This window comes from Hevea brasiliensis, chromosome 9 (assembly GCF_030052815.1).
Source record: "Hevea brasiliensis isolate MT/VB/25A 57/8 chromosome 9, ASM3005281v1, whole genome shotgun sequence".
Lineage (NCBI taxonomy): Eukaryota > Viridiplantae > Streptophyta > Magnoliopsida > Malpighiales > Euphorbiaceae > Hevea > Hevea brasiliensis.
Window position 1 is genome coordinate 5,849,213 of NC_079501.1, and position 61,388 is coordinate 5,910,600.

At 34.6% G+C, this 61,388-nt stretch overlaps 5 protein-coding genes, 1 non-coding gene and 1 pseudogene across 11 annotated transcripts; 3 read left to right on the forward strand and 4 right to left on the reverse strand.

Moving 5' to 3' along the window:
* The first annotated feature begins 4,655 nt into the window (after positions 1 to 4,655).
* Positions 4,656 to 10,687, forward strand: LOC110634987 (long chain acyl-CoA synthetase 1). Of its 2 annotated transcripts, none has more exons than XM_021784163.2 (20): positions 4,656 to 4,791; positions 5,454 to 5,617; positions 5,729 to 5,792; positions 5,876 to 5,965; positions 6,098 to 6,154; positions 6,286 to 6,334; positions 6,573 to 6,649; positions 6,756 to 6,795; positions 6,881 to 6,975; positions 7,280 to 7,447; positions 7,932 to 8,042; positions 8,288 to 8,375; positions 8,455 to 8,521; positions 8,669 to 8,744; positions 9,048 to 9,165; positions 9,365 to 9,610; positions 9,687 to 9,826; positions 9,937 to 10,119; positions 10,217 to 10,336; positions 10,428 to 10,687. In XM_021784163.2, exons 2-20 carry the CDS (start codon positions 5,472 to 5,474, stop codon positions 10,473 to 10,475), a joined length of 1,983 nt encoding a protein of 660 aa, XP_021639855.2. In that variant the 5' UTR covers positions 4,656 to 4,791; positions 5,454 to 5,471; the 3' UTR covers positions 10,476 to 10,687. The 2 variants fall into 2 exon arrangements, with proteins under 2 accessions (XP_021639855.2, XP_021639854.2); XM_021784162.2 differs by having other exon boundaries at positions 4,733 to 4,791; positions 5,469 to 5,617.
* An 871-nt stretch (positions 10,688 to 11,558) lies between these two features.
* LOC110634986 (probable pre-mRNA-splicing factor ATP-dependent RNA helicase DEAH2) lies at positions 11,559 to 16,398 on the reverse strand. Of its 5 annotated transcripts, XM_021784158.2 has the most exons (7): positions 15,889 to 16,394; positions 14,580 to 14,782; positions 13,365 to 14,449; positions 12,828 to 12,953; positions 12,479 to 12,717; positions 12,111 to 12,229; positions 11,559 to 11,959 (listed from the first exon to the last, which is right to left on the reverse strand). In XM_021784158.2, the coding sequence occupies exons 1-7, from the start codon at positions 16,183 to 16,185 to the stop codon at positions 11,833 to 11,835; spliced, it is 2,196 nt and encodes a 731-aa protein (XP_021639850.2). In that variant the 5' UTR covers positions 16,186 to 16,394; the 3' UTR covers positions 11,559 to 11,832. The 5 variants fall into 5 exon arrangements, 3 of the variants coding, with proteins under 3 accessions (XP_021639850.2, XP_021639853.2, XP_021639852.2); XR_002491081.2 differs by lacking the exons at positions 11,559 to 11,959; positions 12,111 to 12,229 and having other exon boundaries at positions 12,686 to 12,717; positions 12,828 to 13,054; positions 15,889 to 16,398; XR_002491080.2 differs by lacking the exons at positions 11,559 to 11,959; positions 12,111 to 12,229 and having other exon boundaries at positions 12,686 to 12,717; positions 12,828 to 13,060; positions 15,889 to 16,398.
* A 1,381-nt stretch (positions 16,399 to 17,779) lies between these two features.
* Positions 17,780 to 19,793, forward strand: LOC110634997 (long chain acyl-CoA synthetase 1-like; annotated as a pseudogene).
* Positions 19,794 to 20,094: 301 nt separating this feature from the next.
* Positions 20,095 to 21,031, reverse strand: LOC110632689 (uncharacterized). Its single transcript, XM_058154136.1, has 2 exons — positions 20,871 to 21,031; positions 20,095 to 20,788 (listed from the first exon to the last, which is right to left on the reverse strand). The coding sequence occupies exons 1-2, from the start codon at positions 21,023 to 21,025 to the stop codon at positions 20,470 to 20,472; spliced, it is 474 nt and encodes a 157-aa protein (XP_058010119.1). The 5' UTR covers positions 21,026 to 21,031; the 3' UTR covers positions 20,095 to 20,469.
* Positions 21,032 to 21,133: 102 nt separating this feature from the next.
* On the reverse strand, positions 21,134 to 23,649 carry LOC131183465 (uncharacterized). Its single transcript, XM_058154230.1, has 3 exons — positions 23,532 to 23,649; positions 23,220 to 23,279; positions 21,134 to 22,059 (listed from the first exon to the last, which is right to left on the reverse strand). Exons 1-3 carry the CDS (start codon positions 23,647 to 23,649, stop codon positions 21,134 to 21,136), a joined length of 1,104 nt encoding a protein of 367 aa, XP_058010213.1.
* An 847-nt stretch (positions 23,650 to 24,496) lies between these two features.
* LOC131183349 (probable pre-mRNA-splicing factor ATP-dependent RNA helicase DEAH3) lies at positions 24,497 to 36,611 on the reverse strand. The gene is made up of 5 exons (XM_058154137.1): positions 36,394 to 36,611; positions 36,081 to 36,268; positions 25,463 to 25,513; positions 25,100 to 25,214; positions 24,497 to 24,921 (listed from the first exon to the last, which is right to left on the reverse strand). Exons 1-5 carry the CDS (start codon positions 36,554 to 36,556, stop codon positions 24,794 to 24,796), a joined length of 645 nt encoding a protein of 214 aa, XP_058010120.1. The 5' UTR covers positions 36,557 to 36,611; the 3' UTR covers positions 24,497 to 24,793.
* Positions 36,612 to 50,936: 14,325 nt separating this feature from the next.
* On the forward strand, positions 50,937 to 51,042 carry LOC131183489 (small nucleolar RNA R71). Its single transcript, XR_009151543.1, has one exon. It is a non-coding gene; the product is annotated as a small nucleolar RNA R71 (small nucleolar RNA).
* Positions 51,043 to 61,388: the final 10,346 nt, after the last annotated feature.

The window sequence follows — 61,388 nt, forward strand, 5'->3', positions numbered from 1 at the left end:
AATTAATTTTAAGAAGTTGGTGCCTGGTACTTATGATGTGTCAGATGATGCATATCGGTTTTTGGATTTCTACAGATAGGCAGGAACAGAGTTGCAGTTGACTGATAGAAGACTTATAAAGTGTATGCAGCATGTCATGGGACCTATGCCTAGACAATGGATGAATGACTACATATTACCTCGAGTGGAAGTTTTGTTATGGACTCAGTTTGTGAAACTGTTTGTCAACCGGTTTGTACCAGAAAGTTTTAGAGATCAAAAGCAGTGGGCCTTTGAGGCCTTAAGGCAGAATGGCAGGTCTGTAGATGAATATGCTCTGCAATTCTGAATCGAGCAGTATGCCCCTACAGCAGTAGCTATAGAAACTATGAAGGTGAAGAGGTTCCTAAAGGGGCTAGACAGGAGGTATGCAAACCTAGCCATGATGTCTGATCAGTCTTTTGATGTGGTGGTTGATCGAGCCAGACAGATTGAGATTAGCTATGCTGTGGATGACAGCGGAAGGGCAAAGAAAAATAGAGCAGAGGGTTCTTTAGGTGTTCCCCACATGGGTTCTTCGGATAGCGGAGGCCAGAGTAATCACAGAGGAAGAAGTAGGAATAAGAAGAGTGATTTTAGACACAAATCTCGAGGATTCAGACCAGGGTACAGATCCAGCAGTGATCATAGTTCGGGATACAGTAGTTCTGAGTCTGATTTAGGATCCTCCTTTGCACCTTGTGCACAGTGTGAAAGAGGACATTCAGGACCTTGTATGATAGGTTCAGGAGTATGCTTCAGATGTAGCCAACAAGGTCACTTTGCTAGGGAATGCCCCGTGTTCAGCGAGCCACAGATGGGGTCACAGGGTTCTGTTGCAAATGTTCCTCGTCAGTTGTATCCTGGTGCTTCCAGCATAGCAGGCAGTCATTTCAGTGGGCAACAGGGCCGAGAACAAGGGGGACATGGATTTGGAGGCAGATCAGGGGGTAGAAGTCAGTATCAGGGTTCTGCAATGCAGGGTAGGGGTCAAGCTCAGGTTTTCACCCTAACCAACCAGAATGCTCAGGCTTCCAATGCACTTGTGGCAGGTATTCTTCTAGTCTGTTCCTATGAGGCTCGTTTTTTGATAGATCTAGGTGCTACGCACTCATTTTTCTCCCCTGTGTTTGCCATGAGATTGGGTAGAAATCCTACAACTTTAGAATGCCCTTTGTCTGTAGCCACCCTGCTTAGTGACAACATAGATGTAGACACGGTTTTTCCGGGTAGCCCAGTAGTAGTGGATGAAAAGATCCTCCCAGCAGACTTGGTTGCTCTACCAGTAATAGATTTTGATGTAATTTTGGGGATGGATTGGTTGGCAACTCATTTTGCCACTTTAGACTGCAGAAAAAAAGGTGTATTTCCACATACCTGGTGTGGAAGAGTTTAGCTTTGATGGTGACAGGAGCATGGCTCCATATAATTTGGTGTTAGCAATTAATGTTAGAAAAATGTTGAGGCGTGGATGTCAAGGGTATTTGGCATTGGTAAGAAATACATCTATAGAAGGTGTTAACATGGAAAATGTTCCTGTTGTCAGAGAACTCATGGATGTCTTCCCTAAGAAGCTTCCAGGGTTGCCATCAGGAAGGGAAATAGAGTTCTGTATTGATGTTGTGCCAGGTACAAACTCCATATCAATGCTGCCTTACAGGATATATATCAATTGGGGAGCTCAGCTCACCCTTCACATACTCAAATGTCATAAAAATAAATGGGAGCTTAGCTCTCTCATCCAGTCCATCAACAAACATAAAATAATAAGTTTACAGGTCCAAAATAACAATTTATATTACAGACCTAATTCAAATAAATATTTCTAACACATACGAAAATTCTAGGAGTTAATAAAATTATACAAACATTAATAAACAACCTGCAAATGAGAAAAGCAGGTTAACCACAACAAAATCTTCCTGTAGCCTGAAAAATAATGAACAGGAGTGAGCGTTTGACTCAGAGAGTAAAATATCAATTTTAACTATAATCTCTATAACTATTTAAAACTAATGCACCCTGTAGAGTGAAATGCAACATCAGCAATATTTTCACATCATAACAGCAAATAGGTAATTTGGAGCACTCACACATCCAGTAATATCAATCATAATATATTTTTTTCATTACGTCTAAAATTTGTTTATTTTTTAAAAAATAATTTTTGTATAAAAACTAATTTTTAAAAAATATATTTTTATAAAAATATATTTTATTGTTTGGTTAAAATATATAATTAATAATATAAATTTATATCATGTTTATATAAATATTATAAAAAATATTTTTCACTAATTTATTTTTTTAAATCTTTCAAATACCGAAAATTATAAAATTTTCGTGAAGCAAATGAAGTCTAAAACAATCTTTGGTTTACATTAACTACTTCCTCCTAAAAATTGGAAGTGCATGTTTAAATAACGTTTTTTTTTTCCTAACATTAAATATTAATTAATTAGGGTGACTTTGTTGATCAATTTATTGTTTTAAAAAATTAAAATTTAATTTTATTTACTGTTTTTCAATTTAAATAATTATATGAGAAGAAAATAATTTGTTGACACAGCAGGTTCAGGCCGTAGATATGTATTGAAATAGTGTCGATGGATCTGCCACTACTGGCTGACGAAGGTTATTCAAATTAATATTAATAAAAACTCTTTAAATATATTAATTAAAAATTAGTTTTAAATTAAAATAATATATTTTAATTATAAAAATTTAAATAATTAATCGAAATTTTAAAATTATTTTTTTGGATAAAATATTTTAAATAATAATTAAAATAATAAATTTAGATTATAATATCAAACGGACCCTATACTTGCAAATATCAGCAAAATAATCTTCACATGGGTTGAATTTGACAAGTATCTTGAGGGTTGCGTTCAACTGCAATCATTTAATGACTTAGTTAATGGGTCATTATCTACCCAAATAATTTATTTTAATAATTTTTTTCATTTACTTTTAAATAAATAATTAAAAAAATTCAAATTTAAAATTTTTTCGCTCTCTACACTTAAAAGTAAAAAAATACTAAGTAAATTACCCATTGATTGGCATCTAAGAATGTACATAGTGCTTAGTGATTTCGAACTGAATCAAACAGTACCAAATCATATTAAAATTGAAAAAAAAAATATTATTGTAAGAACTGAATTGAATTTATATTTATTAGTTTGATTTGATTATAGTTCTTCTTTAAAAATCAAACCAAAACTAAATTAAAAATCAATTTTATGCAATATTTTTTTATAATTTTTTAGATATATTTTATAATTTTAATAAAATTATATATATTTAATGTATAATTAAGATTATTTTATATATATATATATATAAAGTGCATATAATTTAATATTATTTTTTATTTTTTTAAAATAATTTTAACATTAAATATATTAAATTATTTTATAATTCTTAATTATATCATTAAATCACACATTAGTTATATAATCTACTTTTTAGTTTTTAATTATATATATATCTTTAGCCGAAGAGTATATAATTAAAAATATATATAAAAGATAATATAAAATTCTTATTAGAAATATATTTTTTAATATAAATATTATTATTTTAATAATATTATTATTTTTTTATATTAAAATTTTAATATTATATTTTTTTATTTTATAATAAATATAAGAATTTTATAGTTTTAGGTATAAAAATTAAGATTTAAAATGAAAATTTAAAAAACAAAACCAAAATCAAATCTATATCAAAATTAATTAGAATCGAGCCAAATTTAGTTTAAACACTGATTCATAAAATTTAAAGAATCAAAGATTTAATTCAGATCCCCAGTCGTATTAATGAAACCAAACGCCCAACTATCTAAATCATTGGGATCAACGCCTTACGCCTGCATTAATTTGTGGAGCAGTACTTGTATAGCATAAGTGCTAGCAATAGTATTTCCCCTATAGTTATTCTTCTGAACTTGTAAGCATTTACGTACTTACTCGTATTATTCCTTAATCCATGCATTGAGTTTTTACTTTCTGCATACCAAAAATAAAAATTATTTCCCAATTCACACTTTTTTTAAAACTAAGCCTATTTATATTATCAATTCTGTAACCCTAAAAGGGAAAGGCATTTTCTTTAAGTCCCAAGACTCACTCTCTAACCTAAAAATTTGAGCTTTCTTTCATTTAAGTCTCTACTGCATGGTCAATTTTTTGTAATCATCCTTTAATTTAAAAAAAAATATATAATAAAAAAATAATTTTAGAAAAAAAACAAAATAAGATATCATATTTAATCAATACTTATTTAATAATAAAAAATTAAATTTTTTTTAATATAATTAACTTCGATCGATACTTAAACTCAGGTTCGTAGTAGTAAAAATTAAAGATTTAATTTTTAATAACTGTTTTTCAAATATTTTCTTTAATAAAGCTAACGAACTTTTCTTGTCAGGTGCACTTAGAATTATTTATTTGTACCTCTACAATCCATTTGGCTAATCAACTTTACGACTGCATTCATTCAATGAAACTTCCTTATTTTACATCAAATATATTATAATTTTTTATATTGTATTTAATAATAATAATATAATTTGCATTCGACTGAAAAAAAATGGAGCTGAATTTAAATTAAAAAAAAAAAAAACAACAGTGCATTCACCTGCTCAAACCAACGCATTTAATACTACCTTCTCTCCTATCCGTTTCTCATAAATACAATAATCAGAATATAAATATCAGTTCCCTCACTTCCGCCACCATTGCATAATGCATGATTTCACTCTGTGTAAGCTCTCCCCTTCCCACTTTCTCTAAATAACAACTGAAATGCATGTTTAGACTGTACTAACGAGTTTTAGTGGGTTTATGTTGTGGGTAAAAGTTGGTTGGTTTAAGCTGCTGATTTTGTGGATTGTTTGGTTCCAATTAATGGGCGCCAATCTTTTCTTAAAGATGCTGGTTCAATGGTTTCATGAGTTTTTGGTTGGATACTAACAAGTTTAGTTTAATAGTTAGTAGATTGTTTCGTACCAGATATAATAAATGATTTCGTTTCTTTAGTATCTTTTTCTGGTATCTTGCGGGCTCTAATTTGCATGGTTTTAGTTTTCCTTTTTAGCAGCTGCCTTGTTGTGCTTTTCATTTTCAGATTTCTGCTCCCAGTTCAATCTTTTTTTTTTTCATTTAGTTAGTTCTGTTAGTACTTGATTTCATAAGTACGTTTCTAATTAACTTTTCAATTATGGAAACTAAAGTAATTGATGACTCTTGTACAGAGTTGGCTTGTATTGACCGCTAACTTGAATCATTAAATACATCATCGACTATCTATGGTCTTTTCTTCCGTTGTATTAGAAAAAAAAGACACTTTCTATGGTCGTCTTATCCAATGGACTTGTGTGTGTGTATATATATGGGTGGGTCTGGGTAACCATGTGCTAATTGCAGGTTTCTCAACTATAGAAAATGAAGATTTTCTCAGCTCAAGTCGAGGAAGGAAAGGAAGGAAAAGATGGGACTCTGTCGGTTGGTCCTGTTTATCGTAATCTACTATCCCAAAATGAATTTCGTCCACCTGATTCTGATATCAATTCAGCATGGGATCTTTTCAGGTAACCGAGTTTGCGTTCTTTTTCTTCAAATTCATTATGAAATTGATACAAGGAAGGCAGCATAGTTATAGTTCATCTTTGACAGTATTGAAAATGTCTTGATGTTTTCAGCGAATCTGTAAAGAAATATCCTGGAAATAAAATGCTTGGTTGGCGTAAATTTGTAGATGGGAAGGTAAATATCTAGCTGAAACTAATTATTAACATGGATTTAGCAGCTTGGGCAGTTTCTGCTAGCTAACTTTCAATTTTTAATAGCTGGGGCCTTATGTATGGAAAACTTACAAGGAAGTGTATGAAGAAGTTCTGCCAATTGGTTCTGCATTGCGAGCATCTGGTGCTGAACCTGTAAGTGTATATATGTGTATAAACTAGGTTCTGTTCTTGTAAATAATTGACTTTGGATATGAAGACTTGGCAATGGGTTTGCTTTTCCTGATTTCATTCTTCTTTGTTGTGTTCTTGGTTTTTCCATTATAGGGCTGCCGAGTTGGAATTTATGGATCAAACTGTCCTCAATGGATTGTGGCTATGGAGGTCTGTTTAGAAACATTCTTTTGCTCATGTATTGTAGTGGAGTTTTTCTTTTTCTTATCTGATTCATTAATTGTTTTCTAATGAAACAGAAACAAACAAGCTTTTTTTTTTTTTTTAATGCTTTTGTATAGGCTTGCAATGCCCACAGCTTGGTTTGCGTGCCTCTCTATGATACACTTGGTAGGCATTCTTTTTTGAATATTAACAATTCTAAAATTTAAAATCTTCATTGTTCCTTGGTAGCAAAAAGATTAAATTTTCCTAGGAGATGTACTGAGAAGTGAGAACCTCCTTCCACCTTCTCCTACTAATTAGATTCTCAAATTCAGCAGCTGATATTGGTTATTTTGGAGATTCACCTTTGGACCAGCTCATTCAATTGCAGAAAGTTAAATTGAATGAGTTGTCTTGAATGCAGGTGCTGGTGCTGTTAATTTTATTATAGATCATGCAGAGGTTGATTTTGTTTTTATCCAAGAGAAAAAAGTGAAACAAGTAAGTTCAAGAGAAATTTAGCTGCTCCCAAGCCTTTTCCATAGAATCTTGCATATGAAAGTAGATATATAATATTTCTAATTGAACATATATCTCACCTTTGCAGTTGTTGCATCCAGATAGCAGATCTGCTTCCCGGCTCAAAGGTGATAATGAGCAGACAAATATTGATTCACTGTTGTTGGAAGTCCTGCAAACCATCTTGCTAATTAAGTTTCACTGTGGCTGCAGCAATTGTTTGCTTCACTTCATTTACAGAGGAAGAGAAGGACAAAGCAGCTCAAATACAGATAAAACCATACTCCTGGGAAGAGTTTCTGCACTTGGTTAGTTCCTATACATGGCCTCAATGAAATTTCTCCTCTTAACCTATTGAACAGTAATCCTCCTCAGCTAGATTGATGTATACAGGTTTTTCTTTCTCTATGGTGATGAGTACAAAGTATCATATTGTTTAAGATGCTAGTGAATTTATGCTAATAGAAGTCATGATTTAGAGATAGTATCATGCATCCTGTTCAAACTAAAACTGCAAAAACTCTATTAATTCCCACATTATAGCATATAATTAGTACTTTGTCTGTCTTCCAATCTTAATTATGGCTAATCTGAAGGAGTAATATCCATCAGGGAAAAGAGAATCCATCAGAAATAGTGCCACCTCAGCCTTTCAACATTTGCACAGTAATGTATACAAGTGGCACCAGTGGAGATCCCAAAGGTGTTGTGTTAACACATGAAACAATAGCCATTTTTGTTAGAGGCGTTGATCTATTTATGGAACAATTTGAAGACAAGGTAGGGAAAGAAAATATTAGGATCTCTTGTTGCCTTTTCTTGCATAACATGATTTATCATTTCTTTACAGCGTAGCTGCAAATCATGTGATTTGGGTTTTGAAATCTCTCGTGTGGCCTATAATGAAGTTAATTTATGAGCACCAGCATTTCATCATTTAGAAGCTCATCTTTTGAGCCAAAAACAAGTCTGGCTATCCTAATTTTAAGCTCTCTGGCAGGGAATATAATGAAATCAATTTCATGAGGACTGATATTCATCAATTGCTTTTCTAATGAGCCAAAAACAAGTGATTTTGTGTAGTTATGACAATCTTGATTTATCAAAATTTTTGTCTTCGTCATCTGCATAACAAGTACATATTGATGACATGTATTCCTTACAAGAAAATGATATTTTCAAATTTCCATTTCCATTTCAGTTTCTCCTTGTTATGATCCTCTTCTGTCTCTCGTTATGTTGACACTTCTGTGGCTTAATACAGATGACAGCTGATGATGTGTATCTATCTTTCCTTCCCCTTGCGCATATACTTGACCGCGTGGTTGAGGAATACTTTTTCCGGAAAGGTGCTTCTGTTGGCTACTATCATGGGGTAGGTTGCTGGTAGACTACGTTGTTTGAACTTTGAACAATTTCATAGTAAAGGAAAGGGAAAAAGCATATTTTCTGACATGCAAAAAAAAAAAAGAAAAAAAAAATCCTAGTGAATATGAGAATAAATTAAGAAGATAATTACATTTCCAGCAATAGTAGAGCTCTAAGGTTCTTGCTTTTTCCGTACTTTGTAGCTTTCATTATTCATAATTTACTGCTTAAATTGTGTTTGCAAATTTGAAGGATTTCAATGCAGTGAGAGATGACTTGATGGAGTTGAAGCCAACATTTTTAGCTGGTGTACCTCGGGTCCTTGAAAAAATACACGAAGGCATGGCCACCTATCATTATGTACACTTAAATTGATCTTGAATGACCTCTTATGAAGACTGGACTCATCTCTGTATCAGGTATAAAAAAGGCATTAGGAGAACTGAATCCTGTAAGGAGGCGAATTTTTGACGCTCTGTATAAATAGTAAGTTGGTCTTCTGTTGATTCTATCATTTTTCTTAAACAATGTGATGTGTTTTGCTCTCTATTGCTAATAAACAGAAATGCAAATCTGTAGATGCTGAAGTGATTCATAATTGAGACTGATGTGCGCCTATGTTGTTTTGCACAGCAAACTTGCTTGGCTGAATAGAGGTTATAAACAGAAATATGCTTCACCTTTGGCTGATTTGTTAGCCTTCAGGAAGGTTGTAATCTTATGTCATTTATTTTCACTTGTATTTCTTGTTTGCCTTTTTCAATTAATAAAAGGGGGAACTAGGCTATGCCTTGCCTTGTGGTCGCACTTGGCAAAAAAAGATTCCAACATTGTACGTAGAATCCTTTATCCACTACAAACACAGTCTTTGGCTATGGAAATCTTACAACTGCTTCAATGATATGGGGTATCAATCCCAGCATTATTGCCTTGCCTTGCCCTGTACTTGCTTTCTGATTTTCTTTTAACGTTGATTTCTCATTTTACCTTTTTTGTCTAATCTTTTTATTAGGTCAAGGCTAGGTTAGGTGGTCGTCTTCGATTAATTGTATCTGGAGGTGCACCCTTGAGTGCTGAAGTGGAAGAATTCTTACGGGTTACTACTTGTGCTTTCGTGCTTCAAGGCTATGGTAAAGAACTTCGTTCACAACAATATGAATAAACATGTGCAGACAATTTAGATTATGTTAGAAATGAGAAGAAATGATGCTCTTAGCTAATTTTAGTTTTCATGAAAACAGAAGACTAGCATATTCCACTATCATTGTTTAACATATTCTCATGCAGCTTTTATATTTGTCTGACTCATAGACACTGTTATACATTCAGGGTTGACAGAGACCTGTGGACCAATCACCATTGCCTTTCCAGATGAAATGTGCATGCTGGGTACTGTTGGGCCTATTGGTTTATACAATGAGTTGCGCCTCGAGGAGGTTCCAGAGCTGGGCTACAATCCACTTGGGAACCCATCATGTGGTGAGATATGTGTGAGAGGAAAGACTTTGTTTAGTGGGTACTACAAGAATCCTGAACTGACAAGAGAATCCATAAAAGATGGGTGGTTTCACACAGGTTAAGTACCTTTCCTGTCAAACAGATCAAATTTATTGATTTCCTATCTTAATGTTTCACTTTTTTGCATCTTCAGGGGACATAGGGGAGATTCTTCCAAATGGTGTTCTAAAAATTATAGATAGGAGGAAAAATCTTATAAAACTTTCCCAAGGAGAATATATTGCAATTGAGTACTTGGAAAATGTTTATGGGATCACTCCAATTGTTGAAGATGTAAACACCTTACCAGTTTCCACTTCTTAGTGATTGCAAACGTAAATGTTTTATCAAGAATTCTGTATTATCCTGTTATTGAAGTTCTGTTGAATCTTTGTGTGCCTAAGATATGGGTCTACGGAGACAGCTTCAAGTCGATGCTAATTGCAGTAGTAGTACCCCATGAAGAAAACACTAAACAGTGGGCATACTTAAATGGTCACGCGGGTTCATTCCCTGAACTTTGTTCTCTTGATCAGCTACAACAATATGTCCTTGCAGAACTAAAATCTACAGCTGAGAGGAACAAGGTAGTCCCTTCAGAATATTCAACTGGTATTAATGCATATAGTTTCTAAATGCTAACCCTGTAAGCACTTTTCTTTTAATCTTGTGTGTGAAAACCAGCTGAGAGGTTTTGAATATATCAAAGGAGTGATTCTGGATTCTTGCCCCTTCAACATGGAAAGAGATTTTGTGACTGCAACATTGAAAAAGAAAAGAAATAAATTGCTCAACTATTATCAGGTAAATAGAACCACTGGCAGATGTCATCTTACTTCAGTTTCTGCTTAGCAATTGTTGGCAAAGAACTCATTAGAAATGTGGTGATATGCAGGTGGAAATCGATGAACTTTACAGAAAATTGGCTGTAAGACCAGCATGATCATTAATCAGTCATCTGCAGTCTTCGTTGTTGAGTATTGTTACTATCCCTGATTGATGAGTGAGCGCGAGTTTTTCTGTAGCTGTCGGCAGCATAAGAGAAACAATGTACACAGCCAAATAAGGTTTACAATTTATAAGCATATATGATCTTGATGGTTTCAAGTTTCAATATATTTAATAAGAAACAGCAAGATCCTTGTAGCTCTCTTATTTGCTGCAATCTTTATTCTTTAGGTTGGTTAATTATGGTGGGCCCCTTAAATTTGAACCAAAAGTCAATGTTGCCATTAATTTTTTTTTTTTAAAGACCTCTTGAGCTACCCAATTTCAGCAATTAAATCAAATTTTAAGTGTTAAATAACAGTGAATAAAAATGGGTAAAGTAGATCTTCAGGTAATAAAATACATTATTCATAAAAAAAAATTTATATTTTAAATAATTGAAAAAATGAGAGATATTTGTTTATTAATGAAATTGATACTTGATTTTTTATAAAACAGATAAAAGAAAAAACAAATGCTTTGCTTACTGACAGTTGTACGAATTACACCGCCGGTAACTTCTTTGATTAAATGGTTTGTTTATGAGCGTAATAGCTGTTCATTGACCACATTCCGACGCATACTTCGCAAGGGCACCCAGACGGCTCAGTAGCATTAAGCCGAGGAGCTCAACATGGGAACGTTTGAGAAAGGCCGTCCTCTAAAATATTCCCGCCACATCTACACCCTCTCAACGGCCAATCTCAAAAACCTCACCGGCTATCAAAAGGATATAATTGTGCAAGCTCTGCATTATCTTCTCCTCTCTCTCTCACATTTGAGTCATTTCCTGTATTTTCCATTGTGCCATAAGTGCCTAAAACAAAGCGTTTTTGAAGGAAGAACCTATTTACTTGAGAATTCAATTTCCAAGACTGGTTAATACTTAATATAGCATTCTGTCCATAACGATGAATCTCATATCTGACAATGTAACAACAATCTACACACCATTACCACATGGCTAGGGGATTTTAACAAGGACTGCATGGTAGCCAATCAGGCATTTACTATCTAAGTGGAAGAAAAAGACAAAAGAGGAAAGAAGAGAAAGATCGCCCACATTCAAACCTGTTCTTTTTTCAAATGTTCAACTGAGCTTTGAATAGCAATGAAATAAATGTTGAATGCTGAAGGTACAATAGAAAATGATGACAGCTAAACCTACTATTCTAACAAGTACAGGGAGCTTGGCCAGCTGAACGGAAACCACTGAGGGGACCCTTTGTCATCTAAGTTTTCACAAGCACCTTCTCACTTCGCCCCTGAGGAAGAAATATTGGATAATTCGAAAGATTCATATAGTGCATATCTCACTTTCTGTTCTTGCTCTCTTCCTTCTCTCTCTCCCGCTTTCTATAAAGCTTCTCCAGAACTCGCTTGGCCTCACAATTTGGAAAGTTGTCTAGATCATAGTAGTGTGGTGCTATGTCTACTAGCCTGTACATGAAAGACATTTAATCACAGACTCTACCCAGCAATCTGAGTGCAAATGCGAAAAAATTCAAAGAGCATTATCACACACATCCTTCCCACCCAAAAAAGAAACAAAAAAATAAAAAGAAGCAGCCAACAGGAAACAGAGACTAACCATTCACCGCGAATATCTGCCACCGTCCGAATAAAATTCCGGCTTGTTAGGACATACTCATTATAAATAACCCACTCTGGCTTGTGGTCCAGACAATTTGAAGGATGCAAATGCACCACCTGCAGAATAAATTATCAAGAGGTGATGTCACTTTATGCTCCTCCCTCATATAACCAAACTATTACAGTGCATCACTGGAAAAAATGTAATACCAAAAGAGTAAATAAATTTCATATTTCTCCCAAATCCTCTATGAAAATTGTAGAAAGTAACAAAAAGGATCAAATCTAAACAACTAAACCTCCAGGCTCCATCCCAGTCTAGCTTGTTAGCAACAAAAAAGGATGAATTGAAACAAATTAACATACTTGATTGTCTTTCACTGTAAGGTAGTGCCCAGTGCGTTCCAGGTGAGCAACCTGCATAAAATATCCAGCTAGCATTGCCTTTCTTATGTTGACATAGTAGTCACGGCTGTTGAAGTCGGTGCTGCATAACTTAAGGTTAAACCTCATCGTGATGCGTACAAGCTGTTGTCTTACATTATCAGCAGCCTTGAGAGCTCGATGGTTGATAAAATTTTCATAGCACCAAGATGAATCCTCATCTGCAGCCCATTTAGAAAAAATATACATACAAGAACATAAATGGCATGCAAGTTGGAGAATACAGATCCCAAAAGAGAAACAAAGTTAGAGAGAGGGGGGAAAAACTTACTGTTCTGCTTGTATGCATGGTACACATTCAACAGCGTCAGGTGATCCCCATCTATGTGACCAAACCTAGCTTTTGCTTCATCAGCAGCCTTTTGAGCCTCCCTAGGGCGGACAAAGCAATTGGGTACTAAAGAAAGAATTTGGTTATCACAGAAGAGGCCCATTGTAGGTCAGCAGATGCATACAGGCGAGATGACACCATTTGCTTCATGAGATAATACTGAGAAACTGCAACTATCTGCATCAGCACTTACTTAGAATCTGATGGTGCATGCCAACCGGGGACATGGAACCCATACAAGACACTGGCTGATGACAACCTAATCGGACACACCAATTCTTCAACTGCATGCATGCATATGCTTGCATACACATGTAAGCAGTCAAAAAACCAACAAATGCACAGAAAAAAAGCACTGTGCACATACACCATATATGAAAGGATGCATTGAATGATAATGCAACCCCATGGCATCAACTTATTATTTAGACCAGACTCGAGACAAATATAAAGAAAAAAGATAGCAACTGGCAGTACCTGAAAGCATTGCAGAAATTGACAAAATCTCATTTGAGCAGTTGAATTCGGGACTAACCACCAGCATCTTTGCCATCTGAGGATCCAAAGGAAACTCGCTCATGATTTCCCCAAGCTTTGTCAAGTTTCCATCATCATCCAATGCTCCCAGGTAATTTAGCATCTCTAATGCCCGCATCAATGTCTCAGGAGCAGGCGGGTCCATAAAATCAAAATGAACCAGATCATCAATTCCAAGTTTCTTCAGTGTTAGAACTGCATTTGCAAGGTTTGATCGCAATATTTCAGGATACGTCTGAGGCTGAAGATCTTGATTAAAACTTTTCTCTGTGTAAAGTCTGAAACATTTGCCAGGCTGAGTTCTTCCAGCACGGCCAGACCTCTGATGAGCACTTGCCTTTGATATTGGGGAAACCAACAAGGATTCAACACGCACTCGTGGGTTATAAACCTTTTGCTTAGCAAAGCCTGGGTCAATAACATAAACAATGCCGTCTATGGTCAAAGAAGTTTCTGCTATGTTTGTTGAAACCACAATCTTCCTTCCAGCAGGGCCACCTTCTGTCAATGGGGGTGGTGCAGATTCAAAAATTTTCTGCTGCATGGCAGGTGGAAGAGTTGAATACAAAGGCACTGCTTTCACTGGCCCCACCTGGTCCCCCAAATTTCCGATCTCTTTTGTTATTTTCCGGCATGCATCTTCTATCTCCTCCTCACCTGTGAGGAAAACAAGTATGTCCCCAGTAGGTTCATACATATGTATCTGAACAACTGTACGAATTGCTGCCTCAAGGTAATCCCTTTCAGGTTCCTGGGTATAGAAAATCTCCACTGGATGAAGTCTACCAGGAACTCTCATCAGAGGTGCATCATTAAAATAACCCTGAAACTTCTCCGCCTCTAGTGTTGCACTCATCACAACTAGCTTCAAATCATGTCTATTTCTTAGAACTTCTTTAAGAAGTCCAAATAACACATCTGTTGCCAAAGTTCTTTCATGAGCTTCATCAAGAATTATGACATTGTATCGTTCCAAAAGAGGATCAGTCATTGCCTCTCTTAAAAGCATACCATCAGTTAAATACCTGCCATACAACAAGTAGAAAGACATGTGAACATGCCACTTAACCCAAGTACATTCACTTCAAAACTTTTGCAAGTAATACAAAATGATTATAGATGCACAAGTAGAAACACATCCAAAGACTAACTCACTTCAAAACTGTTCTTGCACTGCTACAGTCCTCAAAACGGATGCTATAACCGACCTCTTCACCAATATTCACATCCATCTCCTCCGCCACGCGTCGAGAAACAGACATTGCAGCCACTCTACGAGGCTGAGTGCATCCAATCATCATCTTCCTACGTTTATCAGGTGTTTCTATGTCAACAGCTTCCAAAACAAACTGAGGAATCTGGAACATGAAGAAAGATACATAATATTATTTATGTTCAATCATTACAATAATACTGAACTCGCTTTAAGTTCCCAAAAATTATAAATTGTTCACACACTACTGGAATCAATAGGCATGTTCAAATTCACAAAAATAAGAAAAAGGAACACGCAACATTTCCACAAAAATTTGTATAATAGTGAACATTATGACAATAAAAACAGAAATAATGGCTGGCGAGAAAATAGCTATCTTGAAATTCAGCATTAGGAAGAATGGAAAGCAAGAGAAAACAAATTGAGTTTGAAACTTTTTGAACTGCATCACATTGCAAAATCTTACTATGTTTTAACCAACCCATTATGTTAGTGAACATCAAGCAACCAAAAGAATATATATATATATATATATATATATATATGTGCCTAAATTTTTAGTTTACCTCCTTAGTGAAGATTATCAGCACGCATTAAAGACTCTAAACGCAACCTTTTTTACTTTATCCTCTATCTCCAGGCCCTTATAAGTTGCCCATATACAGAGAAGAGACATAGAAGGGCTGAAACAGGAATAAGGACAAGAAGAGGAAATTAAAGCACATACATGAATGGATAAAGGTGTACACTGCACATAATATAATTCCTCAACACAAGGGAGTTGGGGATTTATGAGCCCGCCAACCTCCTTTATTATGAAAGGGGGGAGAGAGAGAGAGAGAAGACGAGGGGAGAGCCTGGCCTTAATAGTTGTTGCTTATTATAAAGATTTACATATTCTTCTTCCTTCAGTTCACTTAAGGTTCTTTAACTATAATGAGAAAGAGAGAGGAAGAAGAAGAGGAAGAAGGAAGGAGGCATAAGAATTCATTATACAATTCCAAAACTTTTCTCCCCTTCACCATCAATTAACAAATGTACAAGCTCAATACTCCACCGGTAACAATAGACATAAAACACCCGAAAAAAGAAAAAAGAGAGACAATGCAGATACCGCAACTAACTAAAAAAGGGGGGGAAAAAAGGCTTCACAAAAAAGCAATTGATATAAAACACCCAAAAAAAAAAAAACAAAACAAAATGCAGGACCGATTAGCTAAATAATGGGGAAAAAAGGTATTAACTAACCTGAGTAGTTTTTCCACTACCAGTCTCACCGACAAGAACAAGGACCTGATTTTTCTTCAAAGCCGTCAAGAAATCCTCCATTTGGTGCCAAACGGGCAGATTCCTCCTCTTCTCCAATATTTCATAGTATCGCTGTGAATAAGGCTTCCCAGTCCACCGATTTATCAAATTGTTGTTGTTTCCGTTGTTGTTCATCGGCGTTCCACCAGCGCCGTTCATTTTCGATATCTTCCCGGAGATCGAAGTCTCGTCCACCACGTCAAACAAGCTCACTTTTCTCTTCCTCTCCGTACCCATCCAAATCCAGTAAACCCTATCTGCAGAGAACCGTAGAGGAGCGGATTGGGTATTGGGTGGACCTGGATTCGAATCGAGAGAAAGAGAAACAGAGATTCGATATTTTGTAGTTGAGACCGCTTACCGTAAACCGTAAAAGCAGAAAGAGAAGGCAAAAGAAGAAGGCGACGGCGCCAGCCTCGTGTTCTTATATACTAGTGGTCGTGTCGTATAAGAACTTTCCAGACTTGCTGAATGGTAACTGTTTTTATAAATTTTTATTCTCCATCACCTTACGTTTTCAAGATGTTTCAATCTGGGGCCTGGCCCAACAATATAACATGGGCTAGCTCAGGCCTCAATTTTGGGCATCCTTGGGCCTGCAACCAAAATCTTGACTGTATTGGACCCAAGGATGAGGACTCCTGTGTTTCTTATGGTTGTTGAAGCTATTATTTATAAAAATATTTTTAAAAAAATATTAATTAGAAAATAATAAAAATAATTTAAAATTAAATTTTAATAATAAAAATAATTTTTTTCAAAATAAATTTAAAAAAAATAATTTTGGTCATTCAATTTCAATTTTAAATAGATATAAAAAATGTTTGACTTTCCCTTAAGGTGAGTGTGGAGCCGAAATTGATGGCAAATTATAAGGTGCTCATTCTTAATTTGAAAAAATGAACTTTATGTGTGCAATGTATAGGGTACATCTAATGATTTGTATAAAAGCTCCGAAAGGAAAAATTTTAAAAATAAATTTTTTTTATAATTTTTATTACTTAAAAATAAAATTTTTTGAAAATCTTCAGAAATTTAAAGATAATTTTTTTTAATAATCTATGATAATTTTTTTTAATAATCTATTTAATGAGTAAAAAAAATTATTTTAAAAATTATAATTTTTAAAATATAAATTAATGATTTAAAAATCTTATTAAATTCTCATTAATTATTTTATAAAATCTCTTCATATGAAATCTCTAGAGTGTAATTATTGCACTTATTTCTTCTCTTGTATACTTTATGGGGACAGAAATTAATCAGATTTGATTAGAAGTGCAGCAGTTGACACAGGAAAAGCCAAACATTAAAATGAAAATACATTTTGATGTATAAAAATTTGGGTTAATTAAATTAATGCGAGTGCCCTACCTCCCTTTTTTTCTAATTAAGTTATATTTAGACTTTGGAGAGTGTGTCTCTCATCAAATCTTATCACAATCAAATCATTTCGAAAAATTTTTAATTTGATTTTATATCTTTTCTGTGCTTAAACTTGTTCACAGCTGTATCTATTTAAGTCTATGAAATGAATTAATTACAATATAAGTTTAAAATAAATAAATAAATATATATATATATATATATAGTTCAATTAAGATATTTTAGTTGGTAGTTTATAATTAATTATTTTATGTTCACAAATATAAATTAATTTATATTCAATAAATCACTAAAAAAATAGAGTATTTTGTTTGCTCTTTCACAGTATGTCACTGACGAGGATGCATCTGCAATTTTGCATATGTTTTTGCTCTTAATTTGAATTTGTAATTTATAATTCTTACTTTACGCTCATGTATAGAAATCTTACAATTGCTTCAATGATATGGGGTATCAACCCCAGCATTATTGCCTTGCCTTGGTACTTGCTTTCTGATTTCTTTCAACATTGATTTCTAATTTTACATTTTTTTTTTAAATCTTTTTATTAGGTCAAAGCTATGTTAGGTGGTCGTCTTCGATTAATTGTATCTGGAGGTGCACCCTTAGGCGCTGAAGTGGGAGAAGTCTTACTACTTCAAGGCTATGGTAAAGAGCTTCACTCCCAGTAGCATGAGTAAACATGTGCAGACAATGTTGCTTATGTTAGAAATGAGAAGAAATTATGCTCTTAGCTAGTTTAATTTTTCATGAAAACAGAAGACTAGCGTATTCCACTATTGTTGTTTGAAACTTGTGGGCACTTTTAAGAATATTCTCATGCAGCATTTATATTTTTCTGAGTCATAGACACCGTTATACATTCAGGGTTGATAGAGACCTATGGACCAATCACCATTAGCTTTCCAGATGAAATGTGCATGATGGGTGCTGTTGGGCCCATCGGTGTATACAATGAGTTGCGCCTGGAGGAGGCTCTAGAAATGGGCTACAATCCACTTGGGAACCCATCATGTGGAGAGATATGTGTGACAGAAAAGACTGTTTGCTGGGCACTACAAGAATCCTGAACTAACAAGAGAATCCATAAAAAATGGGTGGTTTCATACAGGTTTAGTACCCTTTCTCTCAAACAGATTAAATTTATTGATTTCTTGTCTAATTCGCTTTTTTGCATCTTCAAGGGACATAGGGAAGATTCTTCCAAATGGAGTTCTAAAAATTATAAATAGGAGGAAAAATCTTATAAAACTTGTAATTTAATAATTAGAATCTAGTACATGAATTTAAATACCAATCCACATATTTATAATCGAGAATAATTTGTGTACCTAATTTCTGATTTATTGTAGAGTTAGCGATTTGACTCATTGTATTTCCGTAGATACAATCCCTTTCAATAATAAGTTAGATGAAATTAAATCTTCCTCTCATTTATCTTTTTACGTTGGTGGCTTTTCAATGAGATTAGCTAAGCAATTTTTTTTTTTTAAGGATGGAGAGGAGAATCCTATAAACCTTCTCATCACAAATTTTTATAGGATTAGACCTACTCTTTTAACTACCTTACCATACTGGCCCAATAGAAGTGTTCAAGCTCATTATACAAGTGATTACAAAAAACACAAATTGGACTACATACACATATTCTTAAACTATATGTATTCAGTCCATTTTCACAAACCAAAATAACACACACCCACAATTAATAGTAGCTTATATAATAAATTCTTACAAAACTTTCCCAATGAGAATATATTGCAATTGAGTGATTGGAAAATGTTTATGGGATCACTCAAATTGTTGAAGATGTAAACACCTTACCAGTTTCCACTTCTTAGTGATTGCAAGCATAGATGTTTTATCAAGAATTTTGTATGATCCTGTTACTGAAGTTTTGTTGATCTTTGGGTGCCTCAGATATGGGCCTACGGAGACAGCTTCAAGTCGATGCTAATCGCAGTAGTAGTACCCCATGAAGAAAACAATAAACAGTGGGCATATTTAAATGGTCACGCGGGTTCATTCCCTTAACTTTATTCTCTTGACCAGCTACATCAATATGTCCTTGCCCAACTAAAATCTACAGCTGAGAGGAACAAGGTACTCGTTTCAGAATATTCAACTGGCATTAACGCATATAGTTTCTAAATGCTAACCCGGTAAGCATTTTTCTTCTAATCCTGCTTGTGAAAACCAGTTGAGAGGTTTTGAATATATCAATGGGGTGATTTTGGATTCTTGCCCCTTCGACATGGAAAGAGATTTTGTGACTGCAACATTGAAGAACAAAAGAAATAAATTGCTCAACTATTATCAGGTAAAAGGAACCCCTGGCAGATGTCATCTTGCTTCATTTTCTGCTTAGTAATTGTTGGCAAAGAGCTCATAAGAAATGTGGTAATTTGCAGGCGAAAATCGATGAACTTTACAGAAAATTGGCTGCAAGACGAGCATAATCATTAATCAGTCATCTGCAATATTCATTGTTTAGTCTTGTTACTATCCTTGATTGATGAGTGAGCACTATGTAGCACGGAAACGGAAACGCGGACACGGAAAAATGCGGAAATGGACAGGGGGAAACAGCATTTTAAAAAACATAGGAAACGGAAACGTGGGGGAAACATGTAAATATAAAAATATAAGGGTATATTTATAAATAAATATATATATATATATCAGGAAGGATGTTTAATAATAAATAAAGTTCAAATCAACATTTAAATTCAACTATAAAAATACATATTTAAAAGTTTCATACTTATAAGAAATAAATATTAACTACAACACATTCAAATGTTAAAAAAGAAAAGATAATGAAATTTATGACATTTCCTCAACTTCACTGTCTTTCTCATTCTCCTTCTCCATGCTTGTAGTTACATTTTCATCAAACAAAACTGACTCTAACTCTGGTTCATCCAATGAAAGGTTGGCAAATTCAAGAACTCCCACATCTTCCATACTCCCAAATTGATCACCACCAACATCCCACAATTTTGTCTTCTCATCATAATATTGGGAAGAGTTTCTCGACAAAAGACGAAGATTATTATGGATAAGAACCAAGTCCTCTGCACGTTTTGGAGTTAATTTATTCCTTCTGCATGAATGAATGAAGGAATAAATACTTCAATTTCTTTCACAACAAGAGGAGGAAGTAGGTTGTCTAAGCACTTTAAAAGCCAACCTTTGAAGTAAAGGTGCATTAGAACCAAAACATGCCCACCATTTCCTAGGATCTGTAACATACATACTTCCAATAGAATCAGGATCAGCAAAAGGTCCACTTTTTAAAGAAAAATTTGCAAATTCATCATTTGCTTTAATTCGCTCATCTTGATTAGAAAAAATCCTCCTAAAGCATTTAATTCTCTCAGTTGATACTTCTTCATCCATATGAGGAGGCACTCTACCTTCTCCCTCTTGAAGCCATTTTTCACTATAAAATCTTCAAAAATAAGAAAATAAATTCATAAAATAATTAAAAAAAAATTAGAACAAGAAGATGAGTATGTAAGTTAGAAATTTACCTTGGATTTAATGAATGGGCTAAACAATGAAGGGGAGTGTTGCTCTTTGCCCAACGATCAACAAGAATTCGATGAACCACATAATAAAAAGGAGAAAACCCATCTGCTTGCTTTCCTTCATGATCAAAAATAACTTGCTTCACCTTTTCAATCATAAAATCCCACAACTCATAAACCAAATGAAGGCATGATTTTTCTGTGTCACAAACTCTGATCATGTCATAAATGGGCCCAGTAAAAGCAATGATGTAATCAACCTTTTCTCACCAATCCTCATCTACCACTTTATCACAAAAAAATCTAGCTTTGCCTTGGTCATCTTCTCGGTATTGTGCCAATTGATCACTCATAACCATTGCTTCTAAAGCACGCCTAATAAGTTTAAATCTTTTAAGCATCATAATAATAGAAGTAAAACGAGTGTTAGCAACTGAAAGCAACTTCAAAGGGCTAAACCGATTATAAATTGCAAGCCTCATGAAATGATTCATTATAAAATTCTTGATTTGCAAAGCATCCCCATAGATTTCAGTGATCCAGTGACACACATCATAAGTTTCTTGATTAGTTTCCAAATTTTTTGCTGCACATATATTCTTCAAAGCAAGATTAAGAGTGTGCACAACACAATGAGTCCAATAAATATGTGGAAACATTTCCTCAATGATTTCTCCAGCACCTTTACAATTTGAAACATTATCAGTAATGACTTGTACCACTTTTTGATGACCCACCTCATCAATTACTTCTTTTAGCAAATTAGCAATAAATTGCTTATCTTTCACTTTACCAGAACAATCTACAAATTTGATAAACATGGGGCCAGACTCAGAAACAACCATAAAATTAATCAAAGGCCTCCTCTGGGGATCACTCCATCCATCACTCACAATACTAACACCATTTTCTAACCAAGTGCTTTTAATTGGTTCAAGCAACCTCTCTACATTTGCTTTTTCTTGCTGAAGTAATGTGGTTCTCAATTTGTTATAACCAGGCGGCACATAACTACCCAAAACATGATTAGCAGCAAAAGAATAAGAACTCACATAATAAGGATTTCTAGCAAAATTAAAAGGTAGACCCCCAGTGTAGAACATTCTAGCAATCTCTGCGTCTAATTGAGCTCTAGTTTTCAAGTTAAAAGCTCTACCAAGAGGAGAATCATTAACTATTCTTTTATTCAAAGCTGATGAAATACTTGATTCAGTTATATTCAATGAAGGAACAGAAGTTATACTAATAGGCAAAGAAACTCGCCTAGATTGTAAATTAGTAATTTTGTTTATTGCCTCATCCTCCTATTTCCTCATTTCAGAAATACTATCATTCATCACTTTTTTACACACACCAATCCCTTTTCCAGTGATTTTCAATAAATGAGCCCTCACTCTAGTATAAGTCCCTTGCTTTTCTTGTCCACAAAAATTGCATATCCATTTACAATTACCCCCTCCTTCTCCAGTTTTCTCTAGTTTAATTACATATCTCTACAGAGGAATAAATTCTTCCTCCCTAGTTTTTGAAGAAGTGGCACTAGTGTTATTTGCTTTGGTAGAATTTGAGTTCGAAGAATCCATTCAAATATTGTCCTCTCAAAATGACAAAAAGAAAATGCAATTTTATACAATTTACAAATTATTTAAACAAATTATATACTAAGGATTAAAGCAAAATGTAAATTATATATTAAATGATTAAAGAATTAAATAATAGAATTGAATAAATCGACTATATTATGAAAAATTTTAATATATAATATAACGATACATTAAAACAAATTATATTAAACACATTATATATAAACTATTACAAAAATATAAAATATATTAATATAAAATACAAATTTTGAATGTTGGAATTTTTTTTATTTATCATTAATTAGAATTTAACCTTGAAATTTTATAATTTTAAAGATAACTTTAAAAATATATTTACATTTGTCCTTAATTTCCTTCAAAATGTTAATTGTAAAAATATGGCAAATCTTGAAAATTTTTAGTGAATTTGGGAAAAAAATTTTTATCTTTTTTTTTATAAAAAAAATATTTATGATAACTCCTCAAATTTAGTTTGAGAAAAATCTAATTATGGAATATACATTTAGAGAAAAAAAATTAATATTAAATATGATAAATTTATGATTAATTAATAGAATAAAATTGTAATTAATTAATAAAAATTGCTTGATAAAATTATTTCACAAAAAAATTAGAAAAGGAAAATAATAAATTAATAATAAATAAAATAATAAATTAAATAATAATAAATTAATAAAACCACCCCAATATAAACCTAATTACCCTCATTCACAATCGGGAAGAAAAAAAAAAGGGAAACGCCACTTACCTTTCGACGTTCTCCCTTCGACTGCTACTGCTTCTTCTTCTTCTTCTTCTTCTTCTTCTTCTGTTGATAAGAGAGAAAATAGTTAATATGGCAGATCAAAGAGAAAAGAAGAGAAAGATGGTGTTGCGATTCTTACCCGCGTTACGAACTGGACGCTGCCGACTGCCGTTGAAGGTACTCCTTTTCTTTTTTTTTTTCTTCTTCTTCCTTTTCTGTTGGTGAATGTTGTGAACTGTGAAGTAATCAATTTTAACCTACCCATTTTTCTTTTTTTTTTTAATTTTCTTTAAAGAAACGCTGCCGCAACTAAACGCTGCCGATTTCCAATATTTTGAAACGCCGGAAACGCTTTCCTACCGTAAGTTCGTTTCTTCATCGGAAACGTTTTCGACACTGGGAAATATGACTCAGTGCCATTTCCGTGCTTCATGGTTAAGTTTTTCTGTAGCTGTCGGCAGCAGAAAAGAAAAAATGTACACCGCCAAATAAGGTTTACAATTTATAAGCATATATGATCTTGATGGTTTCAAATTTCAATATATTTAATAAGAAACAGCAAGATCCTTGCAGCTCTCTTATTTGCTGCAATCTTTATTCTTTAGGTTGGGGGTCAATTTTGTATTTATGGTGTGCCCCTTAAGTTTGAACCAAAAGTCAATGTTGCCATTAAATTTTTTTTTTTAAGTCAATTAAACCCTTGAACTACCCAATTTCAGCAATTAAATCAAATTTTAAGAGTGTTACATAACAGTGAATAAAAATGGGTAAATTAGATCTTAAGGTAATAAAATACATTATTAATAAAAAAATTGCTTTATATTTTAAATAATTGAAAAAATAGAGAGAAATTTATTTATTAATTAAATTAATACTCGATTTCTTACATTAATTATAATTAATATGACCTTATTTTTTTAAGACAGATAAAAGAAAAAATAAATCCTTTACTTACTAACAGTTGTACGAATTACATCATCGGTAACATCTTGACAAAATGGTTTGCTCATGAGTGTAATAGCTGTACGTTGACCACATTACCACGCATACTTCGTAGGGACAGCAAGACGACGCAATCGTATTATGCTGAGGAGCTCAACATGGGAACGTTGGAGAAAGCCGTTCCTCTAAAATATTCCCTCCATATCTGCACCCTCTCAACGGCCAATCTCAAAAACCTCACCGGCGTTCAAAGGATATAATTGTACAAGCTCTGCATTATCTTCTCCTCCAATTTCTCTCTCATTTGAGTCATTTCTTATATTTTCCATTGTGCCGTTAGCGCCTAAAACAATAGAGTTTTTAAAGGAAGACCCTACTTAGTTAAGAATTCAATTTCCAAGACAGTGGTTAATACTTAATATGCCATTTAGTTCATAACACTGAATCTCATATCTGACAGTGTAACAACAATCCGCACACCTAAACCTACTATTCCAACAAGTACAGGGAGCTTGGCCAGCTGAATGGAAACCACTGAGCGGACCCTTTCTCATATGAGTTTTCACAAGCACCTTCTCACTTCGTCCCTGAGAAAGAAATATTGGATAAGTTGAAAGATTCAGATAGTGCATATCTCACTTCCTGTTCTTGCTCTTTTCCTTCTCTCTCTCCCGCTTTCTATAAAGCTTCTCCAGAACTCGCTTGGCCTCACAATTTGGAAAGTTGTCTAGATCATAGTAGTGTGGTGCTATGTCTACTAGCCTGCACACGAAAGACATATTTAATTACAAAGCCTACCCAGCAATCTGAGTGCAAATGCAAAAAAATTCAAAGAGCATTAACACATCCTTCCAAACCACCCACAACCCCCGGCCCCCGGGCCCGCCCCACCAAAAAAAAAAAAAAAAAAAAGAGCGACCCACGGGAAACAGAGACTAATCATTCACCACGAATATCTGTCACCATACTAATAAAATTCCGGCTTAGGACATACTCATCATAAATAACCCACTTTGGCTTGTGGTCCAGACTATTTGAAGGATGCAAATGCACCACCTGCAGAATAAATTAACAAGAGATGATGTCACTTTATGTTCCTCCCTCATATAACCAAACTATTACAGAGCATCGCTGGAAAAAATGTAATAACAAAGAGTGAATAAAATTCATTCTTCTCCCAAATCCTTTATGAAAATTATAGAAAGTAACAAAAAGGATTAACTCTAAACAATTAAACCTTCAGGCTCCATCCCAGTCTAGTTTGTTAGTAACAAAAAAGGATGAATTGAAACAAATTAACATACATGATTGTCTTTCACTGTAAGGCAGTGCCCAGTGCGTTCCAGGTGAGCAACCTGCAGGGGAAATTACCCAGATGGTGTAATCAGAAAAAAAAAATTACCAAATGGGACCTTAGATTTATTTACCAAAAGGAGTAGAAAGTGCTGAGTTGGCCAAGATAGAAAGGCAGACTCTAATATAAATAGTGACTTGAGGGAAAAAAAAAATTTTATGAGGACTGAAATAAAAAAAATAATAAAATGGAAGTTGTCAACTAGTCTCTGCTTATAGCAGCGACTGGGTGCTAGCACCCATCTCATTAGCTGGTTGCCCTTGTCTTCCGGTTCTAGCTCCCTATAAATATGTTATCTCCCTTTCTCTTTCAGTATTCTCTCATTCTTTCTTAAAAAACATGTAATATATTATCCATAAATTTACAAATTACTTTTATCAAAGAATATGTTACACAATAAAAATAAAATTATCTCTATATTTTTTTCCACTTATTATAGTTTTTATTTCCTTCTTTATACATAATATCATATTTTATAGCTAATAATTTTTTTTAATTTAAATTTTACAACAAAATATTTAATTCTTACTAATAGTATTTTTTTCATTTTTATTGATTCAAATTCTTAACCACACTATTTCAACTATAATATAATTGTAACAACACAAAATTTTAAATTATAAATAAAATAAAAAGAAAATATTATGTTATTAATATTATAGGATTTATTTGAATTGATTTTAAAATAAAGGAAGATAGTTAGAATAAATAAATAAAAAATAAAAATGAAAATATAAATTTATATAGATAGATAGTTAGATTATAATATATTGTGGGTTATAGTATTTTAATGTTAAATATTTTGAAAGTTTAATTTAATAATAATAATATTAATAATAATAAAAAAAGAGAATTGGGGGGTGACAGTGGCGTGTAGCAATGGGCTACACCCACCGTCAACTGCTGCAGCAGCAGCAATTTTAAAAAAATATATATATATTTGATTTTTTCTCTCTCTCTCTCTCTCTCTCTCTCCCACACTACCACCACTCTCCCTCTCTCCATTTTCTTGCTCCATTGACCCCCCCCCCCCCGGTTGGCGACACCCTAGGTGGCACCAGCAACCACCGACGGTCGGTCACCGTGCATGGTGGTTCCGGCGAGTTTTGGGGATTATTCAACTTCTAGAGGTTTTCACATAAATTTTTGAAAATTTTGAGACACATATAAGCTTTGGGTAAAATTATTTATATTATTTCTCAGTTTGTGGTACTTAAATGTAGTGTTTCTTAAATAGAAAAAAATTAGAGAAAATTTCTAAGAAAAATATATGATGAAAGTAAAATTATTTGGAGATGTTTTATGGTGTTTGTTGAATTTTTAAATGATTGTGGAATATTTTTGAAAAAAAATATATATGGATTTTAATTAGATTTTTAGCATCTGAGCATATAAGATCATCTAAATTTATGGTATTTAAATTTTATAGGATATGTTGCAACTTGAAGATAGAGAGTTAAATTTGTGAATGTTGATTTGGGTTGAATTAGGAACATATTAGCTATTGGAAACTTATGGAATTGAGTAATATTATTGAATAAAAATTTATAAAATATTAATGGGTGATTAGAAAATTACAATTTCTTTTGCGATAACTTTATAACCTTATTAAGGACCGCAGGACAAAATTTTAGAATTTTTAGAGCTTATTTGAGTAGATTTTTTTTTTTACAAAATATCAATTATAGGGACTAAAACATAATTTTCAAGTTTATGACTATTGTCTATGTCTAATTTAGAGGGCCTAGGAGGGGCCATATAATATTGATGAGATGTAATTGTAGAAATTGAGATTTAGAAGTGTTATATTGGGTAGGTCTTAGGTATAGGGGAGACTCTGCCGGATTTTAAGCAAGAGTTAGAGTGTCTTTGGTCCTTTTTAAACATGTATTTAGTCAAATATATTAAATAATTTCAATAAAATTGTCAGGTGAGCCGGGACAACCTTCCTCCTCAACCCAGCCACCACAGTGACCTCGGTTCAAGTCTGTGAGTAAAACATTAATTTTAATTATAATTTCAATATTATTATATGTTCATGCATGTCCATGCATCACTTATAAATATATATCTATGTAGTTAAATATTAGGCACATTTTTTATTGTATTCTTAATTGATAATATGCTATGGATGTTGTTTTATGGTAATTTGGAGCAGTGTGCGTGTGTTGGCATGCGTGTGGTGTGTGGTATTGGTTATGGACAGGACGGGTAGACACAGCTGAAGCTTGACTCGTTGGGACTCAATCCTTTTTGGGGTGGGCACAGCTCGAGATGATCTCGCTAGCCCCCGCATTTAGTTTATCAAGCGAAAGTCCAGCTTGAGAGATACTCGCTGGCAGAGGTTGGATTAAGAGAGCTGTATAGGAAATCAACTCTCATATATGTATTGTTTGAATATTATTGGGTGTGTGAGTGCTCCAAATTGCCTTTTTGCTGTTATGATGTGAATTATATGAAAATTTTAATGGTGTTGCATTCCACTCTTCAGGATGCATTAGCTTTAGATAACTATAGAAATTATGGTTAAAATTGGTATTTTACTCTCTGAGTCGAATGCTCACTCCTATTCACCTTATTTTTTCAGGATACAGGAGATTTCTTATTGAGTTTTAACCTGTCTCTCTCCTTCGCAGGTAATCTATTAATATCTGTTATGCTTATATAATTTTACTAAATTGTAGACTCAGCATATGTTAGAAGTATTTTAATTAATTTGGGACTGTAATATAATATTATGTTGAATTTGTAAGAACATTAAATGTATGTATGTGTGCGTGTGATTTGATTGGATAAGGGAGCTGAGCTCCTATTTGATTTTATGACATGATGAATATGTGGAGGGTGAGCTGAGCTCCCCAATTTGTTATATATATTGTGCTTACAGATTGGGTGAGTAAAAAACTTCCTATTATATGGTCCATATTATGACCGGACTCTGTCCGGTTGAATTCTTGAAATTGGGCTTCAAATTGGCCTTAGGATTAGGTTAAGGAATAGTTAGGTTTACTACGGACCTCGGGGGCTTTAGGTTGGCCCAGGTCCTAATGCCGATCCAGCCCATAGGTTGGGTTGTGACAAATGTGGTATCAGAGCTTAGGCTTTAGATTCATGGGAAATAATGTAATTGGGAGTGTAAAAAAGAGTCTTGTTAGGAGGTCACATGCAGAGCATAGGATCCTATTTCGTCTTCTTTTGTAAATCCTTGTTTCTAGATTCTACGTTATACCTCGGGTAATATAAGAGTGCCACAGTTAGTGTCTTGATTTTCATGGAGTATATAGAAATGTGAAATAGAGTTAGCAGACATGTTGAGGTCTACCATGAGGATATGTACTCTAAGAAATGGTATGTTTCTATCAGTATGGGTTTAAGTATCGTGCCTACATGGTGCAAGGCACGAGGGCACCACTTCTAGTAGTTATCAGTGGATACCCCATCAAAGTAAATGTATAGTATTAGTGTATTCAAGAGAGATAAAAGATTCGAGAAATCAAGTATGTGGGATGTACCGTAGCAACAATACAATATTCTCGATATTTATGCTTTAAGGTACAGATTATAGTACTAATATGGGATTATTGTGTAGAGCTGCGTGCTTCCCCGTAGTGCTCATGATGAGGATGTTTGCAGACAGTCTCGATTTTGGTACAGTTGTGCCAGAACAAAGTTTTATTATTGTAAAAGAGTTTGGAAATCCTAGGTAGAGATTTAAAACCGTAGAGCTAGAATATCAAAGGGTCACAGTTGTAAGGTAGCTAGAGTCAGTGACTCAGTTACCCTAACATGAGCTACAGTTACATTAGGAATTGCTGAAAGACTAGAGGTTTCAGTATAGTCATAAATTAAAGGTAACACCTATAGGGTGAGGCCATTTGGTCTTTGATATGGGGTCTTAGATGGCTTTGGCATTGCAATGGGCCTTTTACCTAAAGTTTAGTGAAAAACAGTATCTTCTTTGCGTAGCGGTAGGGCATAGGGTACAATTTTTCTCCCCTAAAGGAGACAGGATGCTATGGATGATGTTCATAGCCGGTGAAATGATGCTTTAAGGGGTTTGCAGTATGATAAGAGTGCAGATAGCCTGACATGGTTGTGGCAAGGTGGTAGATGTAGTACCTTTTTCACAGTCAGTTATGATGTAAAGCCCTTGAATTGATTGACGGGTTTGGGTGCCCAGTATCTTAAGTTTTAGCTAATTGAGTAAACATGAAAAAAAAAAATTTGCTGCAGAATCAGTTCTTAAGGTAGTAAGGGTATTATGCAGACTAAAGGATAAGAATAGAGATCACACAAAAAATGTATGACTGCAATTTCTTGAGTTCCTTTCTAACTTCATATTGTTCAAAACAATAGTATAATCTAATTATAATAGTGTTAAGAGTAATAAATTAGCGAAGATAAATCACAGAAGGCCAGTGGATAGAGAAAGTGCACAATGAAAATTTGGACAATTGATTATAGATGCAACATAATCTAAATGTCAGTGAAAGTACTAGCTAGAGTGGTCAAAGGACCAAATATGAGTAGCACAGATGTGATAACCTGGTAGAGACTCTGAAAGATACAGTTAGCAAGTACAGTTGTCATGTTTGGAGGAAGAGTGGAACCAGAGATAGAATAGTCAAGTTCTACTTTGAGTAAGATAAAAGAAATAAATGAAAGGACAACCTGAAGGCACAGAATAAAAGGAACAAAGTTAAGATATAGGGTAGGCTAAGTGTTATTCTTGGCAAGGTGAATTACAAGGATGGAGGTATGGAATCTAGTAATGTGATACTCATAGCATGATGTAATTGAGGTAGTGCCAGGGGCTAGAATATAAACCTTAGAGTTGCATGATTGGATCATACTCTATCTATCCCCTATTCCTAAAGTGCAGTGGATAGCAATAGGCTAAGATTCCTTTAACTTGTTAACAGTATCAAGAAGATTAGGCGAGAAATACAATAAAAATGAGCAAAAGCTAGGAGGTGTGCAATGGTATAATGAACTATCTAATCAGGCAGAGAAAATAAGTTAGTAAATATTAAGTTGAATAAAAGTCAATCTAATGGATCAAATGGGTATGATGAGAGGAAAGAATGATAGATAATGACACATAGGCTTTAGGTTAGACTTTTGAGATAGTAAGAAGGTAGTTAGAGGTTCGTTATGAATGTCAAGTACACATCTTTAGTGTGATCAACAGAATCACTTTGCAGTGAAGCAATAATGACAGAACAATAATAAGGGTAGAACGAAAAGCGACTAGTATAGGTAGTTATAAATCACTAGAAAGTTCAAAGATCAAATTAATGACCATATTAAGTGCTGGAAAAATCTATTAGTGAGAGAAATCTTTCAGGATTCAACAAAAGTTAAGGGCACAATATAAATAATGATAGGTATGAATCATAGATCAAGTATAAGTAAAGTTAATAAATTATAAAATATTATGTCAGAAGGGACAATGATACGGTAAAGGGTTCATGCAGATAATACCTTATAGGTAGAGCACAATTGTGCTAGGAGATGATGAAATTGAAGAGAAATATCAAGAAACATAGGTTAAACGTTATTATATAGATAATCGGGCGTAGTTGACTGTAAGAGGATATTTTTCTTTATCTTCAAGTTTAGATCGTACTTTTAGCTATGAAAGTCTACATAAGCAAGGGAAATAGTGTTGAGATGACCTAGTATTTAAGAACCTGATAAGCACCAGTCTGCACATATTATTCTTAAAAAGAAAATGACGGTAAGTGTGTACCTAATGTTAAGTATGAAGGGACAAACTGAGTAGTAACAAGAATTAAGTTTAGTTAGTTACCAGGGCTTGCAACCTTTCTGAACTATAAGCTGAAAGAAATGCTAGTTGTAGATAAGTTTTAGCAAATGAAAGTACTGTTGATGGATAAAGTTGAGGCTGAAGTTTGGAAAGCTATGGGTAGTATATGTGATTATATTAAGGAGAATGAACACGTGAAGTATCTTGTTTGGAATTAAGGCATAGCACACATATCCCACAGCCATGCTAGTTCGGGTAGAACTTATAGTTTCTGGGGCTCCTATCCATCCAAGATGAGCAACTTTCTACTAAGGTTGGTAAGGAATGATAATTTTCTGATAGTTAAGTTGGGAAAGGGGATAAAAAAAAAATTCTATGGTTAATTACAAGTGTTACATAATGTGAAGGATGTGCTGGTAGGAGTCAATCATAAGGTTAGAATTCTCAAAGTAATAGAACTAGTAATCATAATAGGACTAATAAATAAAAAGAAAGTTAAAGTTGATGATAGGATGGACATCCTTGAAAAAAAAATAATAAATAAATAAATATATAAGAATGAGAGAGGTTAAGGTTAAATAATAAGTACAGTAGGTTGAAAGGATATCAACAATAGCAGAAACAGAAAAAGGAAATAGATAAGTTCCAAAGGACAGGAGAAGAGCTCAATAAATTTAGTTACAATTATGAGAATAAGAAGGAATAAGCCTACTAGGGGCACACCAAGGGATGTTTAAAACAAGTTATGGTGAGGTAATAGATTCAAGGAATAGTGAAACCTCAACCTAAGTGTCAATGTGTCAGGAAGTACTTCACATAATAAGAAGCTTGAGGAAGAAGTTAGGATATTCCCATTCCAGAGGAGGAGTGGGAAATGATAAAGTCACATGGACTGGGTTGTCAGGGAATATAAACACTTTTGTCATATAAGAGAAGAGACTCAATTCACTTTCTGATGTTGATAAATGGTACACTTAGCCCTTGGAGAGAACTCTACCTAACTAGTTACATAAGATGGACAGAGGTTGATCTAAGTACCTTAGTAATGACACAAATAGATTGGAAATTTGAAGTATCATGAAAATAAGAAGATGCATAGATGCTAACCGTTGAGGTCAAGGGACAAGTAAAGATTTAGAATAAGATGCCTATGATAGGTGCTATAGGAAACATCTTATAGAACATTTTAGGATAAAGAATATAAGTCATGTCCTTGGGAAGCAGAAGGTTGAGGGGTAAGCGCTAATGTTGATTAAAGTTAAGAGACATCAAGTCAAGTACAGAGAGGTATAGTGAATACTTGAGATGTCAAAAAAATGGTCAATAAATAGTTAAGAGATAAGAGAATCTCTAGTAAAAGATGATGACAATTAGGGCACTACGGTAAAAATCAGAGAGCAGAGGAATGCGATCTATACTGCACAAAGAGTTTAGAGAATAAAGCGTTTTAACCATCTTTGCTTAGCTGGAGGAGTAAATACTCGCACCTATCCCAATAGCCCTCTTTCCTTATCCCATGTTTATTTGAAAATTCGAAGAAGAATTTTTCTTAAGGAGGGAAGAATGTAATAACCCAAATTTTTAAATTATAAATAAAATAAAAAGAAAATATTATTTTATTAATATTATAGGATTTATTTGAATTGATTTTAAAATAAAGGAAGATAATTAGAATAAATAAATAATAATAAAATATATATATATATATATATATTAATATATTGTGGGTTATAGTATTTTAATCTTAAATATTTTGAAAGTTTAATTTAATAATAATAATAATAATTAAAAAAAAAAAGAGAGAATTGGAAGGTGATAGTGGCGTGTAGCAGTGGGCTACACCCATTGTCAACTGCTGCTGTAGCAGCAGCAATTTAAAAAAAAAAAATAATATATATATATATATTTTTTTTTTGATTTCTCTCTCTCTCTCTCTCTCTCTCTCCCACACCACCACCACTCTCTCTCTCATCTCTCTCCCTCTCTCCCTTTTCTTGCTCCGGTGATACTCCCCTCCCCCCCCTCGGGCGGCTGGCGGCACCAGCAATCATTGGCGGCCAGCAACCGTGCGCAGTAGTCCTGGCGGTGGCTCCTGTGAGCTTTGGGGATAATTCAATTTCTAGAGACTTCTGCATAAATTTTTGAAAATTTTGAGACACAGATAAGTTTTGGATAAGATTATTTACATTATTTCTTAGTCTATAGTGCTTAAATACAGTATTTCTTAAATAGGAAAAATTGGAGAAAAATTCTAAGAAAAATATATGATGAAAGTAAAATTATTTAGAAATATTTTATGGTATTTGTTGAATTTTTAAGTGATTGTTGAATATTTAAAATATATATATATATATATATATATATATATAAATTTTAGTTAGATGTTTAGCGTCTGAGCATATAAGATCATATGAATTTATGGTATTTAAATTTTATAGGATAGGTTGCAGCTTGAGAATGGAGAGTTAAATATGTGAATGTTGATTTTGGTTGAATTAAGAACATGTTAGCTGTTGGAAACTTATAGAATTTAATAATATTCTCGAATAAAAATTTATAAAATATTAATGGGTGATTAGAAAATTGCAATTCCTTTTGCGATAGTTTTATAACTTTATTAAGGACTGCGGGGCAAAATTTTAGAATTTTTAGAGCTTATTTGAGTAGATTTTTTTTACAAAATGTCAATTATAGGGACTAAAACGTAATTTTTAAGTTTATGACTATTGTCTAATTTAGAGGGCCCAGGAGAGGTCATATGATGTTGATGAGATGTAATTGTGAAAATTGAGATTTAGAAGTGTTATTTTGAACTCTTTTGCAGGTTGGGTAAGTCCTAAGTATATGGGAGACTCTGCTAGATTTTTGACATGACTTAGGGTATCTTTGGTTCTTTTTAAATTTGTATTGAGTCAAATATATTAAATAATTTCAATGAAATTGTCAGGTGAGTCAGGACAGCCTTTCTCCTCAGCCTAGTCACCACAGTGACCTCGATTCAAGTTTGTGAGTAAAATATTGATTTTAATTATAATTTCAATATTATTATATGTTCATGGATGCCCATGCATCGCTTATAAATATATATCTATGTAGTTAAATACTATGCACGTTTTATATTACATTTTTAATTGATGATATGCTATGGCTATTATTTTATGGTAATTTGGAGCAGTGTGCGTGTGTTGGTGTACGTGTAGTGTGTGGTATTGGTTATGGACAGGACGAGTAGACGCGGTTGGAGCTTGACTCACTGGGACCCAATCCTTTTATGGATAATTCAGGGTAGGCATGGCTCGAGATGATCTCGCTAGCCCCGCATTTGGTTTATCAAGCGAAAGTCCGGCTTGAGAGACACTCGTTGGCAGAGGTTGGATTAAGAGAGCTATATAGGAGATCAGCTCCCATATATGTACTGTTTGAATATTATTGGGTGTGTGAGTGCTTCAAATTGCCTTTTTGCTGTTATGATGTGAATTGTATGAAAATTTTGATGGTATTGCATTCCACTCTTCAGGATGCATTAACTTTAGATAGCTATAGAAATTATGGTTAAAATCAGTATTTTACTCTCTGAGTCGAATACTCACTCCTGTTCACCTTATTTTTCAGGATACAGGAGATTTCTTATTGAGTTTTAACCTATCTCTCTCCTTCGTAGGCAATCTACTAATATCTGTTATACTTGTATAATTTTACTAAATTCTAGACTCTATATGTGTTAGGAGTATTTTAATTAATTTGAGACTATAAAATAATATTATGTTGAATTTGTAAGAATATTAAATGCATGTATGTGTATGTGTGATTGGATTGGATGAGGGAGCTGAGCTCCCATTTGATTTTATGACATGATGAGTATATGGAGCGTGAGCTGAGCTTCCCAATTTATTATATATATTGTGTTTACAGGTCGAGTGAGTCAAAAACTCTCCATTATATGGCTCATGTTATGGCCAGACTCTGTCCGGTTGAATTCTTAAAATTGGGCTTAAAATGGGCCTTAGGATTGGGTTAAGGAATAGTTAGGCTTACTACGGGCCTCGGGAGCTTTAGGCTGGCCCAGGTCCTAGTGTCGGTCCGACTCATAGGTTAGGTAGTGATAATAATACTTTATTTCACTATTAAAATTTAAAAATATTTACCACTATAAATATTATTTTTTTTAACATTAAATTTATCACTAAATATAACTAAAATAAAAAAGAAGAACATACCTTCAACAACAGAGAGAGAACGTTGAGGAGAGGGAGAAAACACTGAAAGGGAAAAGTAGAGAACATTGAAAGAGAGAAGGAGAGAACATATTTATAAAGGACTAGAGGAGAAAGATAAGGGCAGCTAGCTGCTACCTAAGGTAACACCCAGCAGATGGGACCCATTAGCTTAGGTAGCACCCAGCTACCACAGTAGCAGCTCAGTGCTACCCATGGTAGCACCCAGATAATGGAGCGTGGCAGCAGGTAGCACCAAGCTACCAGCCCCGTCACTTTTTATTTTTTTTCGCATTTTACAAATAAGTCAATAATTTAATATTCTTGTGTCAGAGTGGCAGATAGTAGCTACTTTAAGTAGAAATCAGCTGACAACTTCATTTTTTATTATTTTTTTTCATTTCAGTCCTCATAAAATTTTTTTGTCTTTTTTACCCCCAAGTCGCTACTCATACTAGAGTCTTCCTGTCTCTCTCCGTCAACTCAGCACCTCCCACCCCCTTTTGGTAAATAAGTCTAAGGTATCCCCTTTTGGTTTTTTTTTTTTTTTTTCTAATTACACCCTCTGGGTAATTTCCCCCAACCTTCATATAATATCCGGCTAGCATTGCCTTTCTTATGTTGACATAGTAGTCACGGCTGTTGAAGTCGGTGCTGCATAACGTAAGGTTAAACCTCGTCATGATGCGTACAAGCTGTTGTCTCACATTATCAGCAGCCTTGAGAGGTCGATGGTTGACAAAACTTTTATAGCACAAAGATGAATCCTCATCTGCAGCCCATTTAGAAAAAATATACATACAAGAACATAAATGGCATGCAAATTGGAGAATACAGATCTAAAAAAGAGAAACAAAGTGAGAGAGAGAGAGAGGGGGGTGGTTGGGAGAAACTTACTGTTCTGCTTGTATGCATGGTACACATTCAACAGCGTCAAGTGATCCCCATCTATGTGACCAAACCTAGCTTTTGCTTCATCGACAGCCTTTTGAGCCTCCCTAGGTCGGACAAAGCAATTGGATACTAAAGAAAGAATTTGGTTATCACAGAAGAGGCCCATTGTAGGTTAGCAGATGCATACAGGCAAGACGACACCATTTTCTTCATGAGGTAATACTGAGAAACTGCAACTATCTGCATCAGCACTTACTTAGAATCTGATGGTGCATGCCAACCGGGGGCATGGAACCTGTTAGAAGAAAGAATACAAGTAATAAAGGAAAGGATTGTGTATTTGTCTGTGTCTTCTTTTACAGAGATATTACATCTATTTATACATAAGAATATAAGCTAATTTAGACAAGAATAATAATTGCTGTAATTATGCTACATAAATCTCCTATAATCATGCTAATTGCTATAATTATGCTACACAAATCTCCTATAATCATTCTAATTACTGTAATTATGCTAACACCCCCCCCCCTCAAACTCAAGGTGGTAGCATAGGTGCCAACTTGAGTTTGCTTAAAAGATCTTGAAAGTGAGCGGGAGGATGTGTTTTGGTGAATATTTCAGCGGTTTGGCTGACAAAGGAGACAGGAATCAAACATATGGTGCCATGAGCAACATGATAACGTACAAAATGACAATCAATTTCGATGTGTTTGGTACGCTCATGAAATACATCATTATGAGAAATCTGTATGGCACTTCTATTATCGCAATGAAGCATTGTGGCAGAAGAATGAGTGACACCCAAATCAATTAATAACCACTGTAACCAAAGTAATTCAGATGTAGCATCAGTAAGAGTATGATATTCAGATTCTGTGCTAGAATGTGCAACGACAGTTTGCTTTTTGCTACGCCAAAAGATAAGAGAATTACCCAAGAAGAAACAATAACTAGTTGTAGAGCGACGATCTATCGAATCACCAGCCCAATCAGCATTAGAGTAGCCAGATAATACTAGGGAGGAGGCAATGGAAAAGTGCAAACAATGAACAAGAGTGCCTTTGATATAACGAAGGATTCGAAGTACTGCAGAGAAATGATTTAAGCGACGAGTAGACATAAACTGGCTAACCAGATGAACAGCATATGAAATATCAGGTCGAGTAACTGTGAGATAAACAAGACTCCCGACAAGCTGTCGATATAAAGTAGAATCATCAAGAGGAGTGTCATCAAGAGGTGTAAGTTTACAATTGAACTCCAATGGGGTTGATACTATTTTGCTATCAGTGATGCCTGCTCGAGAAAGTAAGTCAGATGCATACTTGGCTTGAGATAGATAATAGCCATCAGAATTTTGAGAAACTTCAAGACCCAAAAAATAGCTGAGAGAACCCAGGTCTTTCATTTCAAAATGTTGATTGAGATAATATTGTAACTCTGAAATACTAGATGAATCATCTCCTGTTATTATCATATCATCAACATAAAGCAATAGAAGAATAATACCACTGTCAGTTAGGCGAGTGAATAATGCAGAATCATGTGGACTAGAGAGAAAACCAAGTTGAGCAAAAGTGGAACTAAATTTGGCAAACCAGGCCCTGGGAGCTTGTTTTAATCCATATAAGGCTCGCTGAAGTTTGCAAATCTTATGAGGAGAATGATAACCAGGAGGAGGATGCATATAAACCTCTTATGTTAAATCACCATGAAGAAAAGCATTTTTGACATCCATTCGGAAAAGTTTTCATTTACGAACTGCAGCAATAACTAAGAGACTACGAATAGATATTAATCGGGCCACTAGAGCAAAAGTTTTTTCATAGTCGATATCATACTCTTGAGTGTACCCTTTGGCTACTAAGCGAGCTTTGTAGCATTCAATAGTTCCATCAGAATGGGTCTTGATTTTGTAAATCCATTTGCAACCAATAGGGGTCTTGTTTGGTGAAAGATCAACTAAATCCCAAGTATGAGTTTTCTCTAAAGCCTGAAGTTTGTCAGTCATAGCTTGCTGCCAAAGAGGGTCAGTACTTGCCTCACGATAAGAACGAGGCTCATGAAGGGTTCAATAGTAGAGTAACAGTGAAAATCAGAAAGATAATGAGGAGTTTCTCTTACACAGGTAGAACGATAAAGAGCAGTGCTAAGAGGAGATGCAAGCGCAGGTATTGGATCAACAACTGGTGCAGATTCAACAGGGGCAGGTGTAGTTGGGCTAATATTGAGCACATCACAATCATCTGAATCAGGACTTGGAAACAGCTCTTTGGAGGAGTCAGTGAAAAATAGAGAGTCAATATTGACAGAGTGATGAAATTTGGAAAGACAAGAGAACATAGTATTGTCCCAAAAGGTAACATGACGAGAGATGCGTAACTGATGCGTCCCAACCGCAAGTGCACGGGTCGTACAAGTAGTATAGAAAAATATCGATCCCACGAGGAGTTGTGTTAATGATTGAATTTTCGATATAAAAGTTGACTAAATTGAAGTATTTACGAGATTAAAATGATGAATTAATGGGTAATGGGGTGTGAAATCTAAATGTGCAAAATTAATATTCTATTCAACAATGTATTAATTAAACTAAAATTGCATCAAATAGAAATAAGCAAGTTCAAATATGGCAATATTTAAATTGGCAAATGATTAAATTCGATTAGAAATTAACAATGGTAAAAAGGCGATTCCGGAGTTCGGGATTTCATATTCGAGCTATTTTGGGATTTTAAATTGGTTATCCAATCTTGTGATACTAATGGGTTTTAAGGAGATTAATTCTTAAATCCTTTGAATTCCCTTTCGAGTGAGACAAAGAGTGCCTTAATCAAACTAATCCTACTTTCGTGAGTTAGAATTAATTAAGACCCATTAAGTTCTTTAATTAATCTATGAATCCTCTTAATCCTTAGCCTATTTCTAGGTCTAAGTTAATTAAGTCCAATTTCCTGATTATCTATCACAAGGCCTTCTCCTTTCGGTGCTTCAACCATGGATTAAGAACATTACTCAATGGGATCCTACATTAAGCATGTCATTAAGCATACAAGAAATGAATAAAACTCATTAAGACCACAAAATATAGATTACCCAATCAAAATCCACAAAATATCTCAAATATTACAACCCTTACTCCGAATCAAAAGTAAACTACTCACTATCCATAATGCTTACAAGATATGATGAGTTTAAATGGAAATAAAGCTTTAATCTAAGCTAAGAAGTAAGTAATTAAACACTAGAAATGTAGAAAAGTGTAAAGAAAGAAAGAAATCTGCAAATCTTAGTTGAAAATGGTGTGGAAGGTGAAATGACTCCTCAAATTCTGCTTAGCCTCCTCCTTTCTTCCTTTGCTCCTTTTTCTCCCTCTCTAAAATGAGAAAATGGGACTATTTATAGCATTTTTCTGACATGGAGCCCTAAAATAGTATGTTCTAGGAGGAATACATTAAGGGAATCTTCTGCCAGCTCATTAATGAACTCTTTATGGACTGCATAAGTGGACTGCATAAGTTATGCAGTCCCTTATGCACATTTCGGCTGATTCTGGTTACTTATGCGGTCGCATGACTTGGTGCATAGGTTATGCACAATTTCGTGAATCTGCATAAGGGAGGTGAGAATATGCATAAGTCGTGGCATCTCCTTATGCACATTTCGGCTGGTTCTGGAACAGTGTTCTTCCTCCTTATGCAGAACTGCATAGCTTATGCAGCAAGTTATGCACAGTTTGGTCAATGCATATTTCAGCTTGAAAACTTGTTTTTTGGCATCTTTTTGCTGTAGAAGACACTCCTCAATGGCAAAATTCTCTTTAGTCCTTCAAAAACACCATTTTTCCTACAAAACAAAGTAAAAATTACAAATTAGTGCAAAATTGACAACTATGGAAAACTAACTAATTAACTAATGAAATTAGCTAAAAAAATGACTAATAACCAAATAAAATGATTATGAAATTAGACCTAAATGACTATGCAAAATGTGTGCATCAAATACCCCCAAACTCAAGCTTTTGCTTGTCCTCAAGCAAACTTTAAAATGTGATGCAAAGTTTTTAGGGGTGCCTTATCCAAAGAGTTATGAAAATTACCTATTAAAGTAACTAAACACACCTTTAGCCATACTAACAATCCATATACCCATCCTTCAAAATGCAAAGAATCTAATGCTTATCCAAGCTTTCACCGCTTAGCCATCAAGTCAATTATCATTCAAAATCCCCAAACCAACCAATCAAAAGAGAGAGAGTCATGCTCAAAAGGAATTCTAGAACAATCAATAGTCAAAGTGTCTCTATATAGAATGATGGAATTAAATGAATGAATGGATAATTTTCCAATCCCATAGGCAAATTCCCTACTCCTATCTCCACTAATGTAGCAAATACTATCAAGAGATCAAAGGTCTTTTTAGGGATGTAATGGGGCCATGGGGTTCAAAATGAGGCTAAGAAGAAGAATGGGTAAAAAGGATTCAAAGCATGAGAATATTTCAAATCTTAACAACATAAGGTACACTTCTTATTTTATTATAATTTTTTTTTTTTGTATATATGGAGGAGAGAAGTACACAATGAGAATTGTCAAGTGCTAGCAAAACACATAAAAATGGAGGGACATTTTGATACTTTAAACTTGTATCTTGCATTTTTTTTTTTTTATGATTGTCCCTAAAATTGCCACCCCCAAACTCATTCCTTTTAATACTTTGAGTGGATTTCTTTCAATTTGAATGACAATAGTGAAAATCACATATAGTAGCACTTGTACAAGATGACAAGCACTTCTTCTCCCTTTTATTGTATATTTTTTCTTTTTTTTTCTTTTTCTCTTTTTTTTTTATGTACCTAATATTGTAAATAATTATTCTCATGAAAAGGGTTGGAGTGTTTGGTTCATTGGCTAGGTAATAATAAGGGTTTCAAGAAAAATTAGGGGTAAAAAGGCTCAAAGGGGTTTGCAAGGATAAATTTTAGTTAGGAAAAGGGCCAAAGGTTTAAAATGAGAAGGTTTAAATCAATGAATGCCTAATCATCTCTCTTTTCAAGTACAAGCTGGTATTTCGCCTTGAAAGGTTTAGAAAATTTGTTCTAGGATTGGTGAGACATCATTTGACTACCTTATATCCAATAATTCCCTCTAAACACTTCCATCTCCAAATGACTAGTTGGGTGGCTTTTTGGCTAAGAAGATATAGGCAAGGGATAGACACTTCAAAACCTTGCACCTTTTAGGAAACTTTCAATCCACAAACCCAACTAAAAGGTGAGTCAAATCACTTTCATAGGCACATTTTCAATACTCAAGGGATTTGGCAAAAGATTTTAATGCATGGTGTTTGGCAAAAGATTTTAATGCATGGTGTATGATTCCTAAAATGAGTAATGCATGAACTAAATGGAGGAAGTCTATTTGTATGAAATTTGTACAATTTCTAAGTGATGTATAATGTGTGTGTAAATGTGTAATGAATATGTATGGATGGATGTATATGTAAAATATTTACAATATATGTAAATGAAATGGGATGAGATGCTCTTATACTCAAAATGTAAAAAATAAAGCTAAAAATCAAAATGTGCACCCCCAAACTCAAAATTGGACATTGTCCTCAATGTCTCAAATAGTAGATATCCAAAACTCAAAGCAAATAATATTGTAAAAATAAGAACAAAAAGAAAGAGTTACCTGGTATGAGAATTCAAGGTAAAGGGATGCATAAGAAGCTGCACAGGTTATGCGGAGTTAAGTGCTGTCCAGAACATGTGCATAGGTAAGGTGCATAAGCCATGCAGTGCTGCATAAGAGGCAATAGATGTGGCATAGGCTATGCAGGACAGTTGCATAAGGGAAAGACAACCTGTGCAGTTCTGCAGAAGTAGCAGAAAGGGTTGCACAGGCTATGCAAAGGTTATGCATGAGGAAATTCATAGCTGTGCAGTGTATACAGAAACTGCTGCATGGGAATTGGCAAGGGGAAATGTACAACCAGCAGTAAAAGTATGGAAATATAGACAGAGTATGGGCAAATATGTACAAAAAGGCAATAAGTGCAATAAAAATCAAAGAAGACAAATGTAATAGCTATTCAATAAAACTTCAAAGGAAACAGAATTTAAAAGAAACTAATTCAGAACAAATCAACAAAATCCAAAACAAAGTATAAATGTTTGAACATATTTACAAAGAAAAGGTCCTACAAGATTGAACAAAAGTAAACTAAACACTAATCTATGTCTATTGTTTTTCCTTTGTCCAAGGATGTTGCTAAGGGGCTGGTGGCTGCTGCCGGCTGTCGAAATGATGGTGCAGGAGGAGGTGATGGAGGTGGGGGTGGCATGCCCAGGAAGATCATGAGTTGCTTCACCATTTCCTTCAGTTCTTTCTGTTTGTCCCTGGTTTCCATGACAAGGTCAAACAGTTGCTCATGGCGATCCTTTAGTGTATCAAGACCATCACAAGCTTCCTATCCACAAAGTAGATATCATCACTAAGCGTGTCGAGGTAGGTGAATAAGGCTTTAGTGTTGAATGGAGGAGGTGCTGTGGATGAGGTAGGTTCAGCTGTAGGAGGAATGGGCTGAGCAGAGGTAGCTGGAGTGTCCTGAGTAGGCTGAGGGGGTGGGGTAGGGGTAGTAGGGTGCTGTGGGGCTGGTGTGAAAGGTTGGGTTTCTGGTTGTGTAATAGGCTCAGTTTCGGCTGCAGGGTGGCCAGTGTCATCAAAATATGATAAATGGAACCTGCTTTTGGTTAAGTGTGCAGATCAAAATAGGAAGTGTCCTCAAGTCTTTGGGATTGAGTGCTCTGCAGGATTAAAGCCAAAATGTTTGGCTATGACAGTGATGAGTCCACCCAAAACAATGTCACCAATGGATTTGGTGGCAATATGCAGCACATGTTCGCAAAAGAAGTAACCTGGAGACACCTTAACTTTGTGAAATGCACACCATAACATAAAAAGTTCAGATTTGCCCACAACACGTAACTAGTCCTCCGCCCAATATGGTGCTAGCCATCAACCTATGAATAAACCTAAGTGCAGTGGTCAAGGATTTGGGATGTTTTGGACCTACCACAGAGAAGGTTTGGGGTTGGTTTGTTATGATTCTCCAAAATTGGGCAGATTCGGATGCCCTTATTGGCTACCTCTACTCCAAGATGTGGTACTCTAAAGAACCCATCAATTGCAAAACCAAAAATGCTATGAAATTGATCCAATGACTCTCTATTTTGCCCCAAGCATCTAAATGTCATAATTGGCTTATGGTCTACATCATGCAAGTTGAGGGTAGCAGAGAATGAAGAAATAAACTCCAATACTAGAATCGGATAAACTACCTCTTGCTTATGCACAAATTCTGTCCAACCCCAACCGACAAGAAATGCAACTACATTATCAAATAAACCCAGAGATTGTAGAGCATCAGCAGATATATACCTAGTAGGTTGTACCCTTCTATCTTTGAGTCTTTTGAAAGCAGCTTTTTGAATTGTATCAGGGAGAGGCCAGGGTAGCTTTGATACAAATGGGGTTGCTGAAACTGTCCTTTTGCTGGAAGAAGGTGTAGAGGCTGGAGCTTTTGGCTTTTTAGGAGGTGGCTCCGAAAATGGGGTGGGTGGGTCTTTGCGTTTGGACAGAGGAGGAGCAGAGGACATGGGTCGCACGGATTTGGATCGGATTTTGCGTTTGTATGTTGTTGATGGAGGTGGTGGTGGTGTCGTTTGTGGTGGAGGATTGGAAGGGGGATGTATCGAAGACAATGGAGTGACTTCAAGAGGAGAGGCGGGGCGGGAATGTGGAGGGGAATCCATGGTCGATTGGAGTAGAGATGGAAATGTAGGGGGATTTAGGGTTTCGTGATGAGAGCGCTGATGGAGAAGATGGGAGAGAGATGGCGAGAATGCCGGAAAGAAATGGAGGATGAAGGGCGGTCGTGGGGTTCAAGAGTCGGGAAGTGGAGGAGGTGGGAATGGCCTTTGCTGAAAATGAATTTGAATCGGGTTGTAGGAGATTGCATAAGGAAAAAATGATTTATGCATAACTTGTGCGTGTTTCAAAAAGGATTTATATTTCAGAAAAGTGCTTATGCACAAGTGCATAGGTTATGCACTGTCCTTATGCATGTTTCGGTGACCCTGAAATGGTGAGGAGCGAAGTCATGCGGGAGTGCATAAGCTATGCACTCCCCTTATGCATCTCTCGGCAAGAATTGTTTTTCAGAAACTTGGGTCATGCAGATGTGCATAGGCTATGCACTCTGCTTATGCACTCTGCGGCAATTTTTGGGATTTTGGAATTTTGGTTATGCAGAAGTGCATAGGCTATGCACATTGCTTATGCAGGTCTCGGTAACTTTTGGGGTTTTCTGTTTTCTGGTTATGCAGGAGTGCATAGGCTATGCACTCTGCTTATGCACTCTTCGGCTGAATTGATTTTTTGGAGATCTTGGTTATGCAGAGGTGCATAGGCTATGCACCTTCCTTATGCATCCCTCGGCAAGAATGATTTTTCTGGTTTTTGGTCATGCGTATGCACAGGTTATGCACTCGCTTATGCAACCTTCCAGAATTGAGCCGTGAAATTTTGGTTATGCGTATGCATAGGCTTTGCACATTGGTTATGCTAACTTCGGCAGAGAGAGAAAATGAAGGATTTGAAGTTATGCAATTGTGCATAGGTCATGCACTCACCTTATGCAAGTTTTGACAGATATGAATTTTGACAAAATGAGGTTATGCAGGGTTGCATAAGCTATGCACTCTCCTTATGCACTTGCAATAAAGGTGAAAAATGGCAAGAATTTTGGTCATGCAGGATTGCATAAGCTATGCAGTTGCTTATGCACAAGTTTAACAAGATCAAGAATGCAATAGAACATGGATTGCAAGTGTGAAAGATACCCTGGAATGATGAAATATAATTCTATGAAGCACAAACCATGAGAAATTTTCACCAAAAACACATCAATATATTCAAAATTCATCAAAAGTGCATCACATAAGCATGTAAAAATGGATCCTACATAAAAGACCTTTGAGAGCTATGCCATTTTGACTCAAATTCTGCAAATCAACATTTAGCACATAAAACTCCATAAAAATCTGTATAAAGTTGCATCAAACCACAAATGAGAAATGAAATCTCCAAGATTTGCCAAGAAAATTCAACATTTCTACTTTGAATCCTACAACCCAAAGAAGCTCAAAACTGCAAAAATGACTCACTTACCACCATAATATCATTATAAGCACAAATATTAGAAAATTACCCACCCAACCTCACCAAAAACACATGTAATCTGCTGCAGATTTTATTGTTCTGCTCTGCATAAACCAGATAGCAATTTCAGCAGTTCACCAACCTTTCTCCATTGATATACATCCAACCTCATCAAAAATACAAGTCATTGGCTGCAGACACCCCTTTTTGCTGCAGATTTTATTTTTCCTCTGCATGAACTAGATTGCAGCTCCTGCACAGATTATGCAGCAAAAGCTTATCAGTTCTTTTGAAGGACTAAATTTGTCAAGTTAAGAATTACTTCCCCAATAGTTCACCATTCTTCTTCATTGAATTACATCTACAAGAGACAAAATTTAACAATGTCAAAAATTGAATTTGGGGAGATTTAAGATAAAAACAAAATTAATGAAAATGAAAGTAAATCAACAAAAGCAAAATAAAAGGACTTGGGATGCCTCCCAAGAGGGCTAATTTATAGTCCTTAGCTGGACTTTTCATGAATTTCACTGAAAAGAGGTGAGGGATTGGAGAGCTTGTAACAGCTTGCTCCTAGTATTGGGTCTCCAGTTATGTAATGCTTCAATCTATGCCCATTGACCTTAAAATTCCCAGATTTTTCACTCCAAATTTCTATTGCTCCATAAGGGAAAACCTTAGAAACTCTATATGGACCACCACCTTGACTTGAGTTTTCCAGGGAACAATTTCAATCTTGAGTTGAACAACAAAACTGAATCACCTTCTTTGAATTCCTTTTTCCTCAGATGCTTATCATGCCAAACTTTAGTTCTTTCTTTGTAAATACGGGCACTTTCATAGGCATCCATCCTCAATTCCTCAAGCTCATTAAGTTGTAACAACCTTTTCTCACCAGCTTGCTTAAGATCAAAATTCAAGGTCTGAATGGCCCAATATGCTCTATGTTCTAGCTCCACAGGTAAATGACAAGACTTACCATACACCAACCTAAAGGGAGTAGTTCCTATAGGTGTTTTGTAGGCAGTCCTATATGCCCATAAAGCATCATCTAGTTTGATAGACCAATCTTTCCTAGAATTGTTCACTGTTTTCTCCAAAATATGCTTGAGCTCTCTGTTAGAAATTTCAACTTGTCCTGAAGTTTGAGGATGGTATGGGGTAGCTATCTTGTGCACTACACCATACTTCCTCATTAAGCTCTCAAATTGCTTATTACAAAAATGGGAACCCCCATCACTAATTATAGCCCTAGGAGCTCCAAATCTGCTCAAGACAAATTTTTTCAAAAATTTTACTACCACTCTAGCATCATTAGTTGGAGTTGCAATAGCTTCCACCCACTTTGACACATAGTCAACCCCAACTAAGATGTATCTATTACCATATGAAGGAGGGAATGGCCCCATAAAATCTATTCCCCAAACATCAAATAATTCCACTTCAAGAATATTATTTAGGGCATTTGATCTCTTTTTGACAAATTTCCACTCCTTTGACATTTATCACAATCCAACACAAATTTCCTCACATCCTTAAAAAGATTTGGCCAAAAGAAACCAGCTTGCAAAATTTTACTATCTGTCTTAGAGATGCCAAAATGTCCTCCATAATCAGAAGCATGGCAATGATGCAAAATACTCTGGATTTCCTCTTCAGGAATACATCTTCTAATTAGACCATCACAACATCTCCTAAAGAGTAAAGGATCATCCCATCTATAAAACTTCACTTCATGCAAGAACTTTTTCTTTTGTTGCCATGTCATACCTAGAGGTAATATTCCACAAGATAGATAATTCACAAAATCTGCATACCAAGGTAGTTTAGCAACAAGAGAGAAAAGTTGTTCATCCAAGAAAAACTCATCAATAGGGATTTCATCCAATTCTTCACCATCCAGTTTCAACCGACTAAGATTGTCAGCAACTACATTTTCAGCTCCTTTCTTATCTCTAATCTCCAAATCAAATTCTTGTAGCATCAGAATCCACCTAATGAGCCTCGGTTTGGCCTCCTTTTACTGAGCAACACCGATGGCTGCATGATCTGAAAATATAACCAACATAGAGTCAATAATGTAAGGTCCGAACTTTTCCAATGCAAAGACAATTGCCAAAAATTCCTTTTCTTTGTTGCATAATTTGTTTGAGCCTCATCCAGTGTTCTACTAGCATAATAAATAGCATAAGCCTTTTTGTCCTTTCTTTGACCAAGAACAGCCCCAATTGCATAGTTGCTAGCATCACACATAATTTCAAAAGGTAGGCTCCAATCAGGTGGTTGCATGATTGGTGCAGTGATGAGAGCTTGCTTCAACCTGCAAAAGGCATCCAAACACTCTTGGTCAAATTCAAATGGTGTGTCATTACTTAACAAATTAGACAAAGGTTTAGCTATTTTAGAAAAATCCTTAATAAAGTGTCAGAGAACCCGGCGTGTCCTAGGAAACTTCAATTCCCTTGACATTGGTAGGAGGAGCCATCTTCTATCACTTCAACTTTGGCTTTATCAACCTCTATTCCTCTGTTAGACACCAAATGTCCAAGCACTATCCCTTCCTGAACCATGAAACACTTTTCCCAGTTTAACACAAGGTCAGTATCTGCACATCGCTGCAAAATTTTAGAAAGGTTAGCCAAGCATATATCAAAAGAAGATCCATAAACAGAAAAATCGTCCATAAAAACCTCCATTATGTCTTCAATGAAATCTGAGAAGATTGCCATCATGCACCTCTGAAAAGTGGCTGGTGCATTACACAACCCAAATGGCATCCTTCTATAAGCAAAGGTTCCATATGGACAAGTAAAAGTGGTTTTCTCTTGATCATTTGGATGGATAGGGATTTGAAAAAAACCTGAATATCCATCTAAATAGCAAAAGTAAGAATGCCTAGCTAGTCTTTCCAACATTTGATCAATGAAGGGAAGTGGAAAATGATCTTTTCTAGTGGCAACATTTAATTTTCTGTAATCTATGCACATTCGCCAACTAGTCACCGTTCTAGTGGGAATTAATTCATTATTTTCATTTTTGACCACTGTCATTCCACCCTTCTTTGGGACAACATGTACTGGGCTTACCTAAGCATCACTCGAGATGGGATATATGATCCTGCATCAAGCAACATCAAAATCTCCCTTATTACAACTTCTTTCATATTTGGGTTCAACCTCCTTTGATGTTCAATAGATGGTTTACAATTTTCTTCCAAACTGATTCTATGCATGCAAAAATGTGGGCTTATTCCTTTAATGTCATCTATGGTGTATCCCAAAACTTTCCTAAATTTTCTCAACACTCTTAACAACTTATCAGCCTCTAAAGTACTCAAGTTTGCATTTACAATTCTGGATAAGTGTTATTAGTGCCAAGAAATTCATACTGAGCTGAGAAGGAAGTTGCTTAAGTTCTACCTTAGGTGCATCTTCTTCCTTGAATGATGATTGCTTAAATTCAGCTTTTTCCTTTTGTGTGAGTTGAAAACTGGAGCGTAAATGAATGGTGGACTTCCCTCTAAGTGTTGAGTATATGCAGCTACATGAGGGTTGTCATAGTCTATGCCTCCTCCATGAACCAAACAATTTTCAAGTGGATCTTCTGGATATTTCTTTCTGAAGTGTTCTTCAACCAGCTCATCAATAATATCAACTCTCAAGCAAGTATCAGCTTCAGAATGATGCTTTTTCATAGTGTTATTGATATTGAAAATTAACTGCTCTTCACCAACTCTAAGAGTAAGCTTTTCTCCTTTCACATCAATCAATGCTCCTGCTGTAGCTAGAAAGGGTCTCCCCAAGATAATTGGAATATTAGAATCTTCCTCCATGTCCAAGATGACAAAGTCAACAGGTATATAGAACTTTCCAACCTTCAGGGGCACATTCTCCAAAATCCCTTCAGGATACTTGATTGTTCACCTAACAATGAAGAGAAATGTGGGTTGGCTTTAGATCTCCCATGTTGAGCTTTTCATAGATAGAAAGGGGCATAAGGCTAACGCTGGCCCCTAAATCACATAGAGCTTTTGTAGAACAAGACTCTCCAATGTGGCATGGAATTGAAAAACTCCCTGGATCCTTAAGCTTTGGAGGAAGTTTCCTCTGGAGGATAGCACTACATTCTTCTGTCAAAGCTACAGTTTCATCATCTTCAAGTTTTCTCTTATTTGAGAGAATTTCTTTCAAGAATTTTGCATAAGAGGGCATTTGTGAAAGAGCATCAACAAAAGGCACATTTATGTAAAGTTTCTTCAAAACCTCTAAGAACTTCCCAAATTGCCTATCAAGCTTGGCTTTGTGAAATCTTTGAGGAAAGGGAAGTTGTGGCTTGTAGGGCTCAGGAGGTATATACTTCTCTTCATTTTCTTCAAATTTCTCCTTACATTTTTCTGCACTCTCTTGTTTTCCACTCTCATCAGTTCCTTTCTCATTTTCTCTCTTCTCACTGTTTTCACTCTTCTCATCATTTATAACTTTACCACTTCTTAAAGTAATAGCTTGACAATGCTCTCTTGGATTTTCTGGTTGACTTGGAAGCTTTCCAAAAGATTTGGCACTTGAGGAAGATGCTTGTTGTGCAACTGGTTTTCCAAAGATTCTGTTGTGTGTTTGCATTTGTTCCAGCCTTGCTTTCACCTCTCTCATCTCCTCATCATGCTTATTTTGATTGGCAAGAATCTGCAATAAAGCTTCATGGTGGAATTTCGTTCTTCTTGCTTTTGGTGGGGGTTCATATTTTTCTCACGAAAATTGGGCAATGGTTGCCTATTTTGCTGATATGGAACTTGACTTTCATTGTGGTTGAAAATTCGATTTTGAACTTGATTTTGCTGATTGCCCCATGAAAAGTTGGGATGATTCCTCCAATTTGGATTATAAGTTTGAGAATAAGGATTCCCATTTGCTTGTTTCCATAATTACCAACATATGCCGCTTGTTCTCCATAATCTACTCCACACTGGTAGTTTCTCTGCATAAGCCACTTGTTGTGAACTTCCAGTGATGATGTTGAACTAACCAACATACTCAAATCTTCCATCTTCTTAGCAAGGACATTTGTAAGTGCATCAAACTTTGCATTAATCATGTTGAATGGATCAAGATCATACATCCCAAAGACTTGCCTTTTCTCGAGTTGAGCTGGTCCTCTTGGACTACTCCAAAGATGAGTATTCTTTGCAATTTTCTCTAATAACTCATAAGCTTCATCTTCATGCTTAATGATGAATTCTCCTCTGCTTTGAGCATCAATAATTCCTCCGATTGCAGGAGTGACATTTGTGTAGAAATTCGATTTATCATCCATTTTGGAATGGCATGATGTGGGCATAATCTTTCCAATTCCTTCCATCTCATCCATGATTCATAGAGAGTTTCATCTTCTCTTGGTCCAAAGATGTCATTTGATTCCTCACTCTTGAGTTTTTCCAGTGGAAAATATTGTGCAAGAAATGCATCGCTTAGTTGCTCCCAATTTGTAATGGAGTTGTGAGGTAAAGAATCAAGCCAATCCAATGCTCTATCTTTCAAAGAGAATGGGAATAGCTTCAATCTTGCTGCATCATCGACACTCCAGGTTGTTTTTGCATGTCGCAAATCATAGCAAACTTCTTCAAGTGTGTGTGTGGATTTTCAGAAGGATGTCCTCCAAATTGAGAGTTTTGGATCATTTGAAGAACTCCAAAATCCATTTTGTAACTGTCGCATCAATCCTTGGTCTTGCTATGCTCTCTCTCAAGTCATCAAAACGAGGAAAAGCATGATCCATCATACTTCCCTAGGCACGCTTTGCATTAACAACTTCTTCTCCTTGGGCTTCATTTTCATTGTTTTGACCATTTCCAAGATTACCAACACCAATTCTAATTCTTTCATCAGCCATATTTGCTTCAATTTCGGTTTCTCTCAGCTTCTTTCCTTTTTCTGGTTTCTTTCTTGTTGGCCTTGCAAAATTTCTCAATTTCAGGATTGAAAAGTAAGGTTGTGTCACTTGAGCTTCTAGCTCTTCTCATAAAAGATTAAAGTACCTGAAAAAGAACAAACAAACACAAAATGAAAAGATAACAAAGATAAAACTAAAAACAACTAAAATAATCAAGAAATCAATCTAAAACAAACAACTCCCAAGAACGCGCTAAAAACTTGATGCGTCCCAACCGCAAGTGCACGGTCGCATAAGTAGTATAGAAAAATATCGATCCCACGAGGAGTTGTGTTAATGATTGAATTTTCGATATAAAAGTTGACTAAATTGAAGTATTTACGAGATTAAAATGATGAATTAATGGGTAATGGGGTGTGAAATCTAAATGTGCAAAATTAATATTCTATTCAACAATGTATTAATTAAACTAAAATTGCATCAAATAGAAATAAGCAAGTTCAAATATGGCAATATTTAAATTGGCAAATGATTAAATTCGATTAGAAATTAACAATGGTAAAAAGGCGAGTCCGAGTTCGGATTTCATATTCGAGCTATTTTGGGATTTTAAATTGGTTATCCAATCTTGTGATACTAATGGGTTTTAAGGAGATTAATTCTTAAATCCTTTGAATTCCCTTTCGAGTGAGACAAAGAGTGCCTTAATCAAACTAATCCTACTTTCGTGGAGTTAGAATTAATTAAGACCCATTAAGTTCTTTAATTAATCTATGAATCCTCTTAATCCTTAGCCTATTTCTAGGTCTAAGTTAATTAAGTCCAATTTCCTGATTATCTATCACAAGGCCTTCTCCTTTCTGCTTCAACCATGGATTAAGAACATTACTCACTGGGATCCTACATTAAGCATGTCATTAAGCATACAAGAAATGAATAAAACTCATTAAGACCACAAAATATAGATTACCCAATCAAAATCCACAAAATATCTCAAATATTACAACCCTTACTCCGAATCAAAAGTAAACTACTCACTATCCATAATGCTTACAAGATATGATGAGTTTAAATGGAAATAAAGCTTTAATCTAAGCTAAGAAGTAAGTAATTAAACACTAGAAATGTAGAAAAGTGTAAAGAAAGAAAGAAATGCAAATCTTAGTTGAAAATGGTGTGGAAGGTGAAATGACTCCTCAAATTCTGCTTAGCCTCCTCCTTTCTTCCTTTGCTCCTTTTTCTCCCTCTCTAAAATGAGAAAATGGGACTATTTATAGCATTTTTCTGACATGGAGCCCTAAAATAGTATGTTCTAGGAGGAATACATTAAGGGAATCTTCTTGACTCATTAATGAACTCTTTATGGATCATAAGTGGACTGCATAAGTTATGCAGTCCCTTATGCACATTTCGGCTGATTCTGGGTTACTTATGCGAAGCTGCATGACTTGGTGCCTAGGTTATGCACAATTTCGTGAATCTGCCTAAGGGAGGTGAGAATGTGCATAAGTATGCGATCTCCTTATGCACATTTCATTTGGTTCGGGCAGTGTTCTTCCTCCTTATGCAGAACTGCATAGCTTATGCGGCAAGTTATGCACAGTTTGGTCAATGCATATTTCAGCTTGAAAACTTGTTTTTTGGCATCTTTTTGCTGTAGAAGACACTCCTCAATGGCAAAATTCTCTTTAGTCCTTCAAAAACACCATTTTTCCTACAAAACAAAGTAAAAATTACAAATTAGTGCAAAATTGACAACTATGGAAAACTAACTAATTAACTAATGAAATTAGCTAAAAAAATGACTAATAACCAAATAAAATGATTATGAAATTAGACCTAAATGACTATGCAAAATGTGTGCATCAGTAACTTATTAAAAACAGGATCCCAACAACGATACCATTTGTGTTCAATGCCATAACCAAGAAAACAACATAGACGAGCACGGGGTTCTAATTTGGTATGTTCATGAGGTTGTAAAAGAATAAAAGAAACACATCCAAAAAGTTTAAGGATGGAATAGTCAGGAGGTTGTCCAAACAACTTTTCAAAAGGGGATAAATTATGAAGAACCAAGGTAGGAAGACGATTAATAATATAAATAGCATGAAGAGCTGCTTCTCCCCAAAATTTTTCTGGACATGAGGCAAAAAGAAGAAGAGTACATACAAAATCAAGAATATGGCGATGCTTGCGTTCATCTCGCCCATTCTGTTGAGAGGTGTGGGGACAAGAACATTGAACAACGGTGCCTTGTTGACTAAGAAACTGAAGTAAAGAAGAATCCCGATATTCCATATTCCATGGCATTGTCTATTCAGAGAATTTTAATGTCACAAGAGAACTGAGTTTTAATCATTTTTGCAAATGTGATGTAAATTTGTGATAACTCAGATCGATGTTTCAAAAAATATATCCAAGTAAACCGAGAATAATCATCAATAAATATCACAAAATAACAAAACCCATTTATTGAAGAAATAGGAGAAGGACCCCAAATGTCAGAATGAATTAAATCAAAAGGAGTGTCTGAAGTAGTATTATTATGAGAAAAAGATAATGCAGGTTGTTTTGCAAGCTGACAATTTAAACAATTAAATGACTCAAACTTAGTAGATCCTAATAATCCACGAGAAATTAAAGGTTGAATTTTACTGGCAAAAGCATGACCAAGACAAAGATGCCATTGGTGAATGGAGGAATTAGGGATTGTAGTTGCAGATACAAATCTCTGAGGAAAATGTAAAGATGTAAGCTCAAATAATCAACCCACTCTGTGACCCTCCCCAAGAATCTGTCCCATTTGGGATCCTGTACCTGGACACCATGGGGAGAAAAAATAACATTTAGTTCTTTTTCACACAACTGACCAACAGAAATAAGATTGAGCGCCAAATTAGGGACATAATAGGTGTCAGGGATATGAAGATTTGAGGTAGATACATAACCAATATGTGTGATGTTCATTTTAGTACCATTTACAGTATGGATTGGTGGTAAGGAAGATACAGGTTTTGCAGAAGACAATAATTTAAGATTAGTGGTCATATGATTACAACATACAGAGTTAAAAAGCCAATAAGAAATACCCGAAGTGGCAGACATGGCAGCAGGAGAATTAGAAGAGATAAACTGTTTGAATAGTGCCTCAAGATCACTCATGGTGATAGCAATAGAACTCTCAGTAGCAGCAACAACAGTGACAGAGGAAGATCCAGTCTTTGAGACATTCTTCAATTTAGAATGCTCTCCTTTTGGTCTTGGAGAGCGTGTGGGACATTGTTCAAGAATATGACTGTAACCATTGTCACACCTTATCCCTCTGTAAGGCATAACATGATCCCGTAGAATACCTAATGAACTACCGAACTTCACCTACCGATAATTCATTAAGTACACTACAAGGGATTTTAAAACTATTTTCTTGTATTTTGGAAGTGGTGAGCATTTTGATAGGAATTAAAATCATTTATTCAAAGCTTATAAACTAGTAAGAATTTTTTGTCCATTTTAATTTTACCGCAAATTTTATAAAAATTTTAACAGAGTTTTGTCTGTATTTTGAGAAAGTAGTTCTTCAAATACCTGTGAAAAATACTTCCAATAATTTTACACAACTCCCAACTACCAAATAATTTTAAGTCAACTCAAAATTTTGAAAACAAACCATTTCAAATAATTCCATCAACATTGTATGCACAAATTAAATTTACAGATATAAAATCCAAAAATAATATTATTACAATTTATTATACAACTGCTCACTTTACATTGATACTTATGACATTACAGTATTTACATCAAAATAATTACAAGGGTATAAAACAATACCCGTACAAAAGGGATCAAGAAGTTCTTGTCAATCCCGCAGCTCACTCTGCTACTTTCTCCTTGCTCTTATCTGCGACAGTAAATTAAACCATCGCTAAGTATAAAAATACTCAGTGGTGCACAATAAAAATTTAAAATATAATACATAAATCATTCATTGACAAAACATAATTTAAATATTTCTCAAATTATCAAAACTCATAATAACACAATTTAGTCAAATAATTTAAGAAACACAGTGTTGCCAATTCATACACAACTCAAGCCATGACACAAAATTTCCGATCAATGCCGCGTTGTACACCACGACAAAGTAATCTACAACCCCACTAATCGAAATCAATGAGGGAGGTGGCTAGCTAGCTAATGAGTACTTATCCGATCTATAACCTCAACTGGTAAACCAGAGAGGGAGGAAAGATAACCAATCTCACCCCATAAATGGAGGAGGAATAATAAGATACTGTCATGCTAAGTGTGAATCAAAAATCAATTTCAAACATTTTATTCAAATGATTCGTGAGAAATTCAATAAGTTTCCAAAGTCATAATTTCATTCACAAGATGGCAACACAATTCATAATTAACTTCAAATTTTCATAAATCACACTAAATCAATTTTTCAATGACAAAAGGCTCAAATAAGGTTTATTGTGCACAAACCTGACGTGAGTCGGCCTTGACTCAGTCTCTCCGAGCTTTCAAGTCTTTTTTAGCTGAAACACACAGTTTCATAGTGTTTCAGTACCATAACTTAGCATAAATCCAAAAATAAATTTAACTTCACTTTTACCTAACTCTAATGTGCTAAACTCGACGTTCTTGAAATTTTTGTGTTTTGGGTTACTATTTACTACACTATTCAAGTCAAATTGTTGACTTTCTAAGGCTTAATAGGTATGGAAATTCCAACTTCACCCACATACCACATTTTGGTCACTAAACTTGTTGGTTTTGGTCATTTTCTCAACACTTAAGTCTTTTAGGCAAAATTGTCAATTTTCAGTTTTTGGTGTCTAAGGTTGCACTGTTCTATTAGTCACTTTTCTGTTGGAATTTGGCAAAACTTCCTTCATAGAAAATGTTCCCTATTGTCTTAAGTTTATTCTAATTTTTGAATCACTCCAATTGGAGTTTTTTATCTCAAGTTATATCCAAATTACGGTTACTGTTCATGCTACAGAATTTAGTTCTGCAGATTTATTGATCCAACTTCGTTCAGCAATTTGATTAAGTTAAGTCCATAATTTGGTCTAATTTTCTTCATATGAAATGTTCTACTATGCCTTAGTTTCTATCAGTTCAAGAATCACCTAAATCGAAGTTTTCTAGAGAGTGTTATAGCCATTGAAACTTTACTGTTCATATGGTAAATCTGCAGTTCTGCAGGTTCAGTGATTCAACTTTGCTCAGTAATTTGATTGGTTTAATGACATAATTTGGGTTTATATTCTTCATGAAAGTTTTATATCTATATCTCATCTAACCACTGGTAAAATTTCAGGTCATTTTGACCTGCCTAGCTCGAGTTATGACCAAATGGACAAACATTGTTCATTTGGTCAGTTTGTGCAGGGCAGCTTGCAATTTTGCAACTTTGGTCAATTTGTTCACTAGGTTTTAGTCACTTTTTGGGTATACTTCCTAAATGAAAATTTTGTCATTTAGTGCCTATTTTCATCCCCAATTGGTCCCATATCAATTGGACTTGTAAAATTTCATTTTTGGTCCTTCAAAGTTGACTTGGTCATGCTGTAGTAGCATGACCATACTTCCTCCGAATTTGACTTTAATTCCAACACTTCTAACACACTTAATTAGGCCACAAATGACCATTTCTCACTTCACATTAGGTCAAAGACACCATTTACAAGTTTCTCACATTTTTGGTATCTAAATCCTAATGTCCAAACCCTAATTCACACTAATTGTTGCATTTACTTGATTCCATGCCTTTAACCATAGTCATTCAACTAAGTAAGGTTTATATACCCATTCAAATCATGTAAATCACCCTCCCCCTTCATGCTAGCCGAATTTCAATTTGGTCCCTCAACAAATTTTCTTTCCATTTTAAGTTTATTTATAAGTAATTCAAGCTAAAAACACAACAAATAATCTTAAACTTTCAAATTGATGTGCTTACCTCAACTTTGATATCCAATCTTCAATTTTTCTCCTCTTTTCTTCTTTCTTTCTTGTTAAATTTCTTTCTCAAGGGAAGGGAATAAGGTTTTATGGAGTGATTATGGAACAAGTTGGGATTTGGTAAGGGTTTCAAAGCTTGAAGACAAGTTTTAATGGAGTTTGCAATGGTGAGGGAGAGAGAGAGGATGAGGCGGCTTCAAAGGCTTAGGAAGAAGACAATGATTTTTTTTTTCCTTTTCTTTTCTTTTATTTACTTATGGAAGACCCAAAATTCCAATTAAGTAAATATATTAAGTATTATTTTTATGGCATCATGCATGAGGTCATGCATGATGTCATCACCTTTTCACTTTTCCATTTTCTTCTTTTTTTTATTTATTTTTTTATTAGTTCTTTAATTTAATTCTCGATTCCGAAATTTTCTTTTCTCTGATTTTATTTGACAATTAGGTCAGGAGTCAGCTCTCGGGGTTAATTGACCAAATTGCCCCTCGCCAGTTCAACCCGATTTGCAATTAATTCAATATTTCTTTCGGCTCCCTGACCTAATTATTTGACTGGCTTAACAGTTTTTTTTCGTGATTTTCTCTTTTCCACTGTGTTCATAAGGGTCCTAAGGATATAGGATTTTCTCTCATCCCATATAAACGCTACGCACACATTCTCTACATCAGATATAGGATAAATCTTTGAACACGCTCAACTCACTTGCAGACCTTAATCAGGACCATATTGGGACACTCGGCTCACATTTTGTTTTCACTCCAGATCTCCTTTCTTTTTATTAACAGGTAGGATGCACACACCCAACACTTACATAACTCGGCACATTGATAAAATCATGACAGTTTTATTAAGATCCTTCATCCTATATAAACGTTATGTACATATTATTTACATCCAATGTGGGATCCGAAAGACTATGTAGTTTTTTTTTAATTCATTATTATTGTATATACAATATATTTTGTGTACTTATTATAATTATTAGTCAAATTTCATATTGAAAGCAATATCATGAACCTTAAAATTACATGTTTAATTATCAATAAAATAATTGTTATTTTTCTTTCGTAGATTTTATATTATGTATTCAAAATCTCATTTGGGTGATGACTATTGGCTATTTAAATATCATAATTCTTTAAAAATTAAAAATGAGTGAGATAATTTTATTTAATTAATTAATTTATTTATTAACATGCAGGATAAATACCCTAACTAAACAAGTAGTGCTGAATCAGACCGAATCGTCCGCTCAATATATTAATGGTTGATAGGACAATTGAATCAATAACGTTGCCTCCACTTGAAACTTCAACTTGCCAGATTAATTACTCAGTAAGTTCGTGGCTATGACAGATTTCTTATAAAATATTTCACTTCACCACAATAAGTTCCATATAGGCCTCCAGAAAGCTACTTCCAATGGGTCAATCGTGTTGTTTATAAGTATACATCAAATATCTACAGACTATAAATGAAAAATATATAGTTAGCACTCATAAAAAATATCTTACAAGTACTCCATTCTAGTTATTGATCTTCCATTGATGTCCATATGATAACTATACGCATGTTATAACAAGAAGCAATGCCCTACAAATATAGGACAAGCAGTTTGCTAGTGAAGAAAGAATTAAGACTCAATACATGGATTTAATTACATGGATCATGGCCCATGTTCATACAAAATATCCTAAAATTTTCACTTTATTTATTTCACTAGTCAACTATGTAATCACATGTTTATAATCATGAACTATATAGATAAATCATAGTCTAAGTGTAACTTGAATTGCAGAAAATTGATGCTCCACCAATCAAAAAATGAATAAGAGTCTTTAATAAGCTAAGAACTAAGAAGCTAAAATACTTACACTCTTCCCTCTTATGACCATTATTTCCCTTTGGAAAATAGTACATATTCTACATGTTTCTTTCTTGTAATTTTCTACAAAAGTGTATTGAGAGAATATGTTTTTTGGTCTTATATAGTTTTGCATTGCAACTATTGGTTATGTTACAACTCTTGGTTATACTGCATGGAAGATAAGGCCACATTTGGCCAACAATTATGTCCTTCAGTATAGTAATGCAACTCTTTGATAAAATTGTATACCTTTTGACTTTATATGATTTTGCATAGTTGCATTATGTAGTTATATGCTATTAAGTTTTAGTTCTTCTTATTATTACGACAAATAATCACGTGAATCATGATTGACCCTTTATAAGTGACCTGGTCCATATTTCAAACAGCTAGCCATGGACCCGTTCTCTTCTTTCTTTGCTTGAAGCTGAATTGCTCATATAATATTGGAAGGAGCCCCCCATTGGAAACTCAATGTTTGTTCGAAGAAGGAAAGAATCGATGGCGACTATGTTTCTTTTTCTTGCTGAGCATACCAGTTTAGAATCAGCTGCTGCGCATTCTTTCTTCCATAATAATAGTCGTGTTTTGCAGCTAAGTCTAATATGAGTACCTAAAGTACGTAGCATTAAATGAAGTTTTGTGGTTTTCCTCTGATATCTCCAATTTTCTCTTGTTTAATTATTGCATTTCCATAGATTTAACTTCCCTTTTATACGCTTGCATGGCTTGGAGATTACTTTTTCTTGTGGACAATACTCGTTTAATTAATTTGATTGCTACACTTACAAATATAGAGTCAAGGCTCGCATATTAGACAACTGAAAAAAAAAAAAAAGGAAAAGTAGATAAAATTAAAATACCTTATGGTTTCATGTTTTAACACATAAGGCACCATGCAGGGGCGGATGGAGACATATGCTTGGGGGCCCAGCTCCCTTCCACCAACCCTCCACCATTTTTTAATTAGGTATATGTAATATCATATATATTGTGCTTGACCCCTCATATATATATATATATATATATATATATATAATAAGTTGAGATATTATATAATGCTAAAAAAATTATAAAATTGAACAAAATAGTAATAATAGTTAAATATTATAAAGTGAATATATTTAGAATACTTTAAAAATAAAAATATTAAAAATAGAGATATAAAAAGAAAAAAAAGGATAATAAAAAATGACAATGAAAAAATATTTATGTACTCTTTAATTTCTACCTTTTATTTTGATATAGCTAAAGAATGAATTGCTTGATAATTAAGTTTTGGTCTCTCTTTACTTGATTTGCTTATTCGAATTGTAAATTGAATTCTAGAATTATAGTATTTACATTTTTTTAAAATATTTAAATGCATAAAAAATTAATTTTAAATAAAAATAATAATAATATATTATCATCATGATAGGTTTGAGGGATTCAAGACGGGAACTCCTTCTTCCTATTCCCACCCTATGCAATATTGGAATTGGAATGAGATTTAGAAAAATTGATCAAATGCATAGTAAATTGAATTTGAGTCGAAAACATTTGTCGTGCTTAATTTTGACCCCCTCATATCTAATCCTGTGTCCACCCTTAGCAACCGTGGTTTAATTTGTCAATTTGATATATTGTATTTTTCTTTGTTGATAAATATGGTTTAAATCCTTAGTTATCATTAAATTATGTTAATATAGTGAATACGTGGCAACATGTAAAAGATGTGATGCTGACATGGCGGCACATAGTGCTTATGTGTCTAATACTAGTGTTCACCTCATCAGTGTTATTTAATAATAACTAAACTACATTTACTAACAAAAAAGAACATAGAATATCAAATTAACAAAAATCAAAACACAATCATTCATGTGTTAAAGCGTGAAATGGGATGATATTTTTTATATTTTTCAAAATAAAAGAAACTTTATATTTTAAAAGAATTTATTTGTTGCCACAAATTATTTCATGCCCGTTTCACATGAAAGTAATATAATATTTTTACTACTATAAAAACGTCTGAACTTTACATG

Excerpts from the sequence above, each read along its gene's own strand:
- LOC110632689 (XM_058154136.1), bottom strand. The coding sequence starts at position 21,025 with ATGATTGAAAAGGTGAAGCAAGTTATTTTTGATCATGAAGGAAAGCAA. Across the intron at positions 20,789-20,870 it reads GCCCATTCATTAAATCCAAG|ATTTTATAGTGAAAAATGGC; the intron begins GTAAATTTCTAA and ends TTATTTTTGAAG.
- LOC131183349 (XM_058154137.1), bottom strand. The coding sequence starts at position 36,556 with ATGGGCCTCTTCTGTGATAACCAAATTCTTTCTTTAGTATCCAATTGC. Across the intron at positions 25,514-36,080 it reads TAGCCGGATATTATATGAAG|GTTGCTCACCTGGAACGCAC; the intron begins GTTGGGGGAAAT and ends TTTCCCCTGCAG. Across the intron at positions 24,922-25,099 it reads GACAGATATTCGTGGTGAAT|GGCTAGTAGACATAGCACCA; the intron begins GATTAGTCTCTG and ends CTTTCGTGTGCA.
- LOC110634986 (XM_021784158.2), bottom strand. The coding sequence starts at position 16,185 with ATGGGTACGGAGAGGAAGAGAAAAGTGAGCTTGTTTGACGTGGTGGAC. Across the intron at positions 14,450-14,579 it reads AGTGCAAGAACAGTTTTGAA|GTATTTAACTGATGGTATGC; the intron begins GTGAGTTAGTCT and ends GTTGTATGGCAG. Across the intron at positions 11,960-12,110 it reads GCAGATATTCGCGGTGAATG|GCTAGTAGACATAGCACCAC; the intron begins GTTAGTCTCTGT and ends TTTCATGTACAG.
- LOC131183465 (XM_058154230.1), bottom strand. The coding sequence starts at position 23,649 with ATGAAGCACGGAAATGGCACTGAGTCATATTTCCCAGTGTCGAAAACG. Across the intron at positions 23,280-23,531 it reads AAATATTGGAAATCGGCAGC|AAGAAGAAGAAGAAGAAGAA; the intron begins GTTTAGTTGCGG and ends TCTTATCAACAG. Across the intron at positions 22,060-23,219 it reads CGAAGGGAGAACGTCGAAAG|CTTTGAATAAAAGAATAGTT; the intron begins GTAAGTGGCGTT and ends GTATTTCATCAG.
- LOC110634987 (XM_021784162.2), top strand. Across the intron at positions 8,522-8,668 it reads TTTGACGCTCTGTATAAATA|CAAACTTGCTTGGCTGAATA; the intron begins GTAAGTTGGTCT and ends TGTTTTGCACAG. Across the intron at positions 10,337-10,427 it reads AATTGCTCAACTATTATCAG|GTGGAAATCGATGAACTTTA; the intron begins GTAAATAGAACC and ends GGTGATATGCAG.